This window comes from Homo sapiens, chromosome 3 (genome assembly GCF_000001405.40).
Source record: "Homo sapiens chromosome 3, GRCh38.p14 Primary Assembly".
NCBI lineage: Eukaryota > Metazoa > Chordata > Mammalia > Primates > Hominidae > Homo > Homo sapiens.
Window position 1 is genome coordinate 28002033 of NC_000003.12, and position 72089 is coordinate 28074121.

At 38.4% G+C, this 72089-nt stretch overlaps 1 long non-coding RNA gene across 1 annotated transcript, besides 2 other annotated features; it reads right to left on the reverse strand.

Moving 5' to 3' along the window:
- Positions 1-5163: 5163 nt before the first annotated feature.
- LINC01967 (long intergenic non-protein coding RNA 1967) lies at positions 5164-26572 on the reverse strand. Its single transcript, XR_001740553.2, has 3 exons — positions 26477-26572; positions 11468-11566; positions 5164-8532 (listed from the first exon to the last, which is right to left on the reverse strand). It is a non-coding gene; the product is annotated as a long intergenic non-protein coding RNA 1967 (long non-coding RNA).
- Positions 56895-57495: an enhancer, noted in NCBI's record as "NANOG-H3K27ac-H3K4me1 hESC enhancer chr3:28100418-28101018 (GRCh37/hg19 assembly coordinates)". NCBI's record gives its function as "activates a minimal SCP1, AML or CMV promoter by ChIP-STARR-seq in naive H9 embryonic stem cells {active_cell/tissue: H9 hESC(naive)}" and the evidence as "EXISTENCE:reporter gene assay evidence [ECO:0000049][PMID:30033119]".
- Positions 57496-58096: an enhancer, noted in NCBI's record as "NANOG-H3K27ac-H3K4me1 hESC enhancer chr3:28101019-28101619 (GRCh37/hg19 assembly coordinates)". NCBI's record gives its function as "activates a minimal SCP1, AML or CMV promoter by ChIP-STARR-seq in naive H9 embryonic stem cells {active_cell/tissue: H9 hESC(naive)}" and the evidence as "EXISTENCE:reporter gene assay evidence [ECO:0000049][PMID:30033119]".

Consider the following 72089-nt stretch of genomic DNA (forward strand, 5'->3'; position numbering starts at 1 on the left):
GAGAAAGACAGAGAATCAGAGAAAGTTCTGGGGTTCACAGAAAGTTCTGGGGTTCACAGGTTACTACTTGCAATCCCTGCGGCCTGATTCCTTCAACTTTTCCTTCAGTTTTCTCAGATAGTCCAGTATCTTTTCTAGCAATATAAGTGAAGAAAACTCCCTCTCACTTCAGCTAATGTGAGCTGAGTTTTTATTACCTGACCATTTGCAATATCAGGTTAACTCAGTTACCAAACCTAGGTAAGCAAAACACACACAGTTGACTAATATCAGGTATGAATATAGAATAAACCATAATAATACCATAAAAAAAGCATTAATGTTGCATATAAAAAGACTAACTCACTCTGATGGTTCCTTTTAGGTGTCAAATTGACTGGGTTAAGGAATAGCCACATAGCTTGTAAAACATTATTTCTGGGTATGTCTGTGGAAATGTTTCTGCAAGGGATTGGCATTTGAATCAATGGGCTGAGTAAGAAAGATCTGCCCTTATCCAGTCTGGGCAGGCACTATCCAACCCATTGAGGGTTCAGATAGAACAAAAAGGCAGAGGAAAGGCAAATTCATTCACTGTATTCTACAGCTGGGACACTTTTCTTCAACTAATCTTGGACATCAGAACTTCGGGTTCTATGGCCTTTGGACTCTAGGACTTGCACTAGCAGGCCCCCAAGGTTCTCAGGCTGTTAGCCTCAGAATGAGACTTACATTATTGGCTTCCCTGGTTGTGAAGCCTTTGGGCTTGGACCAAGCCGTACTATCAACTTCCCTGTTTCTTTCACATGCAGATGGCCTATATTTGGACTTCTCAGCCTCCATAATCACATGAGCCAATTGCCCTAACAAATCTTGTGTTAAGCCATTCTTGTGTTGCTATAAAGGAATACCAGAAACTGGGTAATTTATTTTTTAAAAAAGGTTTAATTGTCTCATGGTTCTGTAAGCTGTACAGGAAGCATGGTGCTGACATCTGCTAGGCCTCTTGGGGAACCTCAGGGAGCTTTTACTCATGGTGGAAGGCAAAGGGGGTGTCAGTATATCACATTGCAAAAGAAGGAGTAAGATAGAGAGTTCCGGAGGAGATGCCACATACTTTTAAACAACCAGATATCACAAGAACTCACTCACTATCTTAAGGACAGCACCAAGCCATGAGGGATCTACTGCCATAACCCAAACACCTCCCACCAGGCCCCACCTTCAACATTAGGGATTATAATTCAGCATGAGATTTAGAGGGGGCAACATCCAAACTATATGAAATCTCATCTTCTATATCTATGGATATGTATTCTGTTGGTTCTGTCTCTCTGGAGAACTCTGAGTAATACACCTGCCATAACCAAAGTCTATCCCAGGAATGCAAAGATGGTTTAATATAGGAAAAATTTGTCACCAGTCCCAGTGGCTCACGTCTGTAATCCTGGCACTTTGGGAGGCTGAGGTGGGCGGGTCACAAGGTCAGGAGTTTGAGACCATCCTCGCCAATATGGTGAAACCCTCTCTCTACTAAAAATACAAAAATTAGCCAGGCGTGCTGGTGGGTGCCTGTAATCCCAGCTACTCGGGAGGCTGAGGCAGGAGAATTGCTTGAAACTGGAAGGCAGAGGTTGCAGTGAGCCGAGATCATGCCACTGCACTCCAGCCTGGGTGAAAGAGCAAAACTCTGTCTCAAAAAAAAAAGAAAAAAAAAAGAAGAAAAATTTGTCAATATAGTTTACTGAATCATAACAACTTTCAAATAAGAAAATACATATAATCACCTTAGTAGAAGGGTGTGGTAGGCTGAATAATGGGCCTCCCCAAAATGTCTGTGTCCTCATTCCTGGGACCTATGAATATGTATTTTATATGGCAAAAGGGACTTTAAATATGTAATTTAAGGATCTTGAGATAAAGAGATGATCCTGAATGATCCAGGTGAGCCCAATGTAATCACAAAGGTCCTGGTAGAGGGAAGCAGTAGAGCTAGAGATAGAGAAGGCCATGTGACAATGGAAGCAGAGACTGGTATGATGTGCTTTGAAGAGAAGGAAGGAGTCATGAACTGAGGAGTGTAGAGGGCCTCCAAAAGTTGGACAAAGCAAGAAAACAGATTCTTTTCTCAGAATCTCCAGAAGAAACTGGCCTTGCCAACACTTTGCCTTTTGCCCTGTTAAAATGAAAACTTCAGAAAAATTAAATTTAACAGAGTTTAATTGAGCAAAAAATGATTCACAAGTTGTGCAGCCTCTGGAACCAGAATAGGTTCAAAAGGACTCCAGGGCTGCCACATGGTCAGATAATATTTGTGAACACAGAAAGGAAAGCAACATATGGAAAATAGAAGTAAGGTACAGAAATAGCTGGATTGGTTACAGCTTGGCGTTTGCCTTATTTGAAGATGGTTTGAACAGTTGACTGCCTGTGATTGGCCAAAACTTGGTGACTATTAGAAGAGCAAGTTAGTCTGTTTACACATTCAGTTAGATTACAGTTCACTTGGGATGGATAAACCTTTAGGCTAAACTTAAAATATATAAAGAGGTAGCTTTACAATAAATTTAATTTAAAAGCCCAATGAGACCGATTTTGGATTCTGACCTCCAGACATTAAGAAAATAAATTTGTGTTGTTTTGAGCCACTAAATTTGTGGTAACCTGTTACAGCAGCAACTAGAGACTAATACAGAGGGAAATGATGGTAATATTTCATATTCAATGTTGATTTTTTTTAGCATGACAAAAATTAACAGCCTACTTTAAGTAGCAGCACATAACAGTGTCATGATTATTTTGTACACATTGCTTTGGAATTTTTAGCAAATGCTCTAAGGAGTATAACAGGAATGTAGGTATTTCCACTGAAAAGAAAGAAAAGTAATTCTCTTCCTAGAAAATATAACAAGTTGAGGCTGGGCGCAGTGGCTCACGCCTGTAATCCCAGCACTTTGGGAGGCTGAGGTGGGCAGATCACCTGAGGTCAGGAGTTCAAGACCAGCCTGGCTAACATGGTGAAATCCCATTTCTACTAAAAATACAAAAAAAAAAAAATTAGCTGGGCGTGGTGGTGTGCACCTGTAGCCCCAGCTACTAGGGAGGCTGAGGCATGAGAATTGCTTGTACCTGGGAGGCAGAGGTTGCAGTGAGCTGAGATCACGCCATTGCACTCCAGCCTGGGTGACAGAGTGAGACTCTGTCTCAAAAAAAAAAGAAAGAAAAAAGAAAAGAAAATATAACAAGTTGAACTATGAAAACAGTAGAACTACTTGTCACTTCATACTTCAGAAATTCAAAAAGCTCTGAAATCAGACTTGTTTGCAAAAGTTTGGTGTCCACACTCATTTGTCATAAAGCCTGAATCCAGTGGATGTCAGGCTTTTTATAGCATTGATTTATACATTTAAAAATATTGTCAGTTTATTAGCACATTAGTACATTGACTATGGGATCCTGCCTTATACCTTACTGTAGGTATTATATAATGCATGATAAACACATATATGTATAATGCATGATATATTTGGATTATTATTATTATTACTATTACCTTTCTAAAAATTTAAACTTTAGGACTTCAGAATATATCTGTCTCCCAGGGTTTGCTATGGATTGAGGACCTATGACAGCACAGTTTGATAATGTGACAAGAAATAGGTAAATAAATATGTAAAATTGATTTTATACATTTAAAAAATCAGATAGATGTGATATTTTAAAATATGTTATTTACCCAAATGATAAAATACTTAAGTATAATCTCTCCGTAAGAAGGATGTAGGGCCCCTATGGGAAAAAAAATACAAAATTACTGAGATGTAAAATAAGCCATATAGGTAGAGAGATAAATGTAATGCCATCCTAAACAAAATCTCAATAGAACTTAATTTAGCACTTGATTTTTTTAAAAACCTCTGCAGCCTAGCCTCTCTTTTCTGCCTCCACATTGCTCACAGGCATCACATAAATTCATCAGCAATGTCTCTCCTTCTATAAGGTGAACCCCAACTGAGTACATTTTAATCTCTGCAGAGGGAGGGTAACTTCATTTCTGATATGCGCCATTCAGGGGATTTAAAGCTTTGGGATTGGGAACCACTATTCTCAAATTCAACTGATATAATAAAGATGTGCAAATTAACTTTTCAAAAAACTTTGCAAATAATAATAAGGTCTGCCAGATTGTCAAAAACACTATCAAATAATTAAATCTGTGTGGTACTAATTTAAAAATAAATCATAAAATAGAATGATTTATCTGGAATCAAATCCTAGAATAAATAAAAGTATAATACATAATAAAGTATGCATTGAAAATCAACAGACAACGAAAATATTATTCAACAGTGATTTGAGGATATTACTGCATACAAAAAATATGCTAGGACATTTGCTTATATCAGGGACATGAATTAAAAAATAAAAGGAAACAGGCCAGGCTCAGTGGCTCATGCCTATAATCCCAGCACTTTGGGAGGCCGAGGCAAGCAGATCACAGGGTCAGGATATCGAGACTATCCTGGCCAACATGGTGAAACCCTGTCTCTACTAAGAATACAAAAATCAGCTGGGCGTGGTGGCACATGCCTGCAACCCAGCTACTTGGGAGGCTGAGGCAGGAGAATTGCTTGAACAGGGAGTCAGAGGTTGCAGTGAGCTGAGATTGCGCCACTGCACACCAGCCTGGCAACAGAGTGAGACTTTGTCTCAAAAAAAAAATAAAATAAAATAACATAAAATAAATAAACAAAAGGAAACAAATGAATATTTTAAAAATCTCTGGGTGGGGTAAAGTGAATATTTAAAAAACCTTGCATGGGAAAAGTTTACCAAATGGAAAATTGCAATGGATTGGACTTTTTTGGACCTAATTAATTATTATTATTATTATTATTATTTTGAGACAAAGTTTTGCTATTGTTGCCCAGGCTGGAGTGCAATGGCATGATCTTGGCTCACTGCAACCTCCACCTCCCAGGTTCAAGTGATTCTCCTGCCTCAGCCTTCCGAGTAGCTGGCATTACAGGCGCCTGCCCCAACACCTGGCTAATTTTTTTTTTTTTTTTTTAGTAGAGACAGGGTTTCACCATGTTGGCCAGGCTTGTCTTGAACTCCTGACTCAGGTGATCCACCTGCCTCAGACTCCCAAAGTGCTGGGATTACAGGCATGAGTCACTGTACCTTGCCTGGGTCAAATTAATTAAGAAGCAAATAACAAAATACAAAAATACAGAAAATAAAAAAAGTGACAAATATTTTAGACAAAAAGTAAAAATCACCAGTATGTGCAATTCATATAAATCACTAAAAGTCACTAAGATTCCAATAAAAAATAATGAGGCTAGGACCTCACAATTCATACATGAGAAAATTAAAATTGGGTTTTTAAAGGCTACATTAGAAAACAATTGATATAAATTCATTTACTCCTTTCTTCCCTATGAGAAATTTTGTATATGAGTTGGGTTCCTTAACTCAAGTATATGACTATATATATATTTGAGTATAGGAAGTAAGCCCACAACTTTTCAATGAATACATATCTAAGAAAGCTGTAAGAAGAAAGTAATTCACTTATATAAAAGTTTAAGCATTACTTATTAGATGTACAGCATGCGCTGGGAATTCTGAAAAATACAAAAGGTACGTAAGATAAGCCATTAAGTTTAATCTAACGATGAACATGCAGTTAACAAATGGGATTCTCATTTCATGAATAAGTGCTATGAAGTCTCTTGGGCTGGGTGAATTACAACAGAAACAGCTCTATGCTAGGACACCAATAGACTAAGAGTAATAATTTTTGCAACAAAGTCTTAATTATTTTTCGATTAATAAGAAATAACTCATTAAAAAAGTCTTGATATTCTTTAGAGGCAATCTTCTGGAATAAAAAGCCTAGCAATCAGAGATATAGGGATTTATTTTTGGGGTTTTTGGTTTTTTTTGTTTAAAAACGAAAGTAGGTTTTATTATAAGATTTGACTCTCCTGGGGAAATGAGCTTAAGATAGGAACAGACTTCATTAAATTCTTTTCAAAAGAACAAAACACAAGGCAAAAATATCAATTATTCTTTCAAATTTAATAATTTCCAGCCTATGAAGGATAAAATAGAAAAAGTTAATAGAGGACATTAAGACTAACCTGCAGGGTGACAATGGAAAAGTCACTTAAAAGCTTTACATATCAACTGGCCTTATTGGTGACTTGATATTCATGATCTTTAGTATGTCTTCGGCCCCTGGAGGCTTGTCATTGACGTATTCTTGTGATCCCTTCCTGTTCTAAAATCTGACATGATCTTAGAGACCATCTCATCTTAACAGAGACAACGGAGGGGAGGAAGTGCTACGGTCTGAATGTCTGTGTCCTCTAAAATTCATATGTTGAAATTTGAATTCCCAAGGTGATGGTATTAGGAGGTGGGGCCTTTTGGAGGTGATTAGGTCATGAGAGCAGAGCCCTCATGAAGGAAATTAGCCCTTCTAAAAGATGTCCAAGAGCGACTCCTAGCACCTTTCACCACATGAGGACTCAGCAAAATGGTGTCATCTATAAACCAGAAAGTTGGCTCTCATCAGACATCGAAGCTGCTGGCTCCTTGATCTTGGACTTTCCAACCTCCAGAACTGTGAGAAATAAAGTTCTGTTGCTTATAAGCCACCTAATTAAAGGTATTTTGTTATAGCAGTCCAAACAGCCTAAGGCACGAAGTTATAAATAGGATAATTCACTATAATATCTCAGAACTGAAAGTGCTAATAGCATGTCAGCTCCAAGAGAGTTGTGATTTTATTTTCCTATGCATTTTCAGTACCTAGGCTAATACCTGGCCTTATAGTAGAAACTCAATACATATTTATTGTAAGAATAAGGAAAAAAGGAAGGAAATAAATGTGTTACTAGGTTTTAAAAGTCCATTTGGTATCCAGCAAAAAACAAACAAACAAAACAAAACAAAACAAAGGAAAATACACCCATCTCAAGGCATATCATCACAATATTTCTCAATTCTGGGATAAAGAAAAGGCCCCAAAGAGGATCCTACAGACTTCGAGAGGAGGGAAAATTAGTATATACAAAAATCAGAGATCAGAGTTGATTTAGAATTGTCAAAAGCAACACTGATAATTACAAGTCATGGGAGCTATGCCTTCAACAGAATAAGAAAAATGATTTCTAGCTCAGAACTCAATAGTCAGTCAAACTGTCAATCAAATATAAAGGTAAAATGCAGTCATTTTCAGATGTAAGCTCTCAAAAATTTACCTTAAAAAAAGTTTCTTAGAAACCAACTGGAATATATGCTCCACCAAAGTGAGAGAGTAAGCCAAGAAAGAGAAAGGTGTGAGATACAAGAAACTGAGGATTCAGCTCAGAAGAGAGGTGAAAAGAGCCTGCAGGCTGTTAGCTATGCAAGAGTAGAGTACAGTAACTCCACCTACAAGCAGGTCAGAATGTTCTTCCATTTCTATATTTTTATAAAAAGGAGAAATCGTTAAGTACTTGATACATCTAAATATCTTGAGAGAAGATTTAGATGATGAGTGGAGTGAGTGAAGATTGGATTAGTTTTTTTTTTCAATCAACTAACAACAAAGAAGGCTATTATTAATCATAGGAAAAGTAAAAAATTTATAAGGAAATAAAAGTTAGCATAGGGTACTCCATATCTCGGTTGTGAAAGGAATTTACAGACATAGGAACACTGAGAATGATATAACCAACAGTATAATACAACAGTATAAAAAGATGAGAAGCCTTCATGAGTGGGTAGAGATGGAGGTAGTGTGAGAGAAAGCTAGACCTTTTTCTTTGTTAGGGAAAGTCAATAGAGAATGTTTAAAACTGGCCAGGTGCGGTGGCTCACACCTGTAATCCCAATACTTTGGGAGGCTGAGGCAGGCAGATCACCTGAAGTCGGGAGTTCAAAACCAGCCTGGCCAATATGGTGAAACCCTGTCTCCAGTAAAAACTTGCAAAAATTACAGGCGTGGTGACACATGCCTGTAATCTCAGCTACTTGGGGGGCTGAGGCGTGAGAAGAACCAGGAGGTGGAGGTTGCCGTGAACCGAGATCGCATCACTGCACTCCAGTCTGGGTGACAGAGCGAGATTCTGTCTAAACAAAAAAAAAAACAAAACAAACATACAAACAAAACCCTGTAATATGAAAATATCAAGATATAGCAATATAAACATATTATTTTTATTTAAAGCATCAAATGAAAACAAACTTCCCACAGTTTGACTTCAAACTGTCATTTTTCCAGTATTGCACGCACAGTCCCTACTCACAGAGCTTAGGGCCTACTATGCTCCTTCTGGCAATGGTGATAAGTAACACAACATTTAGATAGTTGGCTAGACATGAGCCATTAGATTGGCTGGTGTGACAGAGTGCATGACATAAAGAAGAATGAAAACATATTTATTGAGAGCTAATGACATACCTGGCTCTGTGCTGGGTTCTCTCCATTATTTGGTTTTCTCTTTTAATCTCGTTTGTTTGAAAAAACAAATAACACTTGTCTATGAATGCCTTAGCCTGAAGAATAGAGAAGAAAGATATTAACCAACCCCTGATCTGTTTGTTTTAGAGTGATATGTGTTAAAGATGCTCACCACCAAAGCTAATGCATAAATTTCATGTTATAAACATCTGAATGGTGTATATGATTTTATTGTAACACTATACATTCTAACAGAAGAGTTAGAGGTCATTGTTTATATTGATTCCTTCTAAGCACTAGTTTACCACCTTATTTATTAGCTTAATTTTTTATTTGTACGTGCTCATTTTAAATAGGGGCCAAATCATAGAAGGAGGGTTGGTTACTATGAAATATAGCTGAAGAAAAAAAGATAAATGCAATGGGTGTATAAGACATTTAAACAAAGGGAAAATTTGGTTAGCTCAAAATGTTCCAACTTTTGGATCCTACTTAAGAATATACTCCATAGAGTTCGAGGCTTAAAGATAACAAAATTCTTAATTATATTTTATCTATTCATCAAATTGTAGCATGCTTTTCGATCACTGGTTATATATGCCAATCTTAGTTTTGATTTTCTTTAAAACAACACCTCTTGAGCTCATTGTAAGAAGCAAGGAGTACCAGTCAAACTGAAAATCATAAAACACTAAGGGGTGTGGATTTTCCCAACAACTTTAATGGGGGCTATTTAAAAAATCTAGCTTTCAGCATTTCACTGCATTTCAGTCTTGCTTTGAAGCCCACATTACTCCAACCAGTTCCTGTCACTACATGAGAACCACAAAATGTAGATGGCAAAAATTACAATGTTGGGTGTCCATCTTTTTTATATCCAGTGACAGAAAATGAAATACACTTCAACAATACAAAGACATGGACTGGTGGATATATACATGCTTATCACTAATTCAAGACAAATTTCAAAATGAAAACACAGACGATCCATCCATCCAGGTCCTCATGCACCAGGGCTTTTAAGCAGTATTATTAATGGATGTTAGGCACAAACAGAGCCAGAAAATGATGTTTCATTATTTTTAAAACAATGTTTTGTAAACACATATTTTATTATTAATTATTGAAAAGAAAGAGTTTACCATCCTCGTTAAAACTTTTATTTATTTATTTATTTATTTATTTATTTATTTTTATTTTTATTTTTTTGAGGTGGAGTCCGGCTCTATAGCCAGGCTGGAGTGCAGTGGCATGATGTCAGCTCACTGCAACATCTGCCTCCTGGGTTCAAGTAATTCCCCTGCCTCAGACCTCTGAGTAGCTGGGACTACAGGTGCGGGCCACCACCACCACTACAGGTGCGGGCCAAAAAAAAAAATATATAATTTTTTTTCGTATTTTGGTAGAGACGGGGTTTCACCATGTTGGCCAGGATGGTCTCAATCTCCTGACCTCGTGATCCTCCTGCCTCGGCCTCCCAAAGTGGAAGCTTTTTATTTTTGAGATGAGGAAATGGAGACACTGGTAGGTTGAACAACCTTCCCAAGGTTGCATGATTCTTAATGAAGAAATTGACTTTTAAGTCAACAAATATGTAATTTTGTGTTTTATTGTTTAATTATTCATTCATTCATTCAAAAATATTTTTTGAGTACCTGCCATAGGCCTGACACAGGAATACAGAGATTAAAAAAAAAAAAAAAAGAGAGAATCTCTTCATTCAAGAAGCTAATAGTCAAGTGGCAATGATAAGAACTCAACCAAAGACCACAGAGTGCTTGGTTGAAAGTGAAGGTAGGTTGGTGAGGCAAACCATGGTAAAAAATGAAATTACAGATGGAGCCAGGGGTCAGATTATAAAGCACTTTAGAGGCCATGTTAGGACTTTATGTTCCAAGTATGATAGATAGCTTGTGGGGCATTCTGAGCATGGGCATGACATGATCAGTTCTATCATGATCATTTCTATTAGTTATATCATGTTGCCTCTCTCAAACAATAGTTTATTCATAGCACTGAATGTTTGGTTTACTTAACACTATAGCTATAATTTCCTGTATTTTATTTCAAATACTTATGTCTACATTTTAGTTTGAAAGACATTCCAAACTATGTTCAGCAGAGAACTCCTAACTTTGATAAAGTTGATGCTTCACAAGCAAACCAGGCAAATTTGCTACGTTTGAGAATCAGATGTTCTATTCCTTTATTTGAAGATCTAGGTTCCCTCCTCAAGATTTCTCTCTCCTATGAATCTAAGTCGTTTTCTTTCACTCATAATTTCCAGTGATATCTAAACAGCAATAGTGACTTTTTCCAGAATAGTTTAAAACCCACTGCATTTTAAAGATGCAATTACAGCAATACTAGAAAAACAAAACCTAAAAACAACAACAAAAGCTATAGCTTATCTCCCTAGAGAGCATACATCTTGGACTTTGTGGAATAGTCCTGATTTCAAATATTTTGTCTCTATGTTCTAAAAGATATTCATACTTATTGCCTCATTATCTCCAGTTCAGAATTGATGATCACTGTACTTGTTTCATATTGCACAATAAAGTGAACTTAAATTTGTCCAAATAGCATTCAACTGACCTCATATAACTACACAGTCACTTTGGAAATATGCTCCCATCTTTTCATATCTATCTTCAATAAAAGAAAGTGTTATGAAAAAATGCAGTTCTTAAGGAATGGGTTATGACCTTTTCTTCCTTAATTTTAAGTCTGCAAATTTTAACAGTCTTGGAAATAGACACTCATCTTTGGTCTTTGGGCAATTAACAAGTTATTTTAGCTGTAGAGCATTTTTCATTAATATTTCACTAGTAGAAATTTCCAAAAAGAAGAACAACTCATAAGAGAGAGAGAGCAAGAAAGAGAAAAAGGGAACAAAGGAAGAAAAGGGGATTGGGGTGGGGGGAGAAGACAGGAAGGGAGGGAGAAAAAGAAGAAAACATTCTTCACCTACTAGCTAGAAAATATTTTATATTAATCTGAAGACTCAACACATTATAATTAACTTACTTCTATTTGATCAGCACCCAAAAGCTGCAGCTTTGTTCCACTCTTATTTTAAAATATATTTTGAATGCTGTAATTTGTTCATCCTTTTATAGTTCCAACCTGTACCAATAAAATTAGTGTGCTATGTTACATAGATATTTAGCAACATATACAACTAATTTTAATCAGATTTTTGTTTTACAAAAAACAGAATAACAAAAACATTTATTGTGAATAATCTTGACAGAAATCAAAGATGTCTCTTTAATTTAAATCCAGCTATAGTTTCAGAGTTAACCACAATGGCAATAAATTTGTCAAATGTTCTTTTTCACAAGGTAGACACTTATTCACATACAGATGTATCTAGTGAACAGCAGAACTATGAAGGAACTCATTGAGGGGACACTAGGGTTAGCCTTCACTAGAATCTCTTCAAGGCCCCCCCCCCCGACTTTTTTCCATTTGTAAGTGGAAAGGAGATATCACACATAACAAGTTTAGCACAAAGCCTGACACATAGTAAGCTCCTGATCTGTGTGAACTATTTGTTATAATTAAGTTGGCCCCCAAATTCTCCCCACAACCCTACTGTCCAAAGACAGCTGCCTTTATGCACACATCAACTGTCAGGAGACCACAGTGATTGAGAGTCGGAAAGTACCTCAGAGGTCTTCGAGTTCAACCTCCCACATTTCACAGACGAGGAAACTGAGCCTCAGGTGGTAGAATATATGGCTCAGGGGAACATAGTTATGAGATTTCCTGACTGTGTTAATTATGCATGTTTCCTGACTGCCAGACCCATTTATTTCCTGTCATTCAAGCTGAATCCAATTCCCTCTTATACAGCGGTGATGCTCCATACCGTATAGTTACCAGCATTGTCTGGGGATTTGATTGGTCTCCAGGCTGAGGCTCTAGCCCCAGGATACAGTTTACAGGGTGGGCTTCTGGTTGGAAGACTGGCATGGAGGGTGGGAACTGGAGACTGGAGTTGTGCTTTGATGCTTGGAGAGGGGAGCTAGAACTGTCCGTTTAAAGCATATATCATGTCACTCCTCTGCCGGAGTTTTTCAGTCCCTCTTATCTTACTCAAAATAAAATCCCAATCCTGGCCGGGCGCAATGGCTTACGCCTGTAATCCCAGCACTCTGGGAGACCGAGGCGGGTGGATCACTTGAGGTGAGGAATTCAAGACCAGCCTGGCCAACATGGTGAAAGCTTGTCTCTACTAAAACAAGCAAACAAACAAACAAATAAACAATTAGCCAGGTGTGGTGGTGCAGGCCTGTAGTCCCAGCTACTTGGGAGGCTGAGGCAGGAGAATCGCTTGAACCCGGGAGGCGGCACTCCAGCCGGGACAACAGAGCGAGGCTCCGTCTCAAAAAAAAAAAAAAAAAAAAAAAAAATCCCAAATCCTAACTGCGGCCTGCAAAGATGGGAATAATGTGGCCCCACTCACCTCTCTGATGTCTGCTTTTACCGCTGTCCACCTCCTCGCTCTACACCAGGCCTCACTGGCTTCCTTGCTGTAGTTGGAGCATACCAGGTACGTCCTGGCTACAGGTACTCCTCTGCCTGGATCGATCACTGTCTCCTGACATCGACATGCCTTCACTTTGTTCAAGTCTCAGCGCGAATGTCATCTTACTTGAGAGGCCGTCCATGACTTTCCCTATGCAAAACGGCATCTTTGCCCTGCTCCTCTCTTTTCCTCTCAGCCTGCTGTATTTATCTTTGTGGCATTGACCCTTAGCTGACATTCTGATGGATGCTCATTTATTTGCTTGTCGTGTGTGTCTGCACTAGAATGTGAGCTTGTGAGCTCAGGGACTTTGCCACGTTTGCCGTTGTCTTCAGAGTCTAGAAGGGTGCCTGGCATAGAGTAGGTTCATTAAGCGCACCTTAAATGAATGGAGGAAAGGAAGCAAAGAGAAGGGGTCTGTACGCTTGGCTGACTCTACCGAAAATTCTGGGCTGAGATGGAAGCATCAATATGAATGACTTTAAAGACCACAGCAGGGGATTCTCTTATGTCTTTAGGCCATCCACTTGTTTAAATATATGTGCTTATTTTTGTCGGCCTCACTCGCTCCTTTGCAAATGTCATGAGAGTAACAACTTTGATTCTCTGCTATATCTCCAGCACTAGACCAATATCTGGTACGTAGTGTTTAATAAATTCAGTGAATGAATTAATAAGTAAAGTTTTTAAAAGGGGGAAGGATAAAGAATATAATATGGATATAAAGTATCTAAAATAAGTTTTGAAAATGAGCCAGGCCTCCTATTTCCTAATAAGCTCTTTACATAATTTGGCCTCTGCAAAACTTAAAAAAATGCTTAAGAAACTGAATTCTTAAAAGTATATATATATATATATATATATATATATATACACACATATATATACACAATATATATACACATATATATACACAATATATATACACATATATATACACACACACATATATACATATATTTTTGTTATCTGTGTACCCTGTTTGCTATCAGTGAACCCTGTTTGGATGACAATTCTCTAACATTCTCTCATCTACTCGAGAAATATATTTTGAGAATCAACTACGTGTTGGTCACTGTGTTAGATGCTACAATATAATTGTGAGGGAAAGAGACATAATTCTTACCTTATTACACTCACAATCTTGTAATGAAAGAGATATTAAACAAATAAATACATTAATGGCTTCCTATCTCATTGCTGATTGCATAAGTGTTCCGAGGAAAGCGAACAAAGTTCAATAAGAGAAAATAACAGATTTATGTGAAACACATTCTGGCAAATTCAATCCATGGCTGTCCCTCCCTAGACCCTGAAGTCATAAGCTTATGTATGCCCTGTGGGTCTAAGGGGTGGTTCTAGTACCATTTACCTGAATGGAGCTCTTTACTGGGATATCAGGCTCAAAAGAGTCACCACAGGGTTCTGTTAATTTGATAAGAGATATTTATCTGAAACCTCCCAGTGCTACCTGAAACCTGTGAGATTTCATAGACATAGCATTTACTTCCTCTCTTAATATCAGCCAAAAATCTCTCAACAAAAACAATAGCAATAATTATAGGAAGCCCTTCTCTATCTCTTACTCTGCAGAGGGCAGCATTCTCAGGTTTTTACATCTGTTAATTCATGTATAAAGTGCTACTATTATTATCCCTATTTCACAGGTGAAGCATCAGGCACCAGGAGGTTAGGTGACTGGTCAAGGTTGTACAGCTGTTAGGAGCAGACCTGGGTCCTTTCATTGTCTCCCAGTTAATCATCTTTTGTAGTTCAACAACTCTGAGGGTTCTGGAGATTTTATAGGGAAAGTACAGAAGTGCTCTTTTGTCTTTTATCATAAACTCAAATTCCAAACAAGTTGTCATTGCCCAACAGGTAGATAAAGGTCTTTCAATTCTGTATTTAACAAAAGGATGAGGGCTTTTGCTGGAAATGTTAGTTTGCTGCCTCCCATTTCTAAATTCAACACTGAAATATAAACTGTGAAATATAATTTCTTTTCTCCCATCTTTCTGGTTCTTTGTGAAATATGTGGAAGCACATGTGGCTAACAAATTTCCCCACCCACTGCACTGCCATGCTGAAGCCATTCATTGACCCCATCAGGCCCTCAGATGTCCCACAAGCAGGAAAAGCACTAAGTGAAGCAATGTTCTAGTCAGTGTGACAATTTTCAAAGAGAAAATCTTCCTTGTGTTTCCCCCCGACCCTCTGCCCCCTCCACCGACAATCAAATAGGAGGCAGTATATCTGTCAAGCTAGCTTTTTTGGTCAGTACATTAAAAAAATCCCACTATCTTTGAGAAAAATTGGATGTGTGAGTCTATATCAGTGGTCCTCAACCACAGGTGATTTTGCCCCGAAGGGACACTGGGCAATGTCTCAAGACATTTTTAACAGTCACAACTTGTGGATGCTACTGGCATTTAATGGGTAAAGCCCAGAGACACTGCTAGACATCCTGCAACACACACAAAAATCCCCCTTCACCTTCCATCCCAAAGAATCATCTGGCCCCAAATGTAAGTAATGATGAGGTTGAGAAATAATATGATGAGCTTGGTCTATAATAATGTACTTGTTCTTATGTTCTAAAATGAAATAAAATAAAAATGTATTTTTTGAGCATCTCTCATATGCAGAGTCCAGTGATAGGTCCTGGGATAAACTCTTGATCTAAAAGATCAAAAGAGAGAAAAGACATAAAAAGCAAATGAAAGACTTCTGCTTCTGGGAAAATGGAATAGATATACTTTTCCCTATTCCTTCCTCCAAGTACAACGAGAAACGCTGGAAATTACATGTAAAATAAATATGAAGGACTTGAAAAATGTTAAAGAAGACGGCAGACTGTCTAGGGAACTTGAGATTCAAGGAACAACATGGTGGTGAATTCCCTGGATTTATTTTTGCCTCATATATCCCAGACTTGGTGTGAAAAAAATCTGGGAAGCCAGAAATGTTGATAGACACAGATGGGGAAAAAGCCAAAGGACCATGAAAGAGACAGCCTAGCAAGACAGAAAACATTCAGACAATACTTTCTCTAACTCCAGTCAAACACTACAGAAAAGACTACATATAGCTAGCCCCACCCACCCCATGGCAGCAAATACCAAGTGGGGAGCTTAGACTTCTATCATCAAGGCTGAAATGAGGTACCCCAGCATCTTTGCAGGGGCAGTCAGAGAAGGCCAAGTAGGGAGCCGGGATTTCCATCCCTACCAGTCAGTGACAAGGCCCCCTCCTTGTTACAGTGTCAGTGGAGTTCATATCAGGAGTCTATACTTCCACTCTACCTTGTAGTAATAAGGTACCTCTCCCTCTCCTCATCAGAGTGGTGCCAGAGGAAGCTTCATGTTGAGTTGGGACTTTCACCATTGCCCAGAAATAGCAAGGTCACTGCCAGTGTGGTGTTAGTGAAGACAATATAAGAGCTAGAACTCTGACCCATGTCCAGCAATAAAAAGGAACATCTCTCTTAGTGTTAATATAAATGTTTTAGAAAAGAAAACAGAAGAACCTTTCAACAGTTAGTATAGGCAAAGAGTTTTCAGACTTAATACAAAAAGCATGAGCTATAAATGAAAAAAATTAATACATTGCCCTTCATCAAAAGTTAAAACTTTTAATGCATGCATTTGGGAAAAATCTATACCTTAGAGACTGTATCTAATTATTCAATCAAGTCATGCTGAATGAATATGTGAATATGTGCAAAGTATCTTTTTAAACTTAACCTGCTGTATGTGATACGATTCAGTTCAGTGTTCATTGAACATCTACTGTTGGAATACACTGTGTTATGTCCTGAAGCACTGGATTTTAGAGAAGGTAATGGAGTGTGTAAATTCAGGGTAAGGAAAATCAAACACAAGGCAGCCTTTTAGATAATAAATATCACCCTCTGGAAAATGAACCAGCTCCTTCAGAACCAAGCATTCTAAAACTTTGGCATTTTTGATGGGCAAGCATATCGCAGTCATTTCTATCAGGTCTTGATTCTATAAATGAATTATAATGTTTTCAGTCAATATTGGCAGAGGCTTGGCAGGGATGCAAATTTTTTCTCTTACTATGTTCTCAGCTGACATCACTTGTGAATCCCAGCACTCTGTAGCACTGTGCCTAGACGTGGCCTCTGAGTTCACCTCAATCACATGCTCTAGGCAGTGCTTACCAACTGATCAGAGTTGATCCTTGAGGAACACCTGTCACAAACTCTGGGTCTGAAAGGTGACCTTGATAAATCATTTCTCCTGCCGTTTGCACAAGATGAATCTCTCGATAACCTTTTTATGTGGACACTGGACTCTCAGGGTTTTGGAGTTTGGTAGGGAGAGGAGATTGCAGGTTTAAACCTTCAACTGGGTCATCCTCCTTCACAGGACTGGCTCTCAAACCGAGTATTTTTCCTAGTCCTCAATAGACACGTCAGCACTCTCCTTCCCTGCTGGCTCTGGCAGAAAGAAAGGGAGAGACAGGGACAAAGGGCTGCCATGGATTCCAGGTGTCCCTTAATGCAGTCCAGCGTGGCCACTGCAGGGCTTCTCTGCTTGCCCGCAGGTATCCTTTTGAGCGTTCAATTAAAAGGGACATTTGCTGACGTCCGTAGGTGGTGTGCATGGGTCCTGGCAGTTTCAACATGTTGGCTTCAAGCATTGATGTTTATAAGATTTGGGAGACTTTTTGTATTTGTTTCAATGCAAACATTAATGTTGACAAAACCTGAGCTGTTCTGTTTATTTAAAGCCTCAGAAATAACAGGATCATATTCTTTAGCAACCTAGATAATATTTTGCAGAAGTTTTCCTGCAAAATGTTTCTAAAGTGACACTGAGAAAAGAAACTCATTTTCTTACTCTTTGAATCATGTTCTTACTCTTTGAATCATGTTCTTACTCTTACTCTTTGAGAGACCTACTGTAAGCCCTGAATTTCAGTTTCCTCATTCATAAAAGAAGGTGAATAAGACCTACTTAGAGGATTGTTGAAACAATAAAGGGAATGAGTGAATTCTTTTATAGCTTTGGAGCAGGGGAAGGCCTTTTAACAATTACTTAAAATCCAGGGGCCACACAAAAAAGACTGATACATTTAAAATATTACTCAAAATTCAGAGGACATAAAGAAAAATGGAACCATTTAAATATATTTTAAAGATATGCAAATCAAATACGAAAGAAAAACCAAAAATAGCTGTGTCATAGCACAAAGAGCTCATCTCTTTCATATATAAAGAGCTCCAAGAAATTGAGAAGAAACAGGCCAAAAAGTTCATCAATAGAGAGTTTATAGAAAAAAATACAAAGACCCCTTATATATATATATATATATAAAGGCTCTATTTCACTCATCAGAGACAAAGCAAAGTGAAATTACACTGAAATAACATTTCTCACCTATCAGATTGGCAAAAACCCAAAAGTTTAACACACTCTGTTGGCAAGGTTGCAGAGAAATGGGCACTCTGATACATTGCTGGTAGGAGTGCAAAATGGTACAACCCCTGCAGAGGGCAATTTGGCAATCTTTTTCGAAATTACAAATGCATTTACCCTTTGACCCAGCAATTCCACTTCTGGGAATTTATCCTACAGATTACACGTATATACATGAAATAATGAATGCATATTAATATGAGCCTTCATTAATAGCAAAAGATAGACAATTCAACTGCTCATTAACAGGGTACTAATGAAATAAGCCATGATGTATGCACACCACAAAATATTATGCTGCTATAATGCAAAGAATGATGGTGCTTTCTGTATGCTGACGTGGAAAGATCTCTGGCATTTATGCTGAAAACAGGAGCAGACACTATACATAATGGGCTTCCTTTTAAGTAAGAAAGATGAGAAGTTGGTGGGAGAGAATATATTTGTATTTGCTATATTTTCAGAAAGAAATATTTTTAATATCCAAAAGAAGATAATAGAAATAGTATTCCTTACAGGACACAGAGCTGGAAATAAAATGGATGAGAATAGTGGGAACAATACTGTTTAATATCTCTCTTTTTATATTATTTTGACTTTTAACCATGTGAATTTATTACCTTTTAAAAAATAAAAATTTAGGAAAAGAAAGAATTAAGTGAGTTCGTGAACATAAAATACTTAGCCAATGTTCCAGGTCCATCTAAGTGCTGATCATTTATAGAAATTGAAAACATATCCCCAGGTTATTTAATTGGTCTCTGAAGAATTCTATGGCTTTTTCACATAGTGTAGCCTTCGGACTACTGGCATCAGAATGAATCTTCATTTTTAAAAATACCCCAGAAAATCTTCATTTTTAATATGTATCTCAGATCAATACTTGGGTCCACCTCAATGCTTGCATGCATAATCAGAATCTCTGGTGCTAAGACCTAAGAATATAGATTTTTTTAAGTCTCTCCCAGTGATTCTTATGAGCCTCACAGTTTGAGAACCACTATGGTCTATCTCAGGTACACTGTAGAGGGTTTTGGAGGTAGCAAGCATGTAGAAGGACATTTAGGCCATGATTTTGATACCGTAGCTAATCTGCTGAGTTCAAAATATACTTCTCTAGCCTTGTGCTCTAAACCTGCATATACAATTTCCTGTTGGTATGGTCACTTGACTGTGTAATAGGGATCTCAAATATAACACATCTAAAATCGAACTTAAACTAACTGGATTGGAATTGATCCCCTGTTTACCCATTTATTCTCTTACCTGTTCTTTGTGTGGTCTTCTCCATCTCAGTCAATAACATCATAAACCATCCAGTTGCTCAAGCTAAAAGTTTAGACATCATTTTTTATTTTTGTATCTATCCTCTTCCTACATCTAATCCATCAGGAAGCCCTATCCTCTGCAGGGTTTGTACCATTGTGTAATGCATGAGAGTGAGCATTTCTCTACTGCTTTCTCAACAGAAATTGAAATTGAGTCTTTTTATTGGTTTATTTATTTATTTTTTTCCCTGTGGTCTATTCAGTTGTGCAAGATAATGAAGTTCTGGAGACCTAATACACAACAATGTGACAGTAGTTAACAATATTGTACTATATACTTGAAGTTTGCTAAGAAGGTAGATCTTAAGTATTCTCAACACACATACACAAAAGGTAACTATGTGAAGTGGGAGATGTGTTAATTAGCTTGATTGTGGTGAAGATTTCACAACAGATACACATATCAATTCATCAGTTGTATAACTTAAATATGTACAATTTTTAACTGTCAACTATACCTCAATAACTTTGGGGAAAAAATGTGAAAAGCAACAGGTATTTGAATATTTGCTAAAGCCCTTTCCTCCTTAGAGAGCCCTGCCCATAGCAAACTGCTAAAAGGTGCCCCCTATACACCAACCTCTGCTTCTCTCTATCCCCACTACCCTGCCCTTGTGCAACCTCTTCCTCACTCACCTGGACATTAAAGTGTCAGTGGCCTCCCTGTTCTCCTGCTTCCATTCTTGCCTTCCTTACACTCTGTTCTTCATCAAATGATCTACTTCAAACATAAGTCCCCTCATGTCACTTTCCTGCTTACAACAGCTTCCCATTTCACTCAGGATAAGACCCTGAGTTTTCTTCGCTTTGACCTACGAAGCCTGGGTGATTTTCCCCTTACTACCATTGTTATTTCATTCTGTAGCACTCTTCTTGCTCTCTGTGTTCCAGTCACACTGCCCCTCTTTCTTTCTTTTGAGTGTGCACGATGCTCACCCCTCTTCAGGGCCTTTGTGTTTGCTGGGCCTTCTGTGTGGAATGTTCTTTCTACTGAGCCTCCCTGTGCTTATTTCTTTGTGTCACTCAGGACTCAGCTGAAATCTCCTCTCTTCAGAGAGTCCTTCCCTGACCACACCAATCCATAGTGCCCCTCTACCACTGCCCCACCCCTGGAGGTCACACTATCATTTTTCCCTGCTTTGTTTTCTTTATAGCCCTCGTCATTAATCTAATATTATTTTCTGTATTTGTTTACCTCTTCATTGCCTTAATCACTCTCCAGGAATGTCAGCTCCGTGAGATGGGACTCTGCCTACTTTTTTTACTGTCTTTTCTCCAGACCTGAAGCTGTGTGTGGCACCTTAGCAAGTGCTCAATAAATATTTGCTAAGGAAATCAATGACCTGCTTCTTATGACTCATGGCATTGCCTCCACTTCCTCTTCTTCAGACCAACTCAGACGCATAGTCTTGGCTTCAGCTGCCATTGTTTATACCTGTTGCTTCACCACTTTTTTTCAACTTCACTGATGTATAACTGCCAGTTAAAAATTGTATATATTTAAATTATACAACTGGATGAATTGGTATGTGTATACATTGTGAAATATTCACCACAATCAAGCTAATTAACATATCCATCACCTCACATAGTTATATTGGTGTGTGTGTGTGTTGAGACCACTTAATATCTACCTTCTTAGCAAATTTCAAATATACAGTACAATATTGTTAACTATAGTGTCACGTTGTTGTACATCACATCTCCAGAATCTCCAGAGCTTTATTATCTTGCATAACTGAAACTTTGTACCTCTTGACCACTGATAACGGTTTGGCTCTGTGTCCCCACCCAAATCTCATCTTGAATTATATTTCCATAATTCCCACATGTTGTGGGAGGGACCCGGTGGGAGATAATTTGAATCATGGGGGTGGTTTCCCCCTTTACTGTTCTCATGGTAGTGAATAAGTCTCGAGATCTGATGGGTTTATCAGGGGTTTCCACTTTTGCATCTTTCTCATTTTCTCTTGCTGCTGCCATGTAAGAAGTGCCTTTCACCTCCTGCCATGATTCTGAGGCCTCCCTAGCTATGTGGAACTGTAAGTCCAATTAAACCTCTTTTTCTTCCCAGTCTTGGGTATGTCTTTATCAGCACCATGAAAACAGACTAATACAATAAATTGGTACCAGTAGAGTACTGAAAAGATAACCCAAAATGTGGAAGCAACTTTTGAACTGGGTAACAAACAGAGGTTGGAACAGTTTGGAAGGCTCAGAAGAAGCCAGGAAAATATGGGAAAGTTTGGAACTTTCTAGAGACTTATTGAATGGCTTTGCCCAAAATACTGATAGTGATATGGACAATAAGGTACAGGCTGAGGTGGTCTCAGATGGAGATGAGAAACTTGTTGGGGACTGGAGCAAAGATGACTCTTGTTATGTTTTACCAGAGTGACTGGTGGCATTTTGCCCCTGCCCTAGAGATTTGTGGAACTTTGAACTTGAGAGAGATGATTTAGGGTATCTGGCAGAAAAAATTTCTAAACAGCAACACATTCAAGAGGTGACTTGGATGCTGTTAAAGGCATTCAGTTTTATAAGGGAAGCAGAGCATAAAAGTTTAGAAAATTTGCAGCCTGACAATGTGATAAAAAAGAAAACCACATTTTCTGAGGAGAAATTCAAGACAGCTGCAGAAATTTACATAAGTAATGAGGAGCTGAATGTTAACCCCAAGACAATGGGGAAAGTGTATCCAGGGCATGTCAGAGGTCTTCATGGCACCCCTCCCATCAAAGGCCTGGAAGCCTAGGAGAAAATGGTTTTGTGGGCTGAGCCCAGGGTCCTCATGCTGTGTGCAGTCTAGGGACTTGATGCCCTGCATCCTAGCTGTGACTAAAAGGGGCCAAGGTACAGCTCAGGCTGTTGCTTCAAAGGGTGCTTCAAGCCCCAAGCCTTGGCAGCTTCCACGTAGTGTTGAGCCTGCAGGTGCACAGAAGTCAAGAATTGAGGTTTGAGAACCTCTGCCTAGATTTCTGAAAATGTATGGAAATGCCTGGATGTCCAGGCAAAAGTTTGCTGCAGGGGTGGGGCCCTCATGGAGAACCTCTGCTAGGGCAGTGCAGAAAGGAAACGTGGGGTTGAAGCCCCCACACAGTACTGCTACTGGGGCACTGCCTAATGGTACCGTGAAAAGAGAGTCACTGTCCTCCAGACCCCAGTATGATAGATCCACCAACAGCTTGCACCTTGAGCCTGGAAAAGCCAGAGACACTCAACACCAACCTGTGAAAGCAGCCAGGAGGGAGGCTATACTCGAAAAAGCCACAGAGGCAGAGCTGCCCAAGACCATGGAAACCCACTTCTTGCATCGGCGTGACCCGGATGTGAGACCTGGAGTCAAAGGAGATCATTTTGGAGCTTTGTTTTTGAGACAGAGTCTCACCCTGTCACCCAGTCTGGAGTGCAATGATGCAATCTCAGCTCACTACAACCTCCACCTCAAGCAATTCTCCTGCCTCAGCATCCTGAGTAGCCAGGATTACAGAAGTACACCACCATGCCCAGCTATTTTTTTGTATCTTTAGTAGAGATGGGGTTTCACCATGTTGGCCAGGCTGGTGTCGAACTCCTGACCTTGTGATCTGCCTGCCTCAGACTTCCAAAGTGCTGGGATTACAGGCATGAACCACCATGCCCAGCCTATTTTGGAGCTTTAAAATTTGACTGCCTCACTGGGTTTTGGACTTGCATGCATCCTGTAGCCTCTTTGTTTTTGCCAATTTCTCCCCTTTGGAATGGCTGTATTTACCCAATACCTATACCCCCATTGTATCTAGGAAGTAACTAGCTTGCTTTTGATTTTTCAGGCTCATAGGTGGAAGGGACTTGCCTTATCTCAGATGAGACTTTGGATTGTGGACATTTGGGTTAATGCTGAAATGAGTTAAAACTTTGGGGGACTGTTGAAAAGGCATGATTGGCTTTGAAATATGAGGTCATGAGACTTGGAGGGGTTGGGGCAGAATAATGTGGTTCAGCTTTGTGTCCCCACCCAAATCTCATCTTGAATTTTACTTCCATAATTTTCATGTGTTGTGGGAGGGACCTGGTGGGAGATAATTTGAATCATGGAGGCGGTTTCCCCTATACTGTTCTTGTGGTAGTGAATAAGTCTCAAGAGATCTGATGGTTTTATCAAGGGTGTTCATTTTTGCATCCTTCGCATTTTTCTCTTGCCACTGCCATGTTAGAAGTGCCTTTCACCTCCTGCCTTGATTCAGAGGCCTCCTCAGCCACGTGGAACTGTAAGTCTAATTAAATCTGTTTTTCTTCCCAGTCTCGGGTATGTCTTTATTAGCAGTGTGAAAATGGGCTAATACAACCATCATCTTCCCATGTCCCTTCCTCTCTGCCCCTGGTAAACACCACTGAGTTTGAGATTTTTAGATTATGTAAGTATGATCATGCAGTATTTGACTTTCTGTGACTGGTTTATTTCACTTAGCATACTGTTCTCCACATTCACCATGTTGTCCTAAATGGCAGGATTTCTTTTTTTTAAGGCTGGATAATATTCCATTACACACACACATTCACACACACACACACATAGTCCATTATGTAAATATATATAGTCCATTATATATATATATATGTTATATATGTATTTCTGTAAATATATGTGTGTATGCGTGTGTGTATATCTATCTATATATGAATATATATCTCTATATATATCTGTTATGAACACTTAGGTTGATTCCATAGCTTGTCTATTGTGAGTAATGCTGAAATGAACATGGGAATGCACATATTTCTTTGGAATATTGATTTGATTTCCTTTGCATATATACCCACAAGTGGGATTGCTAGATTATAAGGCAGTTCTATTTTTTTTTTTTTTTTTTTTTTGTGGAACTTATATACTGTTTTCCATAATGACTATAGTAATTTACATTCCCACCAATAGCATACTAGGGTTCTCTGTTCTTCACATCCTCCCCAAAACTTATTATCTTTCGTCCATCTGATAATGGCCATTCTAACAGGTGAAGTGATATCTCATTGTGTAGTTTGCATTTCTCTAATGATTATTGAAGTCTCTTTTTGTACATCTACTGACCAGTAGGTGTCTTCTTTTGAGAAATGTTTATTCAGGTCCTTTACCCATTTTTAAATTGAGTTATTTGGGATTTTGGTTTTTGTTTGTTTTTCTATTGAGCTATTTCTACTGCTTTCTATTGAGCTACATTTCTTATATTTTGGATATTAATTTCTAATCAGATACATGGTTTGAAAAATATATTCTCCATTCTGTAGGTTGTCTTTTTACCCTGTTGATTGTTTCCTTTGCTGTTCAGAAACCTTTTAGTCAGATATAAGCCCTCTTGTCTTTTTTGCTTTTGTTGCCTGTGCTTTTGGTGTGATATCCAATGCCAAGAAGCTTTTCCCCTATTTTTCTAGAGTTTTACAGTTTCAGGTCTTACATTTAAGTCTTTAATCCATTTTGAGTTGATTTCTATATGTGGTGTGAGATAAGGGTCCATTTTCATTTTTCTGTTGTGGACATTCAGTTTTCCCAATACCATTAATCAAAACTGCTACCCTTTCCTCATTTTGTGTTCTTGGCATGCTTGTTGAAGATCAGTTCAACGTGGGGTATGTAGATTTATTTTGGGGCTCTCTATTCTGTCTTTATGTCTATACATCTACTACTTAAAAAGGAAGCCAGGAAAGCAATCCTATTTATAATGGCTAAAAAAGGAACAAAATACTTTACCATTTATTATAAGTAAGTTCCTGAGGTATTTCTGATGAATCCGGCTCATCTTTTCTCTCCTGTCATAACTGCTGTCTTCATTCATGTTCCTGCACCTGATCCAATCATATGAGGTTTGTGTGTGTTTGAGTCAGGGTAGAAGAAGAGTCACGTGGTTTTCAAAAGTGCTGTGAATGAGCTGCTTCACTTAAAATGATAAATCTATAACATTAGATATAGAAGGCCTAGAACAAGCATGGGAGGAGAGGACCAGCCCAAGATAGAAAAGGGGACACAAAAGTGAGATTGAAGACAAATTTTCCTACTGCACATTCTTTCTTTTTCTTTTCTTTTCTCTTTTTTCTTTTCTTTTTTCCTCTTCTTTTCTCTTCTCTTCTCTTCTCCTTTCTTTCTTTCTTTCCTTCCTTCCTTCCTTCCTTCCTTCCTTCTTGTTTCACCCTTGTCACCCAGGCTAGAGTGCAATGGCATGGTCTTGGCTCACTGAAACCTCCACCTCTGGATTTCAAGTGATTCTCCCATCTCAGCCTCCCAAGTAGCTGAGACTACAGGCAAGCACCTTTGTGCCTGGCTATTTTTTTGTATTTTTAGTAGAGACGGGGTTTCACCATGTTGGCCAGGCTGGTCTGAAACACTTGGCATCAGGTGATCCGCCCACCTCAGCCTACCAAAGTGCTGGGATTACAGGCGTGAGCCACTGCGCCTAGCCCTACTTCAAATTCTTTAATAGCTTTGTATTGGAACCTTATCTCCATTCTATCTTCCTGGGGCCCAACTTGCTTAATGGAAAACCAAATCAGGAACAAATAGGACTGGGAGGAGTGGAAGTCACATCTTTTGTGAGCAGGAACAGATTTGAATGTGTGCATCCTAGCAAACATGGTGTCATTGTGATCTGTTGCTCTGTGCCATCCACATCTCTTCACTGTAATTAGCAGAAGAATCTAGAGTTTAACAGAAGCAGATCTCACTTTAGTGAGCCATGAAAACAATTTCAACTCTGCTTACCTTGGCTTCTTTGAATTTCAAGCAGAGGAGGTACCGCAGTCCATTTTAAGTGAGACCAGAATCTTCTTTCCTCTTGCTCATTCCTTTGTAAGCTCCTATAAAATAAAACCACCAGATTCCCAGAAGATAAAAATCCATTCTCTCCCTCCCCCTCACATAAGTGCATCCTCACGTATTCACAGGCTTCTGCAGATTTTAATAAGGTCCCCTGTGTGGATCTCTTCAAATACGGGCAAAATACTCAGAGTGAGAAAATGTCACATCTAATCAAGGGTGCTATAAATGCAGCACCCGTGGCAGGCGGACAGCTCACAAGTGGCTTGAACCAAATCACAGTCTTTCTCTGTTGGAAACCAAAATTGAAGAAACTCATTTTGGGTCTTCATTTTGGTTATTTCAATTAAATACTCAGGGTTTTTTTTAAAAGGAAAAGTATATTGGAATTGGGCAAACGGCATATCCTGCTAATGGTGACAGAACCTCAGAACTTTATTTCCTGGAGGAAAAAAAGTGTTTTAGAGACCAGTGAGTGCTCCCTTTAAACATAAACACCTAAACATAAAGGCACAACCACCCCTAGCTCCCCAATTCTTTCTGACGCTACATTTCTGCTTATATTACTGTAACTCAGTTGTCTTCACCCTGGAGTTCTTCAGTCCTATGGCTTTAAGTCAACATTCCATGTTTTGCAGATGTCCAGAGCTTCTCCCAGTATCTCTGAAAGGACTGGTTCAGGACAGTGGTTCTTAACCCAGGTGATTTTGCCCATAGAGGATATTTGTAAAAGTGTAAAACCTGTTTGATTGTTACAACTGGGGAGAAGAGTGGTGCTAGAGGTAGAGACCTGGGTTGCTGCTAAACATCCTATGATGTTCAGGATGGCACCTCACAACCAAGAATTATTGGGCCCCAGATGTTAATAGTGCCAAGGCTCAGAAACCTTGTCCTAGGGATTTGTATTTCTGTTTAGGCAATCTCCATCACAGCCATTGCAGGCTGCTTCTCTCTTATCATGAGGTTCTGTCTGCAGGCCTTGGCTTGGACCTGAGCCTCTGCTAGTTTCACTGACTGCAGCTCTGAGATTTTGTCCTGTCTCTGTGAGATGCTGCTGCCACTATGTTGATATCAGTAGAGTGTTGAGTTAGGAAACATTACAGTCCTCTTTATTAGACTTGCCCTTCATTCCCCTCTCACATAAAGGTCTCATAGCCTTTGACTGAAGTTTTGGGGTCAAAGAGGGAGAGAACTGCAGAGTTCAGTCAAGAGAACAAATTAATATATATTCATTCAATTGTCCTTTAATTTAATTTTTCTCCAAAGACATTTCCCTGCTAGGACTTTCACATGGTCTGTCTTTTCTCCTGAGAACCTGCCATGTAACTTACCTCTCCTTGCCCTCAATCTGCAGCTGTCAGTCCTGATCTTCCCAACCCTTGCATTCCCAAATCTTCCTCCTTTATTATGCTTTGATCTCTGTCTGCATAGTCCCCACCCAAACAGCTTTTGATCTATTTCTGCATTTGAAAAACCTCAGAATGGCGTTTGCTAAATCCAAAAGCCTCCAACTTCAGTATTACACACACACACACAAAACTCACAGAAACTTATAAATTACAGTATTTTCTTAAACATACTGTGGATCAAAATTTCAGTCAGGGATCCCTCTGAAACAAGTCTTTGAAGTCTGAGAGGAGAATAAAATTTTATTTTCTCCCTAATGGAGCAAGGAGAGGATATGTGGATTTTCTTTTGTTTTATATTACTAGAAGAGGAAGAGTTAGCTCCAATGACTTGTTTCCATGGCTCTATGGTTGGCCCAGACAACCTGTTAATACCTAGGTGTATCAGTATTCTATTTCTATGTAACAGATTTCCATGTGGTTAGCAGTTTAAAATAACATCCACTTATTATTTCACCGTTCTGTTGATCAAAAGTCCTGCATGACATGATTGGATTCTCTGCTCAAGGCATCACAAAGCTGAAATCAAGGTGTCAACTGGACTGAGTTCTCTTCTAGAGTCTCTGGGGAAGAATCCACTTCCAGATTCATTCAGGTTGTAGGTAGAATTTATTTCTTTGCAACTGTAGGACTGAGGTAGATATTGTCTTGACAGCTCTGCAGGGGTAGGTGTCAGCTCTTACAGGCCACTCTAGCACTTGTGGCACCCCTCTTTTCAGCAACAGAGAACCTCCTTTACATCATATTTCTATCAAATAAAGTCTCTTTGATTTTTCCTTCTGCTACTGGCCAGAGAAAACTCTCTGCTTTTAAAGAGTTTGAGAGTTAGGCTTGGCCCACCTGGATAATCTCACTATCTGGAGGTATAGTCTGTCATATAGTGTAACTGAGTCACAGGAGTATAAAATCCATCACCTTTAGCCCAGGCACAGTGGCTCACGCCTGTAATCCCAACATTCTGGGAGGCCGAGGTGGGTGGATCAAAAGGTCAGGAGATTGGGACCATCCTGGGTAACATGGTGAAACCCTGTCTCTACCAAAAATACAAAAAAATTAGCCAGGCATGGTGGTGGGCACCTGTAGTCCCAGTACACGGGAGACTGAGGCAGGAGAATGGCGTGAACCCAGGAGGCAGAGCTTGCAGTGAGCTGTGATCGCACCACTGCACTCCAGCCTGGGCGACAGAGGGAGACTCTGTCAAAAAAAAAAAAAAATCCATCATCTTTAAAGTGAGGAAGCATGTTCATCAGGGGGAAGGAAATTTAGGGGACATTTAAATATGCTGCCTGCCACACCAGGTATTGTGGAATAAATTATGCCCCAAATTCATATATGAAAGCTCTAAACCCTAATGTGATTGTAATTGGAGATAGGGCTTTTAAGGAGGAACTTAGGGTTAAATAAGATCATAAGGGCAGAGTCCAAATCCAATAGGATTGGTGTCCTTTTAAGAAGAGAGAGACACCAGGAGTGCAAACTCTCAGAGGAAAGGCCATGTGGAGAGAGCAAGAAGGCAGCCATTTGCAAGCCTCTCCAGAGGCCTCTGGAGAAACCAACCCTGCTGACACCTTGATCTTGGACTTCTAGCCTCCAGAACTGTCAGAAAATACATTTCTGTTTAAGCCATCCATTCTGTGGTATTTTGTTATGGCAACCTTAGTAAATAAATTAACTGGACAATAATATCAATGAAAACCTAATTTTTAAAAATTTGGAATTGAGATGGTAGTATTCTTTGATGAAGTTTGAAATACACAAGCCAATGGAAACACACATGCACCAAATGGGGAACCAGGATGTGAGAGAAGACAATGTGAAAATTGAGATATAATGGTATGTATCAGAAAATTATGTATAAATACAATCTAGTATAAATCAATGTTCTAAGATATGTACTAAGTGCTAGGGAACACAGAGAAAGTAAAATTGCCATCAAATGGGACTTAGATACTTTCACAGTGTAGGGCACATCCCATCTGGCAGGGTAGGAAGATCTAATCATAGGTTTAGAAGGATGTGGTATGCTTCGTGTCTATATGGTGATATGGTTTGCATCTGTGTCCCCACCCAAATCTCATGTCAAATCATAATCTCCAATGTTGCAGGTAGGGCCTGGTGAGAGGTAATTGGATCACAGGGATGGATCCTTCATGAATGGTTTAGCACCATCCCTTTGGTGTGGTTCTCATGATAGAGTTCTCATGAGATCTGGTTGTTTAAAAGTGTGTGGCACCTCCCCACAACTTCCTCCTGCTTTGGCCATGGAAGACAAGCCTGTTTCCCCTTTGTCTTCTGTCATGATTGTAAGTTTCCTGAGGCCTCCCCAGAAGCTGAGTGGATGCCAGCATCATGCTTCTTATATAGCCTGTAGAACCGTGAGCCAATTAAACCTTTTTTCTTTATAAATTACCCAGTCTCAGGTATTTCTTTATAGCAATGTGAAAACTGAATAATACAAAAAATTGGTAAAAGGAGTGGGACATTGCCATAAAGATATCTGAAAATGTGGAAGGAATTTTGGAATTGAATAATGGGCAGAAGTTGGAAGAGTGTGGAGGACTCAGGAAAAGAAAGGAAGATGAGGGAATGCTTGGAATTTCCTAGAGACTTGTTAAATTGTTGTGACCTAAATGCTGATAGTGATATGGACAGAGATGACGAGGCTGATGAGGTCTCAGACAGAGTTGAGGAATTTATTGGGAACTGGAGCAAAGGTTACTTTTGTTATGTGTTAGCAAAGAACAGGATGGCATTGTGCTCCTGCCCTAAGGATCTGTGGAACTTTGAAATTTAGAGTGATGATTTAGGGTATCTGGGGGAAGAAATTTCTAAGCAGCAAAGTGTTCAAGATTTAACCTGGCTGCTTCTAAGAGCTCATATGCATGAGCAAAGAAATGAGGTAAAACTGGAACTTATATTTAAAAGGGAAGGAGCATAAAAGTTTGAAAAAATTGCAGCCTGGCCATGTGGCAGCAAAGAAAAGTCCATTTTCAGGGGAGCAATTCAAGCCACCTGCAGAAATTTGCATAACTGAAAGGAAGGCAAGAGCTGATAGCCAAGACAATGGGGAAAAGGCCTTGAAGGCATTTCAAAGAACTTTGTGGCAGCCCGGCCCATCACAGGCCCAAAGGCCTAGGAAGACAGAATGATTTCCTGGGTCATGGCCAAGGCCTCCCATCTCCTGCTGCCCTACGCAGTCTCAGGACACTGCTGTCTGCATCCCAGCTGCTTCAGCTCCAGCTGTGGCTCAGAGGGGCCCAAGTACAGCTCAAGTGTGCAAACTGTAAGCCTTGGTGGTTTCCATGTGGCATTAAGCCTGCAGGTGCACAGAATGCAAGTGTTGAGGTTTGGCAGCTTCTGCCTAGATTTCAGAGGATGTATAGAAAAGCCTAGATGTCCAAGCAGAGGCCTGTTGCAGGAGTAGGACCCTCACAGAGAACATCTACTGGGACAGTGCAGAAGGGAAGTGTGGAGTTGGAGCCCCCACACAGAGTCCCCACTGAGGCACTGCCTAGTGGAGCTATGGAAGAGTGCCACCATCCTCCAGACCCCAGAATGGTAGATCCACTGACAGCTTGCATCCTGCACCTGAAAAGCTGCAGGCACTCAACACTGAGAGCAGCACACAACTGTGAGAGCAGCTGTGAGGGCCGGGCCCTGGTAAGCCATAGGAGCAGAGCTAACCAAGGCTTTGGGAGCCCACTCCTTGGGTCAGTGTGGCCTGGATGTGAGACATGGAGTCAAAGGAGATTATTTTGGAGCTTTAAGATTTAACAACTGCCCTGCTATGTTTCAGACTTGCCTGGGGCCTTTAGTCCCTTTCTTCTGGCCAATTTCTCCCTTTTGGAATGGCAACGTTTACCCAACGCCTGCATCTGCATTGTATCTTGAGAGTAATGTTACTGTTGTTTTTGATTTTACAGGTCCATAGGAGGAAGATACTTGCCTTGTCTCAGATGAGTCTTTGGACTTTTGAGTTAATGCTGGAATGAGTTAAAACTTTGGAATACTATTGAGAAGGGGTGATTGTATTTTGCAATGTGAGAAGGACATGAGATTTGAAGAGGCCAGAAACAGAATGATACGGCTTGTATCTTTGTCCCCTCCCAAATCTCATGTCAAATTGTAATCTCCAGCGTTGGAGGTGGGGTTCGGTGGGAAGTGATTCGATAACGGGGGTAGATCCTTCATGAATGATTTAGCACCACCCCCTTGGTACCATTCTCATGACAAAGTTCTCACGAGATCTGATTGTATAAAAGTGTGTAGCACTTCCCCTGGCCCTTTATCCTGCTCTGGCCATGTGAGATGAGCCTGCTTCTCCTTTGCCTTCCGCCATGATTGTAAGTTTCCTGAGGCCTCCCTAGAAGCTAAGCAGATGGCCAGCATCATGCTTCCTATACAGCCTGCACAACCATGAGCAAATTAAACCTCTTTTCTTTATAAATTACCTGGTCTCAGGTATTTCTTTACAGCAATGTTAGAGCTGATTAGTACATATGGTTTCTGGTGAACATTTATTATTTCTTGTTTGTTGACTAATTTAGAAAAACACCAGTCCAAATGGAGTTTTCTGTTTAAAAAGAGTAAAAGTACCCAAAGGGATACTAAGAAAGAAAGGGAAGATACTAAGAAGGTGAGAAACCTGCATTTTCTTCATTTTATATTTCTGGCCAATCTGAATTACATAGTGATTATAAATTGCTTCATAATATAGTGTTATAAAATTATATAGTGATTATGAATAGCTTAATAATATAGTTTTATAAAAGATAGAAATGAGTATTTTAAAAGACATGCATTGACAAATTAGTTTTTAATTATTTTATTTTTTGCCCTCACATTGAATAAGTGATTTCCAAATTGCAATGATGATACCCCACAGACATGGCTAACAATTGTCAGTTCTCATGTGTGCATGACTCAACATATAGTCCAATATTTGCCATTTGTTATCCAGTTCAACTCCATGAAATTTGTTCACACATTTTAGAAAAAAAAGGTCAACACTTTAAGGCTTATAATTCTCCAGTTCAATTGTTAACACCCTTAGAGGAGATATGCAGATCCAGGGCCATCTCATTTCCGGAACCTAAAAGGTAATATGGACCACTTAAAAGTTGAAGGTCCCATATTCCTGTCCTTGCATTTAGAAATGTAATCAGGAGTAAGCAAGGATCTTAGGTATTCCAGCTGATCATTTAATAAAGCAAATGTCCAGCTATAAGCTTCAGACACATTTTAGAACTCTTGCAAAGGCTAATATAATCATACATGTAAATTAGGCAGAGGATTTTTTTTTCTCAAAACTTTTGAAAAGGAAAGGGATTGTTGTGAAATTAACCATAAAGAAGGTGGGCAGGGAATGGCAAAGGTTATCCTGCATGATGTGTGACTAATCTCTAAACTAACTTCTTTTAGAAGATAGTGACCTTAACCTTGGCCATGGGGGTTGCCAGGTCTTTTATGTCTTTGAGGCACATGTTGTGTGTGAACCTATATTTCAAAGATAGAGATCAATGAGAGTGTGTTTCTGGGTGTAAGATTTCCTGCAAATGGGACTTACATACTTTCATAATGCAGGGCTATGGGAGAAGGTGCCTTGTAAGGGATGTCTTGAAGTAAGTCCCTTGAAAGGGACATTTGGATTTTCCAGTAGATTTAAAAGGCATAAACAGTTGATTTCCCAGTCAGCTTCTGGAATCTCATTGCCTTTCTCCTCTCCCAGCAGCAGCCAAAGTCCTGACCATCAATCTATAACTTGCAGAAACTTCTAAGTCTCATAAGCAAAGCTTCCTGCCTATAAATTGATGTCCCTGAGTGCACAGCTATTCTCTACATCCTATGTTTCCCAGAGGACAGTGTTTAGAGATCTCTAGAGGAATTTCTCTCATTGGGAGTCACAGTTGATCTCTTAGCCAGTATCACAGCTCTCTTTTTTTCTGGCCAATGGCTGTGACTTTAACTTTTAGCTGACACTATGAACCAGAAGTCTGAATGCATGAGTGAGTGAATGAGTAAGTAAATAAATGAATGAATGAATGCTGGCTGGTAGAAGCTCAAAATATAAGCAAAAAAAAAAAAATCCACACATTTCCATGCAATCACTTCACCAAGCATTATCATAGGGAGTTCACTGACATCTCTGTCTCCTTTCTCCACTTCAGGCATCAGACCTCATAAAAATGAAAAAGATCTTCTATTAATGAAAGGTTGGAACGTAAAATAGTACAGAAAGTTTTGTTAAATTCACTATAGCTTCCAACTACTAGTTTTTGGTAGCTTCTTTGGCATTTACACAAAGCTTTGTGTAGTATGTGTGGTGGTGGATTTTTCTGGTTTTCTGGATTTTTTTCTTTGTTATAAAATTTGTTCATTTTAAGAGCCTGTATGTTTGCATACAGGAAGTTTGTGTGGTAAGTTATATGCATGTTATCTTGAACCATTTATTACATTAAATGGAAAGAGAGGAAAAATATTTTTGTTCCTGTTATTCCCAAAACCATACAAGACAAACGGGTTTTGTCACGCACATGACAATTTCTCTCCCTTCTCAGCAGCATGGAAAATTTGAACTCTATTAACCACAAAAGCAAGATGTATGGCGTCTAAGAATTTCTCACTTGCTGTCCTTGTAGATAATTTTTTAACTGGAAGAGAGAGGTTTAAAGGACTATGACTTAGGTTCACCTGACGGACACCAAGTTTGGGAAATGGAGGGCAGATCATTCCCAACCAGGCGGGTGTCCCTTGCAGCCCTATGCATGTGACCACAGCTCTTGTATAAGGGCATCATACTGATATTGCAACCAAAGTTAACTTAAGGTTGAAACTCAAAACTAAACTTAAAGGAAACCAGAGCCTATCACAATTGAGCAAAAAAAAAAAAAAAAGGAAACAGTGGGAGTTCGTGTGGACAGAAATTTTCAAGTTTCCCACTGCTTGTATTTGTCGGTATCACATCCAAAGTCCCCACCCACCCACCCTCTCTCCCTCCATCCCAAAGTGATGCCAAGGGAAACACATACAGGAACATATGCACATATATCTATAGAAGGAGCACTGTAGGGCTTTGCCAAAGTGGTTTTGATCACAGCAGATCATTTACTTAGCTTTGTTTAACACAGGGAGTTCCCTTAACTTGCTGTCCTCAGAGTAAGTTTCAGCACCTGGCAAGTGACATTTAATTTTGTTCCTTTGAAAGGGCACACAGAGGTTATTACCACCCAGTTCCCAAGTTGCTATCAGGACTTGAACCCATGTGAGAACTAATGGCAAGCCACACAGCCCTTTACCTACCTCACACCCACACATGGAAACCTAGCTCAGTTTGGGCTCATCTTTGAGGGCATCTTATTTGAAAATCTGTCCCTGCAAAGGTATCCATTCCCCAGGATACTGTAAGAATGAAAGCACAATGTAAGTTCATCATGAGCATAATTCCTAACATTTATTGAGCACTTACAATGTGATAAGTCTTGTGCTAAATGCTGCACAAGGATGAGCCCATTTAATCCTTATAACAACCCTATGGTGTAGAGGAAACTGAGGCACAGAGAGGTTACATGACTTGCTTAGGATCATACAGCTGTTAAATGGAGAATACAGGCAACCTGACTCCTGAGCTTATGCTCTTAACAAATATATTCTTCAGGCTCCATTTAAATACTTTTGTGAGAGAGAGAGAGAGAGAGAGTGTGTGTGTGTGTGTGTGTGTGTGTGTGTGTGTGTGTGTCCAATATGTATATGAGTGGGTTTCTGGAAGGGAGGTGCAGGAGGTGACACAAGGGCAAAAAGAAATAGAAGAAGAAAGATATTCTTCTCCAAGAAGAGCCTTGGAGCAACTCTTCACGGACACACTTTTCGTTTATAGTCTAAAGGGACCCTTTTAAATAGAGTATCAACAGTAGGCTGCTGGTAAGATGTATAGCAATATCTCACTCTCTCCTAGTGGCAATTTGGGAGACCAATTCAAGAAAACATCATTTACCAATTACTGGGGTTTCTAAGGAATTTCTTTGGGAAAGGTGTGAATTGCAGCAAAAAGTAAATCCTACCATTTTCAGATCCCAAAGCTTGCTTTTTCCAGCTCTTTTCTGTGAAGGGACATGGAAGGATTAAAAAAAATCCAAAACCCAAAAACTGTATCTCCATCTCACACCATCTCTTCTTTCTTTCTTTCTTTCTTTCTTTCTTTCTTTCTTTCTTTCTTTCCTTTTCTTTGTTTTTTCTTTTCTTTTCTTTATTTTTTTTTTTTGAGATGGAGTCTCACTCTTGTTGCCCAGGCTGGATTGCAATGGTGAGATCTCCACTCACTGCAACCTCCGCCTCCCAGGTTCAAACAATTCTCCTGCCTCAGCCTCCTAAGTAGCTGGGATTACAGGTGCCTGCCACCATGCCTGGCTAATTTTTGTATTTTTAGTAAAGACGGGGTTTTGCCATGTTCCCCAGGATGGTCTCAAACTCCTGACCTCAGGTGATTTGCCCATCTCAGCCTCCCAAAGTGCTGGTATTACAGGCGTGAGCCACCACACCCTGCCATACACCATCTTATAAAAAGAAACTTCATCCTCTTGCTTTGATTTTTCTCCCCAAAGTGATTTCTATTGTCATTGAGACTTCACAGGCAACAAGGGAAGGCTCCTGTCTAGTTATTAAAACATGAGCCCTTCCTCAGAAAGTAGCTCATTCTAATACCTTATTGGGGAATTTAAGACATAATACCCAACAGTAATCTTGTGAATTTAACAGACTATTGCTTTGTAGGTTCAATCGCCATGTCTCTCTTTTGTGCTTCCTCCTTAGAACTTCTACTAACCTCAAGGAAAGTCCTATGTGGTGAAAATATAAAAGTTGAAAACAGTTTGCTGTATTATATTTCTATTACAGATTACTGCTAGAAGACCTTAGACATCATTTAATGCCATCTTCCTTGGGGTCGGGGTGGGGGTGGTGGGGGGCGGGGCAAGGAGAACAAGGCCTAAATATGTGAGCTGAATATCCTCAAAGCCACATGTTGTCTCAAGGTTTGGTCCTTCTTTGAATCCCACTTAGTTTCTCACGTTTACTGAGTATCTTATATGCCCCCATTTCATTAAGATGGCCATAGACTGTTCAATATGAAAAAGATTGTTCAGAAGTTTTCACTGAATCAATACAAATTTTGGACTCACATTCTTCTCTCTAGTGTTTTTCCAAAAAAGACCTAAGACAAAGTCATTTTAAAAAAGGTGTGACTCAGTTGGCCATACTTAAATGTTAATAAAATCCTATTTTGATTTCATAATACACTACTAGAGATAGTTTCCAAGTTAGATTAATGCAATTTCTTTACTGTACTGATCAGTAAAAGTTTTTTACTTAGTAGAATTGAGGTAAAGAGGCAAAAGTAGAAGCCAAGAGCTAATCATCAATGTGAGGTCACAGTGGTGACTACAGGCTGCGTGAGAAAAGAGAATTTGCCTATGTTATTTACCACAGTGAACTAAATATTAACAGTGTATGGTAAGTAGTAGGCAATCAACACGTTTTGGTTAAATAAATTAACAAAAAGGTGATGGGGTAAGGAGGATTTCCTCATATATTTCTATATGCTCTGGCTACTACGTTTCCCCAGTTGCCCAAAGACAATGTGTTCTTAATGGATCATGGCACATCTCATAGCTGGAACAGACCAGGTAAATAGCAGCTTCTTAAAGAAAGAAACTGAGAAGACAGTATTATTTGGTGCTTTAAACTGTGATTTATTTGCACAATGATGGGAAAGGTAGAGCTGGCTCCCAAGAATGGTTCTCAACTTCTCCACCTTATCAATGCTGTAACATGATAAGACATGTTATCCCTGGATAATATCTCCTGCTTCTCAAGGTTGCCTTCTCTAAGCCTCAGGTTCCACATGTGTGAAATGTCAGTAACTCTAATTAAAGGTTGTAAATGAGGAAAGGTGCCATTTCTGAATCAGAAATTTTGGCAATCTCTGGAAAACACAAGGAGAAACGACTGACTGATTTGAAAAAAAAATCAAAGCATGAACTGACAAGCCCAAATTGCACCATGAGTAGGGTGCAATGCAATTCTTCTCCATGGAAACTCAGCAAGGGCTGAGTCAAGTGGTGATCTCTGAGATAATTTATTAAAGAGCAGTTGAATAAGCATGGCTGTTGATCTCTACACTCATTTATCTGTCTGCCCATATTCAGCAGTTGGTCATGGTTTTCTGTCCAGGTTAAAACTATGATAATGGCCTCCAAACAAATCAGAGACTTTGTTTCAGGGATAAAAAGTGAGCATTTTGACAGGAGAGAAAAGTAAAGCATGACTATAAATTCAGGTATAAGATAGAAAGGTAGCTCCTTCTTGAAGTGCAAAGCGTTGAAGCACATTACCTCCTAAGTTTGGCAACCATGAATGAAGGTGCCATGCTCTTGGCCCTCATCCTTAGAAAAGCCTAGATTTTGTCATTCTCTGTTCACTGGAGAGAACCTTCCCAGTGAGAGCAGAGCCTACTGCAGAGATAATACTTTACTTCTGCTGAGGAAAACCCACATTAGCTGCGTGTATTAATCACCCCATGCTTGAATTTCTAAAAATGAGTATACAAGCAATAATCCCAAAATATTTGGAAAGACATAAATAATAAATACAGAAAAATTAAAATCTGGAATTCAAAATAATTAAAATAATTCTAGAGGGAAAGGAAGGAATGAAAGTACACCAAACACTTGTTTGAAGGGTGTGGGTTGTAAATATTGATTTATCTTCGATAATAGGAAAATATGTTTATATACATTAAAAATACATGGCTGGTCAGGTGCAGTGGCTCAGACCTGTAATCTCAGCATTTTGGGAGGCCGAGGCAGGCAGATCACTTGAGCTCAGGAGTTCAGGACCAGCCTGGCCAACATGGTGAAACTCTGTTTCTACTAAAAATACAAAAATTATCCAGGCATGGTGACACACATCTGTAATCCCAGCTACTTAAGAGGGTGAGGCAGGAGAATTGCTTGAACCCAGAAGGCAGGGGCAGCAGTGAGCCAAGGTCACTCCACTGCATTCCAGCTTGGGTGACAGAGTGAGACTCCGTTTCAAAAAAAAAAAAAAAAAAAAGAAAGAAAGAAAATTACATGGCTAAACATGAGCTACCTAGAAATAGGATGTAGAGATTCCAAGATGCTTTTGTAAGACACAGCACAACACAAGCACAAAACTGAAAAGGGGACAAAGACAACTCCGTCAATCCAGTGAATGAGAAAAAATTTCATATCAAATAGAAAATAAAACAAGATGACAGAAATAAAATCAAATACACATGTAATCACAACAAAAGGCAATGGCTTGAACTTCCATCAAAAACAAAGATGTTCAGATGTAAAAGGAAAAAAGTACATATGTAGTTTATAAGAGAAATACTTTTAAATTGGTTTGAAAATATTAAAAATATGAAGATTTATAAACATATATCAGGCAGAGGATAAAGAGGCAATTCATGAAAGAAGAAATATAAATCGTCTGTACCTCTATGAGAAGGTACTCAATTTCTAGCAAGGATAAGAAGATTAACTAAAATGACCTTGAGCTACCATTTTCCACCTGTAATAAGATAAGTAAATTTTTTAAACTATTGTCGATAGCCAGGGTTAATAAGGATGTGTAGAAACAGGCATTGCTAATGAAACTATTAATTGGCTGGGATTCTCCGAGTTATGGGGGGCTACATGGAAAGGGAACAAGAATGGAATGATCCCACTGACTTATCTCCAGGATAAAGACTAGGAGTCTGGACAAAGGTATCCAGAAGACAAGTTGAGTTAACAAGTCATGTCATCATAGAGGGTAGAGACCCAGACTCAGCTCTGATGCTTCCTTACTTTGTTCTCTAGGGCAAGCCTCTTTGCTAGAACATGCTTCAATTTCTCCATCTGCCTTAGTGTTCTCTTCAGATAAAATGAAATAGTATATGTAAAATGCTTTATAGAATATAAAAAACTGCACCATGTGTGACATTATCATTTTTTATAATAATAAAAATTGTATTTACATGCTCCCACAAGAAGGACAGGAAAGATTAAATGTCTATGAAATTGGACAAAATCTGGCTACCACTATCTGAATGCTTTTATCCTCCCTCAAAAATTTTAAACATTTAAAAAGCAGCAATTTCAGCATCCTTGGATAGATCCAAATATATGGTCAACTTGTTTTCTTTATAGAAATACAAGAAGATGCTCCCCTGCTCCCCCACAGCTGTGCCTGTCTAAAGCATTCACAATCACTGGGTTTCTTACAGAGCCCACTTAGGAGAAACCAAAGAAAGTGCTTTTAGCAGCTGGGTCCCAAGCCTAGGCCACAGGTCTCAGTGTAGCTCGTCAACCCTGAAGTGGGAGGTAGGGACTCAGGATTTTGGTTATACCTTCCATTGTCTGCCTTTTACTGTCACAGTTGCTGTTGTTTCTAAGGGTGACATCTGAGCAGGCTTTCAACACTGGGGAGAAAGAGATTTCTACAATCTAGGAATGACAGGGCTTCTCAGAGGAAATGAAACTTTCTTCTTTAAGACCCTTAGTATCATCTTCAAAAGTCAGCTCCTCCACAGAAAATTTTTATTAACCTAAGATATTCCATTTGAGAGTCATCGCTCTATAGAGCAGTTTTTTTAAATGGTATTGGGCAGATACCAATATACTTGAGGAATAGTTAAGACACTGGGCTGGAATTCTACATCAGCCTCTTACATCTGCAAACTTGTGTATGATAATTCAATTCCTGGTGCCTCTGATTCTTTATCTTTTCTGCCACTAGTATGTGGCAAGTACTTGATAAATGGTAGCGTTGGTCTTTGTTATTGTCTCATTAGTACTTTACTTCTATTCAGGCAGAGTCATTATTTCACTAGCAACATTAGTAAAGGAAGACAGTAGGCAAGATAACATCTAGTTTCTCACACCTGGGAGAAAAAGACCAGATGGCCTAGGCTATACTTACAGACAAAGACAAAGAAAAGCTGGGCTGCTGTGGGTAAAATTGTTTGAAAATGTTAAGACATGCTAAGTGCCTACTACCAGTTGAGTCAATTGAGAGGCATGGCTGGGAATCAGATTCAAACTGCAGTCAATCTAGATTTTAAAAGCTTCTTTAAACAAATCTAAAAGTGACAGAATGACTTCTCTTTTCTGATAGGTAAATTCAAATTCAGATCCATAACCATAAATTATATGATCTGCCAGTTCTACTAGAGTCATGTCTTTTCATGGAGGCTTTCCATCCCCTTCCTGACCCAGTTTCCAGTGGAAAAAGTGGAGGCCATTTGTGAATAGATGGGGAATTTCAGCAGAGAAATAGAAATTATAAGGCAGAGTCAAGTGGGACTACTAGAAATAAAATCATGATAACAGAAAAGAACAATGCTTTTGAAGGGCTCATTTGCAGGCATGATATAGCCAAGGAAATAATCAGTGAACATGGAAAGAGATCAATAAAAATTACTAAAGCTGAGAACACAGAGGATAAAAAAAGTGAGAGAAGAAGAAAGAACAGTGCACTCAAGAGTTATGGAACAATATCAAACATTCTAATATATAATTAATAACTCAGAAGAAGAGAGAGACTGCAGGGAAAAATATTTGAAAAGATAATGAAGAATTCTCCAAAAATAATAAAATATGTCAACCACAGATTTAAGAAATTTAGAGAACCTTAAGCTGGATCAATATGCCCTCCCCAAATACACATACACTCCCCGCCCCACACACAAAAACAGACATACCTAGACATATTAAATCCAGACTTAATGCAAAGATAAAGAGGAAATCTTGAAGGCAGCCAGACGAAAAAAGAAAGAAATACATATTACTTACCGAAAAATAAAGATAAGCAGATTTCTTGACAAACACTATGCAAGTCAGAAGAAAGTGACATCTTTAAAATACTAAAAATGAAAGTGGCTATCCTAGTATCCTGTAGCCAGTGAAAATACTTTTCAAGAATGAAGGTAAAATAATGGTCTTTCAGACAAATAAAATTAGAAAGATGTTATTACCAATAGGCTGACTTTACATGAAATGTTAAAAGAAATTCTTCAAGCAAAAGGAATATGACACTAGATAGAAACCTAGATCTACATGAAGAAATAAAGAGTTCTGAAAGTAATTTAAAATGGAAATAAATATAAAAATATATTTTCATATTATTCATCATTCTAAAAGAAGTTGACTGCCTAAACAAAAAAAATAGCAGCAATATATTGGGGGTAAATAGCATATATAAAAGTAAAATAAATGTCAACAATAGCATAGAAAAAGGAAGAGAAGAGTTGGAAGTAAGACCCTTACACTATGTGATATTCTGTTATTTAAAAATAGACACGAAAATTATATATATACATAGTAAATTTTTAAATGACTTTAACCTTTATTTTAGATTCATGAGGTACATGTACAGGTTTGCTACATGGGTATATTGCATGATGCGGAGGGTTGGCTTCTAAAGATCACATCGCCCAGATAGTGAGCATAATACCCAACAGTTAGTTTTTCAACCCTTATGTCCCTCCCCTCCTTCCCCTTCCTATAAGTCCCCAATGTCTATTTTTGCCATCTTTATGTTCATAAGTACCTAGCATGTAGATCCCACTTAAAGCAAGACCATGCAATATTTGTTTTTCTGTTCCTGCATTAATTTCCTTAGGATAATTACCTCCAGCTGTATCCATGTTGTTACAAAGGACATGGTTCCATTCATTTTTATGGCTGTGCGGTATTTGTGTATATGTACCACATCTTCCTTATACAGTAAACCGTTGATGAGTACCTAGGTTGATTCCATGTCTTTGCTATTACTAGTAGTGCTGTGATGAACATATAAGTATGTGTCTTTTGGTAGAACAATTTATTTTCTTTTTGATACATATCCAGTAATGGGGTTGCTGGGTCAAATAGTAGTTTTAAGTTCTTTGAGAAATCTCCAAACAGTTTTCCGCAGTGGCTGAACTAATTTATATTTCCACTGACAGTGCATAGGCAGCTCCTTTTCTCTGCAGCCTCACCAGAATCTGTTTTTTGATTTTTTAATAATAGCCATTCTGACGCGTGTGAGATGATATTTCATTGTGGTTTTGATTTGCATTTCTCTGATGATTCGTGTTGCTGAGCATTTTTTCATATGCTTGTTGGCCGCTTATATGTCTTCTTTTGAGAATTGTCTGTTCATATCTTTTGTCTATTTTTTTATGGAGTTATTTGTGTTTTGCTTGTTGCATTGTTTAACTTCCTGATAGATTCTGGACATCAAATCTTTGTCAATTGTATAGGTTGCAAATATTTTTTCTCATTCTGTAGGTTCTGTTTACTCTGTTGATGGCTTCTTTTGCTTTACAGAGTGCTTTAGTTTAATTAGGTCTCACTTGTCAATTTTTGTTTTTGTTGCAATTGCTTTTGAGGACTTAATCATGCATTCTTTCCCAAGGACAATGTCCAGAATGATGTTTTCTTCTAGGATTCTTATAGTTTGAGGTCTTATATTTAAGTCTTTTGTCCATCTTGAGTTAAGTTTTACATATGGTGAAAGGTGGGGATTTAGTTTCATTCTTCTGCATGTAGCAGCCAGCCAGCTATCCCAATACCACTTACTAAATAGGGAGTCCTTTCCCCATTGCTTATTTTTGTCAACTTTGTCAAAGATCAGATGCTGTAGGTGAGTGCCTTTATTCTGGGTTCTTTATTCTGTTCCATTGGTCTATGTGCCTGCTTTTGTACCAGTAAATGTATATTGCAAATCCTAAGACAACCAGTAAAATACTTTAAAAAGAGGCATAAATAAAAATCCAACAGTGGAGATAAACTAGAATCATAAAAAAACTTAATCCAAAACTAAGTAGAAAAAGAAGTAAAAAAAAAAAAAAAGACAGAAGAGGAAACAAATGGAAAATACCTAGTAAAATAGTACAGTTTAATACAATCCTATTCATAATTATATTAAACTTAAATCATTTACCTGTACTAATTAAAATATGAAAATTATCAGATTGGATGAGAACATAAAATATCCATATGCTATCTACAAGAAACACTTTAGATATAAAGACTTAAATAGGTTGAAAATAAAAGGAGGGAAAAAAGATATGCAACAACACTAATAAAAAGAAGTCTGGAGCGGCTATAATAATATCAGACAACATCGACTTCAAAAGGAAGATATTATCAGAGATAAAGAGGACCATAATGATAAAGGATTCAGTTTTCCAAGAAGACATAACAATCCTAAATGTGTATGCACCTAACAACTGAGTTTCTAAATTTATGAAGCAAATGTTTTAGAGCTGAGAAGAAAAATAGGCAAATCTACAATTGTACTTGGAGAGCTTAATGCTGCTCTCTCATCAATTGGTAGAATATGTAAGAGAGAATCAGCAAGTGTATAGAAGACCCAAGCGTCACTACCAACATACTTAACCTAATTGATATTTACCTAACACTCCACCCAATAACAGCAGAATCCACATTCTTTCCATGTGCAAATTAAACACTCACCAAGATAGACCATATTCTGAGTCGTAATACAAACCTTAACAATTTTAAAATAATCAAATCATACGAAAGATTTTGTCTACCCAGGACAGAATTAACTTAGAAATCAATAAAAAAAGATATGTGGAAATTCTGCAAATATTCAGAAATTAAACATCATACTTCTAAATAACCAGTGAGTCACAGAGGAAGTCAAAAAGAAATTAGAAAATATTTTTTACTGAACTAGTATGAATACATAACATAAAATGTATGTAAAGTTTCCAAAGCAGTGCTTAGAGGGAAATTTGTAACATAAAAATCTTTATATTATTCTTATATTAGGAAAAAGTTCACAAATTAATGATCTAAGATTTCACTTTAAGAAACTAAAAAAGGACAAATTAAACCTGACATGAGCAAAAGAAAAGGAATATGAAAAATAAGAGTAGAAATCAATGAAATTTATAAGAGCAATACAATGGAGAAAGTCATCAACAAAACTAATGAACCTCTAATAAAACTGATAAAAGAAAAAGAAATCAAGACACAAATTACTACTATAAAATGAAAGAAGGTTGAAAAGAAATAACATCACTTCAAACACTACATTAAAAGCATAAAAAAAAACCAAACTGATAGCCTTAAATTAAATAACTTAGATCAGGGACTGATAAACTTTTTCTGTAAAGATCCAGATAGTAAATATTATAGGCCTTGTGGGCCATGCACTGTCTCTATTACATACTCTTATTTTATAATTCCTTTAAAAAGTAATATGATTCTTAGCTTACAGACCATTCAAAAATAAGCTACATTCCACATTAATCTGGTTCATGGGCATATTTTGCTAAATCCTAATATACATGAAATGGACAAATTCTTTGTGCCACATTATCAAAGGTCAGTCAAGAATAGATTACTTGAATAATCCTATATCTATTAGATCAATTGAATTTGTAATTGAAAACATTGCAACCAAGAAAACTTCCAGACCCCAATAGCCTCACTGCCAATATCCTACCAGACATTTAAGGATGAGTTAATACCAAATTTTTACCAATTCTTTCAGAAATTAGTAAAGAACTGAACACTTTCCACCTCATTTTATGAGATCAGCATTACCCTGAGACCAAAATCTGACAAAGGCACTATAAGAAAACTTTAGACCAACAACCGTCTTGAACATAGACACAAAAATCCTCAATGAAATACTTGCACATTAAATTCAGTATGTATAAAAAAGACTAACACACCATAATGAAGCAAAATTTATCACATAAATAAAAAGTTTGGTTTTACATTTTAATATCGATATAATTCACCATGTCACAGAATAAAGAAGAAAATCCATATGATTATTTAAATAAATATAGAAAAAGCATTTGAAAAATTCAATATTCATTCATGATACAAAGTCTAACCACATCGAGAATAAAAGGAAGTTTCCAGTCAGGCGTGGTGGCTCACACCTGTAATCCCAGCACTTTGGGAGGCCGAGGCGGGTGGATCATGAGGTCAGGAGATCGAGACCATCCTGGGTAACACGGTGAAACCCCATCTCTACCAAAAATACATAAAAAATTAGCCAGGCTTGGTGGCACACGCCTGTAGTCCCAGCTACTCAGGAGGCTGAGGCAGGAGAATGCTTGAACCTGGGAGGCAGAGGTTGCAGTGAGCCGAGACTGCGCCACTGCACTCCAGCCTGGGTGAAAGAGCAAAACTCCGTCTCAAAAACAAAAAAAAAAAAAAAAGGAAGCTTCCACAACCTGATAGACGGCATCTACAAAAAAACTATCATCACATTTAATGATGAAAGACTGACTGCTTTCTCATTAAGAATGGGAATAAAGCAAGGATATTCACTCCCAATACTCCTATTTCAGATAAAGAGATGAAAGCTATATAGATATGAAAGAAAAAAAACACCTATATTTGCAGATGGCATGACTGTAGAAAATCCCAAAGTTTCTACTAAAAAGCTACTAAAACTAATAAGTGAATAAGGTCATAGGATACAAGGTGAGTATTAATTAATTAATAAAAATTAATTGTATTTTTATATATTAGCAATAAGCAGTTGGAAATAAAAATTTTTTTAAATCATGTTTTACAATTGTACAAAAAGACAAAAAATACAGGCAATATCTGTATAAAACTTTAATAAGAGAAATTTAAAAAGACATGAATAAATGGAGATGTATATAATTTAATTTTTATGAATTGTAAGCCTCAATATTATTAATGTCAGTTCAATCCTAAATTGTATGCAATCCTAATCAAATTATCAGCAAGAGTTTTGGTAGAAATTAACAAGCTGATTTGAAAATATATGTGGAAAGCCAATCTAGAATAGCCAAAACAATTTTGGAAAAGAAGAACAAAATTGGAGCTGTTAACATTATTTTGTTTCAAGCCTTATTATAAAGTTCTAATTATCCAAAAAGGGTGATGTTGGTGAAAGCATATAAACACAGACCATTGAAACAGAATAGACAGTCCAGAAATGGTCCCAAGCATTGTATGGTCAAATGATTTTTTGACCAAGGTCCAAAGACAATTCAGTGAATAAAAAAGTTAATCTTTTCAACAAATGGTGCTAGAATAATTTGATATCAATATGCAAAAATGTCAATCTATACCTTGAATTATATACAAAATTTTTACTTAATGCAGAGTACATGCCTAAATGTAAAACCTAAAACTATAAACTTCTAGAAGGAAACATAAAATATTTTGTAACTTGAGTTAGACAAGGATTACTTACATATGATACCAAAAGCATAATGCATAAAAGAAAGAATCTGATCAATTAGTCTTCACTAAAAATAAAAAGTTTTTGCTTTTCAAAAATCACTGTTAAGAACATGAAAATGCAAGCCTTGAATTGGCAGAAAATATTAGCAAAACTTATAATTGGTAAAGAAGTTGTATCCAGGATATATAAAGAACTCTCAAAACTAATCAAAAAGAAAACAAACTAATAAAGATGAACATAAGATTTGAACAGATACTTTGCCAAAACTTTGAGAGTCTGGGGCTGGAGGATCACTTGAGCCCAGGAGTTTAAAACCAGCCTGGGCAACATGGTGAGACCCCATCTTGCCTCTCCCCCACCACCAAAAAAGATATATTAATGGCACATAAGCATGTGAAAAGATGCAGAACTGATTAATTATTAGGGAAATGCAAATTAAACCTACAATGAGATACAACTACATACCTAATAGAATGGCTAAATTTATTTTTAAAAATTGGCTGTGAGAGTCTTATAGGTTGCTGATGTTGGGAAATGAGTATGGTATTTTCCTATAAAATTAAATATACATTTGCCTTATGACCCAGGAATTACACACACACAAGCACACAAAACCACACACACACACACACACACACCCCTGTGTTTAGAGGGTATGTTTAGAGGGTATTATTGCCAAAAAACTGAAAACAAGCCAAATGTCCTTCAACTATTGGATGAACAAACAAGCTATGGTTTGTCTATGTAATGAATGCACCCAGAAATAAAAAGTAGTGAACTAGTGACACATGCAAAAATATGGATAAATCTCAAAAGCATTATTCTAAGTAAAAGAAACAAGATTCAAAAAACTATATTCTGTATGATTCCGTTTATATGATGTCATACAGCATATGATGAAAGAGCAAACAGAGAGACAAAATAAATCAGTGGTTACTGGAAGGCTAGGATTTTGCAGAGTGACAGACTACACGCAGCATGAGGGACATTTTTGGAGTGATTACATGTTCCATATATTGATGGTGATTGTGGTTACATGACCAAAACCAACTACATCAAAATGTTCCCTGTGTTAGCCCTTCTGAATATACTGCATAGAATCGTAGTGTAATGCATTAATGGAAATGGCTGATTTCACAGGGTATTCCCCAGCATAAAACTTCGGTTTATGTTGATGGAACATCTTTCTCATAGTTGGCTTTTTTTTTACACCAATCTAGATAAGAAATCCCTTTTGGCAAGAGCTCTAAATTTATATTAGGTCAGAATGTTTGGTGACACATTGGAGAATTACAGAACTGGGGCTTCCTTATTATGTAATAAACAAGAAACCCTCAAAGTTCTGAGCATGTAATATTTCTTAAGTATCTTATATTTCTTTTTCTGATAGTCTCCAAACCATCTTTTTCAAATTAGGAAAGCAATGGACACATTACCATTTATCACATATAAAAGCTCCACCAGGAATGGGGGTGGGTTCTTACATGTTTCTAAAACCCAGTTAAGGAAAATGATCACATTTAGAAGAAAGAATGATGGAGACTTCATTCTGTTGCAAAACCACTAGTAAGATCAGCCTCCTATACATGGTCGGGGTCAATAGAAAACAATCAGTTTTCACCTAAAGCCATTTGTTTTTGAACATCCTCATTAATTTTATCTTCTGAAAAGAACTTGGCCATCAAATTTATATCAAATATCAGAAGATTGTCTTTTGGTTTTGAAAGGTGTCTGAGTCACTTAAGAATCACAGGGTTCTGTGCTTGAGGAAGAGCTACTTTGGTGTTGAAAGGTGTCTGAGTCACTTAGGATATGTAGAAAGATGGCTCTTTGCCAGCACATGGGTTATCTAACATCTGAGCAGCCCAAAGTTCATGTTGGCTGTTTGCATTAATCACCATAATTTGACTAACAAGCCTGAAGTGACAGCTCAGCATCAGGATGGCACGAGGGCCACAAACCGAACAAAGAAAAGAATTTAAAAAGGAAGAGTGGTGAAACAGAAATCCCCCATTCCCCTCCATGGCAGTTGAGAATTTCCAAAATGTCAGTAAAAGCATCAACATTTCAAGCAAAAGAGACAGTGAGGGGGAAGCCCAGGTGGGAAGAGCACAATTCCAACTTCATGTTCTCTTATTCATGGCTTTACTTCTTCCTGCAAATCTTAGCCAGTTTCTGACTTTGGGCTGTGGCTCTGTGTGAGGTGTAACCATACCTAGACCCCAGGGTAACATGGTTTCGTTTGCTACGCTGTTCAAGAATCCAGGGGGCTGGGCGCGGTGGCTCACACCTGTAATCCCAGCACTTTGGGAGGTCAAGGTGGGCGGATCACCTGAGGTCAGGAGTTCAAGACCAACCTGGCCAACATGATGAAACCCTGTCTCTACTAAAAATACAAAAATTAGCCTTGCATGGTGGTGCAAACCTGTAGTCCCAGCTACTCAGGAGGCTGAGGCAGGAGAATCACTTGAACACGGGATGCGGAGGTTGCAGTGAACCGAGATCGCGCCACTGCACTCCAGCTTCGCCAACACAGTGAGACTCCGTCTGAAAAAAAAAACAAGAATCCAGGCTGGGCCCATCTGATTGCAAATAGTCAGATTTTGCTGTTTTTCCTTCAAAAAATATAATCATTCTATCTCTAAGACCTGGATAAATTAGAGTTTTTTTATAATTTCATAAAAAATAAAAATGAACATTTTATTTACAAGAAACAGAGTAAAGCTACATCCCTCACCACCACTACCACCCTCCACCACCACACACACACCCAAAGGCATAAAAATAAATGACCATTGAGCACAGATTACTTATTTCTTAAGTAATTCAAGTCAATCGATTGGCTTAATTCCTGGGCAGTTTTTCAACTCAACCTTTTCTCTTTCAGTTTGCCTGAAGTACATCACCTGCCAAGTATTATGGCTATATCTTTTAATGAAGCATGGCCTCCCTGCTTCTTTCGAGTGGTCAACTTAACCTACTGGTCATGTGTTGGCATCCCTCCCTGAAATCAAGGAGCTTCTCCAAAAATTCTCTCCCATTTCCTGAACTGAGTTCCACAGAATACTATTTCCATGGAATGTCATTTGTGTTTAAAAACAACAACAACAAAAGGTTTATGTGGTGAGATGAGATGAGCAAATATTCATTTGTGAGAATCTGTTTTGAACAAACTTAAACAAAAAGCAGGACTCCTCAGAACCTTTCATATGTGTGTGTGCCTTGTGAATCTCCACAAGCAAATACGGCATACAAGGTTTCCCGAACTTACTTGACAAAGGAGCTCATTTAATTCTCTCATTCACAATACCTACTGTTTCATATAATACAGTTTGGGAATTTCTGTCAACCTCATAATTTCTTTTTCTAATAACAGGAAAGACTACTTCCAGTTCTAAAAATCCAACACTATATTTCATCCCCTGGTCAGAATCCCACCACCAGCTCCTAGCTGATTTGCTGACCAGGTGTAAGTGGCACAACTGGATTCCAACCTCTCCTGCCTGAGTTTACCACTGTCTCATCTCTTCAGGTGCTAGAGATGCGTCTTTTATAGAGAGTAGATTTTTGAAATTGGATTCATCACAGTTATATTTTATGATTACTTCACACATATGATAACACCAAAAAGAATGTGCTCTCACATCACCCCAAGTTAATTCATAGCCCAGGGGTATATAATGTTATCTCCCCTACCAGATAGTCAGCATGTACCCTTCTGCTCCCTCTTAACAAACTAAGTCTTTAAATCTGTTTCTTAGTGAGTAGCCATAACACATCATAAAGGATCCCGGATATTTAATGAGATAAAAATAGATATGACTATACTTTTCTTTCAAGCCATAGCTAGTCTTCTTGTTCATAAAATAAAGCCTCATTTAGTGGCTGGTGCCTGTAATCTTAGCACTTTGGGATGCCGAGGTGGGCGGATTGCTTGAGCTCAGGAGTCCAAGACCAGCCTGAGCAACATAGCAAGACCTCATCACTATTTAAAATAACAACAACAACAACAACAAAACCTTTATTTAAAAGGAAAATAGTTTCTCTTTACAACTATATATCTATCTGATAACTTTTGATTTCTGAAAACAAGAAAATATAGTGATATACTGCCCTTTTGATTGCTATTTGAACATTATTTCAGTTTTCTTCAAAAGTAAGAATAGCTGGGTGCGGTGGCTCATGTCTGTAATCCCAGCACTTTAGGAGGCCGAGGCGGGTGGATCACGAGGTCAGGAGTTCGAGGCCAGCTTAACCAACATGGTGAAACCCCCGTCTCTACTAAAAATACAAAAATTACCCAGGTATGGTAGCACCTGCCTGTAATCCCAGCTACTCAGGAGGCTGAGGTAGGAGAATCGATTGAACCCAGGAGCAGAAGTTGCAGTGAGTCGAGGTCGTGCCACTGCACTCCAGCCCGGGTGACAGAGCGAGACTTTGTCTCAAAAAAAAAAAAAAAAAAAGTAAGAATAAATTCAATTTGGAGAAGCATTTATTTTGATTAAGTCAAAAAATTCTGTACATATCTTATTCTGTGTGTGTGTTAAGTGTGGGTTCTTAGCATTTGGAAGAAAACAAAGATTGCTGAGGGTAGGAGGAGGTGTCTCCTGTTTTCACAGAGATTTCAATGCTTGAGTCATCCTTGTCATTTTCAAACTCAACTGCTTAAAACTGAGTCACAGGGGTGGGGTGAAGTGGGGATTAAACTGAGTTTTGAAATAAATCTAACAACTGCAATAGGTAGTCACCCACAACAGTCACCCAAGGAGGCCACCTCACACATTGCTCCCTCATATACATTTTCTGGTTCTTTTCCATCACTCCCTGGAAAGAATGTGTTAGGCTGTGTTCACTTCCCAAACATGCCCTCTCCTCTTGGAAATGACGTGGTTACTAGCAAAACAACTCTAAATATTTGGACTTTTATAGCTTACCACCAATATATCCTGAGGTTTTCCATATGGAACAATAGTTAACTTATTAAAACCGTTGGAATAAAAATCAACCATTTTTTATTCTTATATCTCTGCATTATTGTGAGGAATAAATGAGTTGGTATTTGTAGGATAATTTGAGTAGGGCTTAACACAGAGTGTGTGTACTTAGTAAATGTAAATAATAAATGTCAGCTATTACTACTACTATCACTACTTCTACTATTACCATTGCTATCAGTGCCTCATTCAATCTCAGAGTGTTTCCTTGAAAATTAGACCTGTGAAGTGTGTTTTAGAACCCTGCTTCTCAAAGTGTAGTTCACACGGTCTGCAGACCAGCAGTGGCAGTATTACCAGGTAGCTTGTCAGAAACACAGAATCTTTAGTTCCTTCCCAGATCTACAGAACCAGAACTTGTGTTTTAACAAGATCCATAGATTGTTCATATATACATTAATATTTGAAAAGCACTCAGACAGCAGAATATTCTGGCTAATGGGATATACAGATTATCAATTCTCAAAGACTTCAAACAAGAATACAGCAAAAGAAACTTACTCTTCTAAATTCTGAGGGACAAACCTGAGACACCAGAGGTCTGCTTAAATGCCCTGTATTCTCAGGACACTCGTTGCTAAGAAGGGAGAACTGAAAGAATGAAGGCATGGTTATCACTAGTGCTTATTGACTATCGGACAGTTCATCTTGTATATTTCTTTGGCACCTCAAATATAATATGTCCAAAATCAAACTCCTGGACTCTGTATTAGGTTGGATTTTCCAGACACACATGCTGAAATAAAGATTCCTGTGACAGTGATTTATTAGAAATGTTTCCAGAAAAATCTAGTAAGGAAGAGGAGAAGTGGAACTGGAAGAGAAAGAAGCTAAGTAAGGAAGAAATGTCCAGTGAAAGCCTGTGGGGAAGGAGAAGTAATTGTGATTCAGTCACTCAGGGGACTCTGGAGATAGTGTAAGTCCTAGCAACACAAAGTGTGGTCTGTACACCGGCAGGTCGACATCACTAGAAAACATGCTAGATGTGCAAAATCTCAGACCCCACACTAGTTCTACCAAATTGAAATACGCATTTTAATACAATCCTCCAAGTGATTCATAGGAGTGTTAAAATTTGAAAAATACTGGTATATTTCATTATATCAAAGCAGTTCTAACTAGGAGCAAAGATGGTGAAGTATTTATATTCCATCGCTGTGTCAGTCTTTGGTTAAGGGCTGGTCCCAGAGTCCTTAATTTCCTTAGTAAATTCCCTTCCACTTTCTGCCCTCTGTGCATGCAGGCAAAGGAGTTTAAGCAGGCTGAGGTCAGCCCCTGGCAAGGAGACCCAGGATCTGGCTGCGCTCAAGTGTTGGTTAAGAGTGAAAACACACCAGGAACTTGTATGCAGGGAACTGATCTAGAAATCCTAGGAGATTAGAGGCAGAAAACAAACAAGGCTTGCTAGTCTCCATTTACCTTTTTCCTCATTCTGCTCCTTCTCTGGTCTTTTCTAGCACATACATTCTTTGCCATCCATAGAACTCTGAGATCACTTTCTCTCACTTTCCAAGACCAATAGGGGACCAGTCCTCTCAGGTCTATCTCTACAAGGGTTCTCAAATCTGTCCTCCATTCTCCATCACCCTGCCACTGCCCAAGTTCAGAGCTATGGTATCTCAGACCATCACATTCCCTTTCTAAGTGCCCTCAACCCCACATTGTGTCTGCTACCTGCACACGTCTTTCAAGTTGAACATCCCCTGCTCTTCCATGCCTTTCCTAATTCTTCCAGAATTGGCCATTCTAACTTCCCATAGCAGCATTTTTGGTGTATTCTTCAAATGAAGCTGGAATGTTCTTCAAGTGAAGCATTTGTCTTATTATTGCTATTTTTAGTCATTTATAAGATCTGTCTACCCAGATAGATTCTGAACTGCTTGAAGATAATGTGATGGCACTTCCTGTGCTTAGCACATAGTAGGTGTTTAATGAATGCATATTAAATAATGAGATTATTGATTCAAAAGTGTTTTTTAAGTACTTGAGCCTATGGGCAGGTGCTTTGAATCTAAACTTAAATTTAATAAACTTCTCAAGGATACAAATGCTGAATGAAATGAAAAGGAGATGAATAAGAGATGTTATACATAACCCTTTCAAGCTTTCCAATAGATGATACCTTGCTCATTTGTCACTTAGCAGATTCTCTCTGCTGCTTTGGAAAAATGTAATTGTAATCTCTTTTTTTTTTTTTTTTTTGCAATTTAATCATTCATTTATTCATTAAGCATTTCTTGATTTGTTCTATGTGTCAGATTTCTTTTTTTTTATTTTTTTTAATTATACTTTAAGTTTTAGCATACATGTGCACATTGTGCAGGTTAGTTACATATGTATACATGTGTAATTTGTAATCTTTAATGCAAACAATTTTCTCAAGAATTGGTCACACTAGTTTGACAAAAGCACAGAACAGCTACGGTCAATCACTGTTTCTTATTTTAGCTATTAGACACTAATTTTCATATCCATTGCAGAATTGAAACTGTTTTTCAAATACAAGTCTTGAGAATAAATGCTGTTTACTTTTACTAATATCATTCCAGAACAAATGGAACATTTGTAACTTGAGTAATTAGCATCTGATCCGTTCTTTCTAAATTGTGAGCATCTCCCTCTCTCTCTCTGCTAGTGCTCTCTCTCTCTCTCTCTGGTTTAATTAATGCTAATGCATACTGCCCTACAAGAATTTGCAAGCTGTACTGAGAAATAATGCAGTGTTAGTTTTGTAATTTAGTGCACAGAGCACATTTGTGCAAAAGCTTTGTAAACTGGGCCCGTGGTCAAAAGGAGCAATTAGCACTTTGTTAGTATGCAATGATGTACTAATCTGTGCAGTCCCCAAAAGCAATTGTCTGTTCCATTTTGCCCTCATGTGCAAATTTTTTCCAGTGTATACAGCACTACTCCAAAAATAACACATTGCCTGCCTGGTGCTATAAATTGGATTCATGATGATGAAGACATATCAATTAGAAATATCTTCTGGGGGGAAAATGTACATGAGTTTGGTCCTACAGTTTTTAGCAAAATGAGGAAGTTGATGCATAGCCTTGACAAGGAGCTATAGTTTTCTGTTCCTCACTCAAATTTCACAAACGAAATTGTTTTCATCTTTATAGAAAGACTATAAGATGGGCATTTTGTGGGAAAACAAGATCTCAAACCAGAGTAGTTAAACCCAGAATCACACGGATGTCGATTTCATTAACACAACAGGACTGATTTGCATTTAAACAGATGCCATCCGTTCCTTTATTTAAATAGCACATAGGAAACATAAGAATTTTGTGCATTCTTTGGACTTCTCAAGTTCTTAGTAAAGCACATGATTATGTCAGTTGAACAATAAAAACAACAATAATACCTTGCATTTTTAGAACGATTCTCAGTTTTCCTAAGGTATTTCAGGTACACTGGCTCATTTGAGTCTCACCACACATCTGTGGGTAGGCATTTTCATCACCACTTTGCTGATGTGGAATCATGGGTTCAGAGGTTGAGTGACTTGTATAAAATCACCCAGGAGGCAGTATTGTATAGTAATTCAAAGCATGAGCTTTGAGGCCAGGCTATCTGAAGGCAAATTTCAACTCTGCTTCTGTCTGGCATGAGACTTTGGCTTAACCCTTCTGCACACGTTTCCACAATCTGTAAAATTGTAATGATAATTATACAGTAGGTCCTCATTTAACATTATCTATAGGTTCTTGAATACTGTGACTTTAAGGGAAATGACATGTAACAAAACAAATTTTACCATAGGCTAATTGATAGAAACAAGAGTTAAGTTACTACAGCATATTTCAGGTCACAAAAACACTACCAAACTTCTAACTAAAGATAAAATCACAAATCATGAGCGAACTCCCATTCACAATTGCAACAAAGAAAATAAAATACCTAGGAATACAACTTATAAGGGACGTGAAGGACCTCTTCAAGGAAAACTACAAATCACTGCTCAAGGAAATAAGAAAGGACACAAATAAATGGAAAAACATTTCATGCTCATGGATAGGAAGAATCAGTATCATGAAGATGACCATACTGCCCAAAGTAATTTACAGATTCAGTGCTATCCCCATCAAGCTACCATTGACTTTCTTCACAGAATTAGAAAAAACTACTTTAAATTTCATATGGAAACAAAAAAGAGCCCATATAGCCAAGACAGTCCTAAGCAAAAAGAACAAAGCTGGAGGCATCGTGCTAACTGACTTCAAACAATACTACAAGGGTACAGTAACCAAAACAGCATGGTATTGGTACCAAAACAGAGATATAGACCAATGGAACAGAACAGAGGACTCAGAAATAACACCACATATCTACAACTATCTGATCTTTGACAAACCTGACAAAAACAAGCAATGGGGAAAGGATTCCCTATTTAATAAATGGTGTTGGGAAAACAGGCTAGGCATATGCAGAAAACTGAAACTGTACCCTTTCCTTACACCTTATACAAAAAGTAACTCAAGATGGATTAAAGACTTAAATGAAAGACCTAAAACCATAAAACCCTAGAAGGAAACCTAGGCAATACCATTCAGGACATAGGCATGGGAAAAGACTTCATTACTAAAACACCAAAGTAATGGCAACAAAAGCCAAAATTGACAAATGAGATCTAATTAAACTAAACAACTTCTGCACAGCAAAAGAAACTATCATCAGAGTGAACAGGCAATCTACAGAATGGGAGAAAATTTTTGCAATCTATCCATCTGACAAATGGCTAATATCCAGAATCTACAAAGAACTTAAACAGATTTGCAAGAAAAAAACAAACAACCCCATCAAAAAGTGGACGAAGGATATGAACAGACACTTCTCAAAAGAAGACATTTATGTGGCCAACAAACATATGAATAAAAGCTCATCTTCACTGGTCATTAGATAAATGCAAATCAAAACCACAATGATATACCATCTTATACCAGTTAGAATGGTGATCATTAAAAAATCAGGAAACAACAGATGCTGGAGAGGATGTGGAGAAATAGAAATGCTTACCGGAGAGGAGCCAAGATGGCCGAATAGGCACAGCTCCGGTCTACAGCTCCCAGCGTGAGCGACGCAGAAGATGGGTGATTTCAGCATTTCCATCTGAGGTACCGGTTTCATCTCACTAGGGAGTGCCAGACAGTGGGCGCAGGTCAGTGGGTGCGTGCACCGTGCGCAAGCCGAAGCAGGGCGAGGCATTGCCTCACTCGGGAAGCGCAAGGGGTCAGGGAGTTCCCTTTCCGAGTCAAAGAAAGGGGTGATGGACGGCACCTGGAAAATTGGGTCACTCCCACGCGAATACTGCGCTTTTCCGACAGGCTTAAAACAAGGCGCATCACGAGATTATACCCCGCACCTGGCTCGGAGGGTCCTACGCCCACGGAGTCTCGCTGATTGCCAGCACAGCAGTCTGAGATCAAACTGCAAGGCGGCAGCGAGGCTGGGGGAGGGGCGCCCGCCATTGCCCAGGCTTGATTAGGTAAACAAAGCAGCCGGGAAGCTCGAACTGGGTGGAGCCCACCACAGCTCAAGGAGGCCTGCCTGCCTCTGTAGGCTCCACCTCTGGGGGCAGGGCACAGACAAACAAAAAGACAGCAGTAACCTCTGCAGACTTAAATGTCCCTGTCTGACAGCTTTGAAGAGAGCAGTGGTTCTCCCAGCACTCAGCTGGAGATCTGAGAACGGGCAGACTGCCTCCTCAAGTGGGTCCCTGACCTCTGACCCCCGAGCAACCTAACTGGGAGGCACCCCCCAGCAGGGGCACACTGACACCTCACACGGCAGGGTATTCCAACAGACCTGCAGCTGAGGGTCCTGTCTGTTAGAAGGAAAACTAACAAACAGAAAGGACATCCACACCAAAAACCCATCTGTACATCACCATCATCAAAGACCAAAAGTAGATAAAACCACAAAGATGGGGAAAAAACAGAACAGAAAAGCTGGAAACTCTAAAAAGCAGAGTGCCTCTCCTCCTCCAAAGGAACGCAGTTCCTTACCAGCAATGGAACAAAGCTGGATGGAGAATGACTTTGACGAGTTGAGAGAAGAAGGCTTCAGACGATCAAATTACTCTGAGCTACGGGAGGACATTCAAACCAAAGGCAAAGAAGTTGAAAACTTTGAAAAAAATTTAGAAGAATGTATAAGTAGAATAACCAATACAGAGAAGTGCTTAAAGGAGCTGATGGAGCTGAAAACCAAGGCTCGAGAACTACATGAAGAATGCAGAAGCCTCAGGAGCCGATGCGATCAACTGGAAGAAAGGATATCAGCGATGGAAGATGAAATGAATGAAATGAAGTGAGAAGGGAAGTTTAGAGAAAAAAGAATAAAAAGAAATGAGCAAAGCCTCCAAGAAATATGGGACTATGTGAAAAGTCCCATCTGATTGGTGTACCTGAAAGTGATGGAGAGAATGGAACCAAGTTGGAAAACACTCTGCAGGATATTATCCAGGAGAACTTCCCCAATCTAGCAAGGCAGGCCAACATTCAGATTCAGGAAATACAGAGAACGCCACAAAGATACTCCTCGAGAAGAGCAACTCCAAGACACATAATTGTCAGATTCACCAAAGTTGAAATGAAGGAAAAAATGTTAAGGGCAGCCAGAGAGAAAGGTCGGGTTACCCTCAAAGGAAAGCCCATCAGACTAACAGCGGATCTCTCGGCAGAAACCCTACAAGCCAGAAGAGAGTGGGGGCCAATATTCAACATTCTTAAAGAAAAGAATTTTCAACCCAGAATTTCATATCCAGCCAAACTAAGCTTCATAAGTGAAGGGGAAATAAAATACTTTACAGACAAGCAAATGCTGAGAGATTTTGTCACCACCAGGCCTGCCCTAAAAGAGCTCCTGAAGGAAGCACTAAATATGGAAAGGAACAACCAGTACCAGCCGCTGCAAAATCATGCCAAAATGTAAAGACCATCGAGACTAGGAAGAAACTGCATCAACTAACGAGCAAAATAACCAGCTAACATCATAATGACAGGATCAAATTCACACATAACAATATTAACTTTAAATGTAATTGGACTAAATGCTCCAATTAAAAGACACAGACTGGCAAATTGGATAAAGAGTCAAGACCCATCAGTGTGCTGTATTCAGAAAACCCATCTCACGTGCAGAGACACACATAGGCTCAAAATAAAAGGATGGAGGAAGATCTACCAAGCAAATGGAAAACAAAAGAAGGCGGGGGTTGCAATCCTAGTCTCTGATAAAACAGACTTTAAACCAACAAAGATCAAAAGAGACAAAGAAGGCCATTACATAATGGTAAAGGGATCAATTCAACAAGAAGAGCTAACTATCCTAAATATATATGCATGCAATACAGGAGCACCAAGATTCATAAAGCAAGTCCTGAGTGACCTACAAAGAGACTTAGACTCCCACACATTAATAATGGGAGACTTTAACACCCCACTGTCAATATTAGACAGATCAACGAGACAGAAAGTCAACAAGGATACCCAGGAATTGAACTCAGCTCTGCACCAAGCAGACCTAATAGACATCTACAGAACTCTCCACCCCAAGTCAACAGAATATACATTTTTTTCAGCACCACACCACACCTATTCCAAAATTGACCACATACTTGGAAGTAAAGCTCTCCTCAGCAAATGTAAAAGAACAGAAATTATAACAAACTATCTCTCAGACCACAGTGCAATCAAACTAGAACTCAGGATTAAGAATCTCACTCAAAACTGCTCAACTACATGGAAACTGAACAACCTGCTCCTGAATGACTACTGGGTACATAACGAAATGAAGGCAGAAATAAAGATGTTCTTTGAAACCAACGAGAACAAAGACACAACATACCACAATCTCTGGGACGCATTCAAAGCAGTGTGTAGAGGGAAATTTATAGCACTAAATGCCCACAAGAGAAAGCAGGAAAGATCCAAAATTGACACCCTAACATCACAATTAAAAGAACTAGAAAAGCAAGAGCAAACACATTCAAAAGCTAGCAGAAGGCAAGAAATAACTAAAATCAGAGCAGAACTAAAGGAAATAGAGACACAAAAAACCCTTCAAAAAATTAATGAATCCAGGAGCTGGTTTTTTGAAAGGATCAACAAAATTGATAGACTGCTAGCAAGACTAATAAAGAAAAAAAGAGAGAGGAATCAAATAGACACAATAAAAAATGATAAAGGGGATATCACCACAGATCCCACAGGAATACAAACTACCATCAGAGAATACTACAAACACCTCTATGCAAATAAACTGGAAAGTCTAGAAGAAATGGATAAATTCCTCAACACATACACTCTCCCAAGACTAAACCAGGAAGAAGTTGAATCTCTGAATAGACCAACAACAGGATCCGAAATTGTGGCAATAATCAATAGCTTACCAACAAAAAAGAGTCAAGGACCAGATGGATTCACAGCCGAATTCTACCAGAGGTACAAGCAGGAACTGGTACCATTCCTTCTGAAACTATTCCAATCAATAGAAAAAGAGGGAATCCTCCCTAACTCATTTTATGAGGCCAGCATCATTCTGATACCAAAGCCAGGCAGAGACAGAACCAAAAAAGAGAATTTTAGACCAATATCCTTGATGAACATTGATGCAAAAATCCTCAATAAAATACTAGCAAACCGAATCCAGCAGCACATCAAAAAGCTTATCCACCATGATCAAGTGGGCTTCATCCCTGGGATGCAAGGCTCGTTCAATATACGCAAATCAATAAATGTAATCCAGCATATAAACAGAACCAAAGACAAAAACCACATGATTATCTCAATAGATGCAGAAAAAGCCTTTGACAAAATTCAACAACCCTTCATGCTAAAAACTCTCAATAAATTAGGTATTGATGGGATGTATTTCAAAATAATAAGAGCTATCTATGACAAACCCACAGCCAATATCATACTGAATGGGCAAAAACTGGAAGCATTCCCTTTGAGAACTGGCACAAGACAGGGATGCCCTCTCTCACCACTCCTATTCAACATAGTGTTGGAAGTTCTGGCCAGGGCAATTAGGCAGAAGAAGGAAATAAAGGGTATTCAATTAGGAAAAGAGGAAGTCAAATTGTCCCTGTTTGCAGATGACATGATTGTATATCTAGAAAACCCCATCGTCTCAGCCCAAAATCTCCTTAAGCTGATAAGCAACTTCAGCAAAGTCTCAGGATACAAAATCAATGTACAAAAATCACAAGCATTCTTATACACCAACAACAGACAAACAGAGAGCCAAATCATGAGTGAACTCCCATTCACAATTGCTTCAAAGAGAATAAAATACCTAGGAATCCAACTTACAAGGGATGTGAAGGATCTCTTCAAGGAGAACTACAAACCACTGCTCAATGAAATAAAAGAGGATACAAACAAATGGAAGAACATTCCATGCTCATGGGTAGGAAGAATCAATATCGTGAAAATGGCCATACTGCCCAAGGTAATTTACAGATTCCATGCCATCCCCATCAAGCTACCAATGCCTTTCTTCACAGAATTGGAAAAAACTACTTTAAAGTTCATATGGAACCAAAAAAGAGCCCACATCGCCAAGTCAATCCTAAGCCAAAAGAAGAAAGCTGGAGGCATCACGCTACCTGACTTCAAACTATACTACAAGGCTACAGTAACCAAACAGCATGGTACTGGTACCAAAACAGAGATATAGATCAATGGAACAGAACAGAGCCCTCAGAAATAATGCCGCATATCTACAACTATCTGATCTTTGACAAACCTGAGAAAAACAAACAATGGGGAAAGGATTCCCTATTTAATAAGTGGTGCTGGGAAAACTGGCTAGCCATATGTAGAAAGCTGAAACTGGATCCCTTCCTTACACCTTACACAAAAATCAATTCAAGATGGATTAAAGACTTAAATGTTAGACCTAACACCATAAAAACCCTAGAAGAAAACCTAGGCATTACCATTCAGGACATAGGCATGGGCAAGGACTTCATGTCTAAAACACCAAAAGCAATGGCAACAAAAGACAAAATTGACAAATGGGATCTAATTAAACTAAAGAGCTTCTGCACAGCAAAAGAAACTACCATCAGAGTGAACAGGCAACCTACAAAATGGGAGAAAAGTTTCGCAACCTACTCATCTGACAAAGGGCTAATATCCAGAATCTACAATGAACTCAAACAAATTCACAAGAAAAAAACAAACAACCCCATCAAAAAGTGGGCGAAGGACATGAACAGACACTTCTCAAAAGAAGACATTTATGCAGCCAAAAAACACATGAAAAAATGCTCACCATCACTGGCCATCAGAGAAATGCAAATCAAAACCACAATGAGATACCATCTCACACCAGTTAGAATGGCAATCATTAAAAAGTCAGGAAACAACAGGTGCTGGAGAGGATATGGAGAAATAGGAACACTTTTACACTGTTGGTGGGACTGTAAACTAGTTCAACCATTGTGGAAGTCAGTGTGGCGACTGGATTCCTCAGGGATCCAGTACTAGAAATACCATTTGACCCAGCCATCCCATTACTGGGTATATACCCAAAGGACTATAAATCATGCTTCTATAAAGACACATGCACACATATGTTTATTGAGGCATTATTCACAATAGCAAAGACTTGGAACTAACCCAAATGTCCACCAATGATAGACTGGATTAAGAAAATGTGGCACATATATACCATGGAATACTATGCAGCCATAAAAAATGATGAGTTCATGTCCTTTGTAGGGACATGGATGAAATTGGAAATCATCATTCTCAGTAAACTATCGCAAGAACAAAAAACCAAACACCACATATTCTCACTCATTGGTGGGAATTGAACAATGAGATCACATGGATACAGGAAGGGGAATATCACACTCTGGGGACTGTTGTCAGGTGGGGGGGAGTGGGGAGGGATAGCATTGGGAGATATACCTAATGCTAGATGACAAGTTAGTGGGTGCAGCTCACCAGCATGTCACATGTATACATATGTAACTAACCTGCACAATGTGCACATGTACCCTAAAACTTATAATAATAAAAATAAATAAATAAAATAGAAATGCTTTTACGTTTTTGGTAGGAGTGTAAATTAGTTCAACCATTGTGGAAGACAGGTGGCAATTCCTTAAGGATCTAGAACCAGAAATACCATTAGACCTAGCAATTCCATCACCGGATATATACCCAAAGGATTATAAATCATTCTACTATAAAGACACATGCAGACTTATGTTTATTGTGGCACTGTTCACAATAGCAAAGACTTGGAACCAACCCAAATGCCCATCAATGATAGACTGGATAAAGAAAATGTGGCACATATACACCATGGCATACTATGCAGCCATAAAAAGGATGAGTTCATGTCCTTTGCAGGGACGTGGATGATGCTGGAAACTATCATTCTCAGCAAACTAACACAAGAATAGAAAACCAAATGCCACATGTTCTCACTCATAAGTGGTAGTTGAACAGTGAGAACACATGGACACAGGGAGGGGAACATCACACACTGTGGCCTCTCGGGGGTGGGGGGCTAGGGGCGGGGTAGCATTAGGAGAAATACCTAATGTAGATGATGGGTTGATGGGTGCAGAAAACCACCGTGGCACATGTATACCTGTGTAACAAACCTGCACGTGCTGCACATGTATCCCAGATTTAAGGTTAATAAAAAAGATAAAAACACTTCTAATATATATTTTTTATTTTATTTTACTTTAAGTTCTAGGATGCTTGTGCAGGACGTGCAGGTTTGTTACATAGGTATACATGTGCCATGGTGGTTTGCTGTACCCATTAACCCATCATCTAGATAACACTTCTAATATTAAACATTGAGATAAATGTGAGATATACATACATTCAAGAAAGATTAATAAAAATGAATAAGATAATTATTTGCCCAATTATTTCAGTTCAGGGTCATAGGCAGGTGGAGCCTATCCCAGCAGCGCAGGGCTCAACGAAGGAACCCCCACTCTGGACAGGATGGCATTCCCTTGCAGGGCACACTTGCACACACCCATGTCCACTCAGGCAGGGGCAACCGAGACATCCCGTTATCTAATGTGCACATACTTGGGATGTGAAAGGAAACCGGAGTACCCAGAGAAAACCCACACAGACATGGAGCAGATGTGCAAACTCCACACAGACAGTGTCATCAGCTGGGAATGGGTAGAATAATTATGTTGCTCAAGTACCTGTCTCAAGGGGTTATTGTGAGACTTACATATAAAGCACTTAAAATACAAATATGGGCAATATATGAATTATCCATTATTATTGTTATAATTATTTAGCATATAGTAAGTGACACAGGTAAGACTTATTCTCAGATGTGAGGACTTTCAAAGGTATCTAGTAAATATAACCATTTTTTCCTTTTCAAGGACCTATTTTTCAGACTATCAAAAGCATCAAACATATTTTTGAAGATGAAAGAGAGTTTAAGGGGAAATTAATGCTATTCAACTTAAGGAAAAGCTATTAAAGAGATAGTGAATATTGTTCTTTATTATCATCAAAGAATGCTATAATGAATTAGTAATAAGCTGAAACATGAATTTGATTTGACATAAAGAAATAGTTCTGATAGTGGAGAAGAAGAGATTTCTTAGGGAGTGTAGTAGATTGCAAAAATAACCACAATCCAGCACCTCTCTTTGTATCAGTGGCTCTAGAAGGCCATTTTGCAGCTCCTGCTATCAAGAGGTGGAGCCTGTGTTCCTACCTGATTCTAGGATATCTTGTGCCTTGCTTCAGCAAATAGAATGTAGTGGAAGTAATGGTGTGCTAGTTCTGCGTCTAGGACCCGAGACTTTATAGCTTCTGCTCTTCCTCTTGAAATACTGCCCAGTTAGCATGAGCTAGCCTGCTGGAGTTTAAGAGAGAGTCCTTGTCCCAGGCAACAGCCAGCAAACCCAAGAGGCAGTCATCTAACTTACTGGCAACTGATTGCAGGTATATTAGCAAGTTCAGCTGAGTCCAGAAGAACCATCCAGCTGAGCCCAGGCAAAATTGCTATCCCACAGAAATATGAGCAAAATAAATACATGTATTTTTAATCTGCCACATTTTGAGGTAGTTTGTTATGCAGAGAAAGCTAAATATCTGTAGGAGACTATGGCATTTTTGACCTTAAAAATCCTGGAAGACAGCATAGGTATCTCCCAGTGGAATCTATTTAGGAAAAAAACTATATGGGACAACAAGAGGAAATAGGAGACTTTAGAGGATTTGTTCCAACACACATACTTCTCTAAGTTTGTGAAATGAAGGTTTAAACTTCAGCTAGAGAGTTATTTTCCATTTGAAAGGAAACGGCATGATCTTTCATTCATGCATTCAGTAATCAGCATTGTTGAGGAGCTACTCTGTGCCAGATGCTAAGAAAATGAAGTGGTCTCTTTCCTAGAAAAAAATAAAAATTGTGGCAAATGTAATTTTGACTCTACTTGGTTTGCTATATATTATTAAAAATCAAGTTTTTAAAAGAAAGATTGCATTTCCATAGTAGTCATGTAAGCTTAATGATGATATTACATGAAAAGCAAATAAGTTACAAAGATTTTTTAGAGCACATTCAAATAGTTTATATATCATAAATGTAACAATACCTACTTGTAAAAATTTGAAATCTAGAACAGGCATTTAAGCAGAGGTCAGGCTGTTTCATCATTTGATATTCAATACAAGTTGGTAGAGCAACTCCGAACCCTGACACTCAACTTTTACCAAAGTCTGCGTGCCAGTCAACATTTCCTGTCATACAAGTCTGACACATCAAGTCTGGGCTATCTTATTATTTTTCTTCTTTTTGGTATTTGGTTACCATAATTTTACTGTAATCCTCATTTTCAAGAAATTCTTCCTCCTTTACACTTGCTTTTTTCCCTCTGTATTTGTCAGCTGTGCCACTGCCCCTCTCTCCTCTGGTCTTGGCAGTGGTGAGCTTTTCAACTGCAGCACCATGCTGGTTTGGGGACCAATACCCTTACGTTTGGGGTAGTAGGATGGTACAAAGCCCTCTCAGATTTCTTACAGAAATCTGAGGTTTCATATGGGACGTTTCATTCTCTTATAGTTGCAAAACACTTTTTCAATTTTTCTCAGTTGCCTGGAGCATAGTACATAATCCACAGTGGTCTCTCTTTCATTCATTCACTTGTTCATTAACTCAACAAATAAATATTGAGGTTGGCAATGTGCTGGGCTTGGAAGATACAAATGTGAGCTAAATATTAACTTGAATTCTGTCCTCAAGGAACTCACAGTCTAGTGTGAGAGAGAAAACTTTGTCAAACGGTTATAAAAACAAGTGTAAAATTGCCTGTAGGACAAGTGCCACCTGGTATATGAGTATTTTATAATAGCTGAGGACAGAACATGCTTCCCTAGGAAATATCACTTGAAGTGAAATATGAAGCCTGTGTAGTAAGCAAATAGGAGAAGAATGCAAAATAATACAACATGGAACGAGCAGAGAAAACTGTGAGTGCAGACACTGTGGCAGGAAGAGGCATAAAGATTTGGGACTACAAGGCAGTCAGAGTGGCTGGGATACAGAAAGTCCCAGTGAAAATGTGTGTGGGATGAGGAGGCAGAAAAAGGTGGAACAAAACTGGGTAGGCTTTGGTAAGGAATTTTACCTGTATCTTGAATGAAGAGAAAAACCAGTGAAGGGTCTTGTAGGGTACCAACATGGGTAGAGTGGCATTTTTAAAAGATTATTTTGGCTACAGTAGGCTGTAAGAACACACTGAGCTTCTGTTCCATAAGAAATTCCCCAAAAGAAATCATACGCAAGCCACAGCTGAATATTTAGACCAAGGAATGAGAAGGAGGAGCAGGTGGAAGTGGTCTAACAGAAGACAAAAACCAGTATTAGGCTAGAAAAGAAAGTAATCAGGATACTTTGGCCTCTAGTTGTAGGACCCACATTCTGGGTAGGTTTTTTTGTTTTTGTTTTGAGACAGAGTCTCACTCTGTCACCCAGGCTGGAGTGCAGTAGCGAGATCTTGGCTCACTGCAACTTCCACCTCCAGGGTTCAAGTGATTCTCCTGCCTCAGCCTCCCGAGTATCTGGGATTACAGGCACGCACCACCACATCCGGCTAATTTTTTGTATTTTTAGTAGAGGTGGGGTTTCGCCATGTTGGCCAGGCTGGTCTCAAAATCCTGACCTCAGGTGATCCACCTATCTCAGCCTCCCAAAGTGCTGGGATAACGGGCGTGAGCCACCATGCCCGGCCAGGGTGGTTTGTTAAACATGCAGATTCCAAGGCCCCTTGCCACAGCTTCTGAGTCAGAATCTGTAGGAGATGAAACTCGGGAATCTGTCTTGGTGTTTCAAGTCGACCATGACTAAAAATTATATTGTCTAAGGCATGCAGGTAAATGAAAAATGATGACGTTGAAATTATTCAAAATCCCATGAACTCCTCCACGTGAGATCTGAGCAAATAGGAAGAAGGAAAGGCACAGATACAATGAAACAACATTAGACATGGGTTTTCTTCCAGGCTTAGTCATGGCAGCTCCCTGTGCCCTGAGGTTTGTCCCTGGACCCCTCTGCCTGTTTTCTCATCTGCACCACACTGCCAAAGCCCCTTCCAGCTGTTAATGCTAAATTCTAAACTGAAGCATCTATGTTGATTCCCACCTTGCCTACAAAGTGATGTCAGGTATTTACCTTCATTTTATTCTGATTACCAATTGAGACTTGTTCATAATACTTTAAATTAGGGTTAGCAAATTATTCCCTGTGGGTCAAACTCAGCCTGTCCCCTGATTTTGTATGGCCCAGGAGCTAAAAATGGTTTTACATTTTTAATGACTGAAAAGAATCAAAAGAAGACTTATTTTACGATGCAATAACAGTATATGAAATTCAAATTCAGTGTCCACAAAGAAAGTTTTATTGGAACACACAGCCATACTCATTCACATATGGCTGATTTTGCTCCATACATAATTCACAAGGTCAGTAGTTGTGATAGAGACCATCTGGTCCACAAAATCTAAAAATTACAATTTTTTTTTAACAGAAAAAGTTTCTGACTCATGTTTTACATTAACCTCTCAGCCTTTTTGGTTAAACCACTGATAAATTGCCAAGCTTCTCTGAAGCAAATAATTAAATTGAAATGCAAATAATTGTCTCACAATTTAAATATTTTATAAATTTGACTTTTCATGCTGAATCTTCTCAAAACCTTTATATTTTTGTCTTATGACTTTTTGTATTCTAACTTACTGTTATTCAGGTGAATCAGAAATGTATGGCTTCATAAAGGATCTAACATAATTATCAGTCCACTGTACATTGCCTAGGCTTCTGTAGAAACATATCAAATTAATAAGACATAATCTACATATAGTCTCTACTTCAATTCTAATTGACTTATCGAAAACAGAATTAATTACTTTTGGCTTCAAACCCATCTCTTAGTCTTCCATTCTGGGTTAATACTGTACGTTTGAATGATAACATTTTATGAATATGAAAAATGCTTTTGAAAACAGTAAAAATCAGATAATTCACACTACTGACAAGGAGGCCCAGTACAGATTACCATATTTCTTGGGAGACAGGATTAATTGAAAAAAAAAATGGTGTAAGTTTACTGAATTACCCTGTAAACTGTGCCCAGAGAGACACACACTGTTGACAAGAATCTTTCATTAAAGATACCATAACATATTTGGTAAACATAATGGGAGTTGCACTTGCAGGAGACCTCATTACAGCTCTTGGCTATGAAATCTTGGTGGAGAAGTGGGGTGAGACTGCTGGGTTTTCTGTGAGAAGTATTGAGTTTGTGGATTATTAAAGAGGTGAGAACCAGTGAAAAAGTGGGGTTAGGCTGTACAGCACTTTTCAAGACTCATTCCGTCTTCAATGTTTAGACTGCTAGAGAGTTTTTCTCAGATTCAACTAAAGTCCAAGAAATATCTTTTAAAGTATATTTATTATTTTGTTTTAATTGTTTTTGGTACCAGGTGCTACTGTTTTTAGCAATAGAATCTTTTGAAGGAGAGGAATTGGTATCAGGGAAAGAAATAACAGACTGCTAATAATAACCTTTGGATGTCACCTTCCCTAGCTTTTCCAACTCCTAATAGGCCCACAAAGGGGCAAACAGTATTTTAAGGCCCACTGGGATAAGAAATTAAAATTGTTTCTTCTGGCATGGGCCATACCGGAGTAATCTTATAAAGAAAGCAAAATGTTTTTCTTCCCACCTCCATTCTTCAATTCACACCTTTTTTCTAATCAATTATTTGTTTATTATTTGATTATCAATTCAACAAGTATTTATTTAGCACCTGAAAGGCACCAGGTTAAACCTCTGGCAGCTCTATAGGGAGTTATAAAAAGTAGTGTCGTCTCTTCTACCTAACCAAGGTAGGAGAGCTCCGTAACAAACAATGCCAATGTCACTTTGAATTAACATAATGAAAGTTTACTTCTAGCTCATGTAACTTTTTAGTGTGGAAATTGGATCCTCCCATCTCATAGCTCTATAATATCCTAGGACATCAGGAGCCTTCCATTCCAATGGTTGGAATGGAAGTGACCAACTGGTTGGAACAACTCAGTCACTTGGCCACAGATAACTGTAATGAGAAATGTGACAAACATAGTTTAACCTTTCCCAAGAGAAGAAGGAAATGGGTTTAGGGGAAAGATAGCCAGTCTTGGCCACACTTTTCTTCAGGAAACTTACTTTCTCTCATATGCCTGTGCTGGACCACTCAGCACCATCATACTGCATGGATTGACATTCCTTTCACACCTCATGCCACCCGATGCTCTGAAACCTTCCAGCCTCCCAGAATCATTGGAGGCAGGGATAGGAAATGTGAACTTGATTGAAATAGGAGAGATTATTTGAGAAACCACTCTATGCCTTATTATTTTAATAAGTTAAGTAAATTATTTTAATCTTATTTAATCCTCTCAACAATTCTGAAATGTAGGTTTTATTAACAGCATATCACCAATGACAAACTGAGATTCAGAGAGGCTAAAATCCTTCTAGAATGACTTGGATTCAATCTCAAGTCTACTGGAGCCCCAATCTAGTATAGTTTTCACTACACCAGTTTCCCAACTTGAGTTTTTTTGTGCAGCACCTTTACGCCATGTCCTGTACTACATACTTCTAGTACTGTTAAAAAGACCTTCTCATCAAAACCTAGTCTCAGCCAAAGCAATGCTACCTATGATACACTATTATGGTACTACCTTTACACCTTAGCAATCACTTTATTGACTGTATCCTCATTACTTGTCATTTAGGATAACAACCTGATAATGCTGAGCAAAGACAAAAGACCAGCGCTGATGATCCTTTCCCTGGGATTTTTGCATTTTTAAAAATATATGCTAGGGTTTAGCCTAGAGGAGAGAGTCACTGGAATGACATCCTCAAATTGAAACAACAATGAGCTATCATTGCATAGCCACTGGAATGACTAAAAAGGCAAATTAAAAAAGCAAATTTTACAAGAATATGTAACAAGTCTCATAAATAACTGGAGGAAATATAAAAGCATATAACCATGTTGGAAAACTGGGCGGCAGTAAGAAAGTTTAACATCTATTCTTGACCCCAATTTTTCACTTGTAGGTATTTACCCAAGAGAAATGAAAACATGTTCTCACACACACACACACACACACACACAAAATATACAAAGATTCCCCAACTTTTTGGTCTTGAGACCCTTTTACATTCTTAATAATCACTGAGAACCCTAAAGGACTATTGTTTATGTGAGTTTTGTCTATTATTACTAAATTAGAAATTAAAACTGAGAAATTTAGACACTTATTCAGCAATAAAGTTAATTTTGACTATTAATATTGTTAATATTGTTAACCTAAATAATATATTTTTATGGAAAATAACTATATTTTCCCAAGTAAAAAAATCAGTGTGAAAAATAGCACTATTTTACATTTTTGCAAATCTCTTTAATAGAAGTTTAATAGAAGATGACTGGATTCTCTTAACTGCTTCCACATTCAGTCTGTTGAAATATCACATGTCATATAGATCTGGAAAACTCCACTGTACATACATGAGAGAATGAGAATGGAAGCATCAAATAATGGTCTAGTACTATCATGAAAAGAGTTTTTAATCTTGCTCTTGCAGGTCCCTGAATGGGCTGAATGTGTCTCAGAAATCCCTAGGCATCGCTGCACCCACACTTGGAAAGCCACTGACTGCCCTGGAAAACTTTCCCACATACTCAAGTGTTTAAGAATGTTTAACATGTTCAAGAATGATTACTGTGCTATAGCTTGCAATAGGAAAAAGTTGGAAATAATAAAACTGTGTATTTAAGAGAGAATTGATAAGTTTAGTATTCACAATGTGAAATAGCTCTTTGACTAGATACAGTTATGTGTATCAAATAATTAAATCTCAGAAATAAAATATTGTCTAAAAAGAGCAAGTAGAAGAATGACACATTGTATGAGACTATTTTTATAGAGTAAGAAAACATTAGGAAATGTTCTAAATGTTATTTATCACATACAAATATAGTAAACCTATAGAAGTTGCATGGGAATTATAAACTCCAAATTCAGAGTTATTTGCCTCTGGATGAGAGAGGAAAGGAGGGAGGAGAATAAGATTGGAGAGGACTAAACAGTAGATTCAGTTGTATTTAAAATGTCTTATTTTAAAATCCTAAAGAAATATGGCAAAATGCTAAGATTTGACAAGGTTGAATAGTTGTTACATGAGTAGTATTTATTTTACTTATTATGCTTTTAGGTATGATTGAAATATTTCAGAATGTTAAAAAATTATATACAAGAGAGTACAAAAGCCTTTGTGAATAAACAAAACAAATGTGTTGGTAATCTATGTTT